General features: G+C 38.8%; 1 protein-coding gene across 3 annotated transcripts; it reads left to right on the top strand.

The window, feature by feature from the left end:
• Positions 1-21,180: 21,180 nt before the first annotated feature.
• Positions 21,181-52,657, top strand: Otulin (OTU deubiquitinase with linear linkage specificity). Of its 3 annotated transcripts, none has more exons than XM_046468282.2 (7): positions 21,184-21,460; positions 28,969-29,045; positions 35,209-35,303; positions 38,564-38,707; positions 43,835-43,960; positions 47,835-48,104; positions 50,651-52,657. In XM_046468282.2, exons 1-7 carry the CDS (start codon positions 21,330-21,332, stop codon positions 50,843-50,845), a joined length of 1,038 nt encoding a protein of 345 aa, XP_046324238.1. In that variant the 5' UTR covers positions 21,184-21,329; the 3' UTR covers positions 50,846-52,657. The 3 variants fall into 3 exon arrangements, with proteins under 3 accessions (XP_058426721.1, XP_046324238.1, XP_058426722.1); XM_058570739.1 differs by lacking the exon at positions 21,184-21,460 and adding an exon at positions 21,523-23,355; XM_058570738.1 differs by lacking the exon at positions 43,835-43,960 and having other exon boundaries at positions 21,181-21,460.
• The last annotated feature ends 3,412 nt before the right edge of the window (positions 52,658-56,069 follow it).

Raw genomic sequence — 56,069 nt, 5'->3', positions numbered from 1 at the left:
TGGTTCTAAGCAGCAGGAATTGACCTGTGACTGACTGAAAAAATGAAATTATTGGGAAAATGAGTCTTGGAATCCACACAGCTCCATCAAGGGGGAAGCTGGAACTCCTGAGATGGTCAGGTTGCTTCTATGGGCATGAATGAATCTTGCCTTTACTTCCACACATACAAAATTAACTCAAATGTCAGAGTTCTGGAAGAGAACACCGGACTCATTGTATGCCCCTTCCCTGGATATACCAGGACCTAATGGGATGTAGTTTCACAGGACCCCTTAGGTTCTCAGTTGCAGAAAAACTGCTACCTGTAAATACAGTTCCACCAAGATTACATGCACACAGTGGGGGGATCTTTTTTCCCAAGAAGAAATCAGGGTGTTTTTAGAAAGGGTTTATGGACATTGGGAGCCCTTTCTTGGTACAGCCCACAGAGAAACTTGCATGATCAAGTGTCATACCCAGGATGCAGAGATGTAAACCAGTTACATTGTTGAGCCTTGGGTAAACTGAGGAAGGCAAGGCTTGTGAATACTTTCATGAAGCTGTGGGAATTGTATTTATGGTCCTAAATCCAATATAACAGGTGTGTTATGGTTTGCCTTAGCTTGAAGAAATTTGATGTTACAGTTTGTGTTGATGGCATATATGCATTTATTTAAGTAGTGATGATATTTTTCAGTAAATTTAGTTTTGAGTTTCAGTTTCTTATTTGGACTGTTCCTATAATACATATTGTTTTCTGATGGGACCTTAAAACTAACCTTAAGAAAATGCATTAATAAAATTGGAAAAGAAGATGTCCTAAATATCATAAATATTGCTCAGTGATGTGATATGATGTCATGTTTGACCCTCAGAGAAGAATATAGCTGGGTAGAAAAGTTGGAAAAATTATTAAAGAAAAGAAGCATATTACTTGATATTTTGAGCACAGCAAAAAGAAAGTAACTCAGATAGGCTTAGAGTTGGAGAAAACAGTAGTCATGGGACAAAGGATAAGGATTGAAGAATTGTTAGGATTGATGAAATGCAAGTGTAAAGACTTTCTTTCTGAAGCATTTGAACTCAAGATCCATCTCTCAACTTCTTCTTTTTTATTTTTTTAGTTGTAGTTGGACACAATACCTTTATTTTATTTATTTATTTTTATGTGGTGCTGAGGATCAAACCTAGTGCCTTGCATGTGCCTGGCGAGCACTCTACCACTCAGCCACAACCTCAACCTCTCTCAATTCTTTTTAAAAATATTTTTAGCTGTAAATGGACATGATAACTTTATTTATTTACTTTTATGTGGCATTGAAGATCAAATCCAGTGCCTCACACATGCTTGGTAAGCGCTCCACCACTGAGCCACAACCCCAGCCCTCAACTTCTTAAAATGTAAGGGCTCCTAATTGAACCTGTTTAGATTTTTCTTTTTCAGTAAGAAAAGTACTGTTTACCACGTGATACTGAACCGGAACCTTCACGCAAAGGCATTCTGACTGCTTACACAGCATTCTTACTTAAACTAAAGGAAAACAGTGGACACTGGGAGATCCAGTGCAACCCTTCCATCCCATTTCCTTTACTACTGCTGTGACAGTGATGATAACGATGATGATAACGATGATGATGATAACGATGACAATGATGATGATGATGACGACAAAGAAGAAGAAGAAGGAGGAGGAGGAGGGGAGGAGGAGGAGGAAGAAGAGGAATAATAATAATAACAATAATATTAATGATGCTGGGGATTGAACCCAGGCCCCCACAGAGGGGTCAAGTGCTCTATCACTGAGCTGCACTCCCAACTCCCAGCCCTTTTCCCTTTAAATATCAGCAATTATTTTGATGTTTCTTATCCTCCCCCAAGGAAGTAGCATCTGGCTTTATGGAATTTGGCAGAAGTAATAATTCTATACTAATTTTGGTATTTAAATATGAGCAAGATTGGCAAATGGCAACTGAAGTTGAGTCTTTTTTTTTTGTACCAGGGATTGAACCCAGAGGTGCCTAACAACTGAGCCACTCTCCAGCCCTTTTTAAATATTTTATTTAGAGAAAGGAGCCCGCTGAGTGTCTTAGGGCCTCACTAAGTTGCTGAGTTTATCTTTAAACGTGGGATCCTCCTGCCTCAGCCTCCCAAGCCTCTGGGATTACAGGTGTGCACCACTGAACCCAGCTTGATTTGACAGTTTTGTTGTTCAAACGTCTGTGGAACTTTTCTATATATTTTTTTTCCTTTGGACTTGTGGATCTTAGAATTCTTTTGTAACTATTATGAAAGGATTGAACACAGTGATATGTGTAGGGGACATGTATTTGCAATTTTGTGCTGAAGTTCATCATTGAACAAAATGTAGGAAAGAAAAAGGATTAGATACCTAGTTTGTAATTAGGTACCTAGCTTTTCTCAAACCTAGAAATTGGCCCATTTCCTGGCCAGATCCAGGTTTCTGTCTTGGGAATTGGTGCTCATCTGCAGCACGTTAAAGAATGTCATTCTTGCTGTGAAGACACTTTTAATTGAGTTAATCTTATGCCTGAATATATCCAGAGCACTCATCCAGGTTTTTGCTATCATGGAGTAGTCTATGCTCCCAGAATAAAACAAATTGCCTGATGATGTAATGGGATGATTTTTTAAAGAATTCAGGAATAAAAATACCTTTTGTGAATGTAAATGATATGAATTTTTTTAAAATATTGTCTTAGTTTATCATTGCATGTGTCATTATTTCAGAGTTTTGAGTAAGGAAATGAAGTTAATAGAGACAAGTGTCCCATCTAAGCAAGACTCTGACATATTTTGTAACATCATGGATTAATTAGTGAGGTAGTACAGCAGATCTTTTGTTTCCTACTCAGGAACTCAGAAAATGTATAGGTAAGGGCAACAAGGGTGCCTAACATATGATAGTGCTAAAAAAAAGAAAAGTGTAATAGAAATGCCACTTTTAGAAAACATTAGCAGGCTCTGGTTGGCCTTTCACAGTCTGTCTTTGAAAGCATGGCAGGTTAAGGATCTGTCCATGGTGCTGAACCTGGCACTGTGCAAACAGGTTAAAAAGGACAGCCCTCTTTTTGGGGGGTACAGATTTTCTTCCCGCCAAAATTATTATTTCTCAAACATTTCTCTTTTTTAAGAATCTAAAGGAATTATTAAATAACAGCTTTATTAGGTTATTTGCATACCATTAAATTCACCTCTTAAAGTATACAATTCAGTAAACTTTAGTGTATTCACAAAGTTCTGGAACCATCACTACTGTATAATGTATGAACATTTTTATTGCCACAAAAAAGTTATCCTATACCTACTATCAGTCACTCTCTATTCCCACCCGGCCCCCAGCCTCCAGCAACCACAGACTTTTCTGTATATAAATTTGTGTATTCTGGACATTTTACATAATGGGAATCATTCAATATGTGGCTTTTGTGATCAGCTTTTTTCATATAACATGTTTTCATGAATTGTTTGTGTATTAATTTGAATCTGTACTTCATTACTTTTATTGTTAACTAATAGTCTATTTCATGAATATACCACATTTTATCCATCTATTTAACAGCCAATGGTCATTTGAATTGGCTCCACTTTTTGTTATAATGCTGACATGAACACCTATGTATACATGTTTTTTTTTCCCTGTGGATACATTTTCAATTTTCTTGGATATATAGATAGGAGTAGAATTACTGGGTTATATCACCTGTTGTCTAATGTCTTGAGGAAATGCTCAATACCTGTCCAAGGCAGCTGGACTAGTGCATATTCCCAGCAGCAATGTGTGAGGGTTTCCTCACATCCTCACTAACATGTTGTCCTGTCTTCTTAATTTTAGTCATCCTAGGGGGTAGAATTTCATTGTGGTTCTGCTATGACATACATTTCTCTAATGACTAATGATGTTGAACATTTTTCACATATTTATTGGCGATTTATTGTTTTCTCCAGAGAAATGTCTATTCAAATGCTTTGCCCATTTTTAAAAATTTGGGTTGTTCTTTTTGTTAATGAGGTGAAATATGTATTTACATAGTCTAGATATTGATCCCTTACTGGATATGTGATTTTCATATTTTTTAACCAAATAATTTTTTTGTAGATTTATTTTTTAAAGTCATAGCAAGAATCAGAGACTGATTTTGATGTCACTGTGACATCTAGAGGATATTAATCTGCTACTTTTATTTTCCATCTCTTGATATTTTCTCCCAATTTAGGATTGTCCTTTTACTTTCTTGATGGCATAAAAGACTGTATTCAACATAACTATCTTCTGATGCTTCCCAATCCTTTTTTTCAATCAATAGTCCAAGGATTTGTTAACAAAATATAAAAAGAATTACAATATCTATGCTCTGAGTAGATCATTATGAAGCAGAAATCTCATTTCATAGTATGATTATTGGGTGATACCAAATGAAAGAAAACTTGGTGGGTCTTTGGAAAATACTTGTATATAAAGTTGGATGGTAAATCTGTACCCTGTGAGAGAAGAAATATGCCTCAAATAATAAACTTTGTTGTTTATTATACTGAGATTGCTCCCCTTTCAACCAGGAGAAAAGTAAATGGAAGCATAACTGTTTTATATTTCTAACAATTATAAAGTGCCTCTTTTCAAACTCTTTTCTTTGGTAAGAAGATATATTCCTTTTACACACACACACACACACACACACACCACTGAGAGAGGGAATGATTTTTTAATTAGAAAACACTACCTCCTGGGGCTGGGGATGTGGCTCAAGCGGTAGCGCGCTCGCCTGGCATGCATGCGGCCCAGGTTCGATCCTCAGCACCACATACAAACAAAGATGTTGTGTCTGCCAAAAACTAAAAAATAAATATTAAAAAATTCTCTTAAAAAAGGAAAAAGAAAAAGAAAACACTACCTCCTGAAAGATTTGTTATCCACTTATTGCAGTCAGGAGAAGAGAGTAAATCTAGTGAATCTAGTGAAACAAGATTGGTGATTTCCCCTTGCAAGTTCTAAATATAGTATTTATGTAAAACCTACATCAAGTTGAGAAAATATCTTACAGCTCATAGCCCTAAGCTGAAAAGAACTTTCCCCTGTATTTTCAGTTTTCTACCAAGTGCTTAAAGCTAAAGGAACTCTATTCCTCCTGTTAAGAACAAAAAGTTCTATTAATATAATTGAAAAATGATTTAAACATTTAAAATTTAATTTGTCCATAGAGGCAAATGATGTTAATATTTATTTTTCAATACTTATTTTATTGACAGTGAGAGACATATAATAGTCATGAATTCTTTCATTTACAAATATTGGAAAACTTTCACTTAATTTATGAAGTGTTAAATGTTTTTCTTCCTAGTACCTTACAGCCATAACAGCATCATGTGAAGTATTTCATATTTTTTATCCAAATAATTTCTTTGTAGATTTATTTTTTAAAGTCATAGCAAGAATCAGAGACTGATTTTGATGTCACTGTGACATCTAGAATATATTAATCTGCTACTTTTATTTTCCATCTCTTGAAGATGCTCCCTGAATAAGTAAAACTAGCCTTGACCTTTCTCTAGTGGTATTACTAGAATTATATATTTTACTTTTTATTTTTGCTTTATGCGTTTTTCCTTGTTTTATAACCATTGTTTACTATTGGATTATAAAGAATTCAGTCGTCAAGCCAAGACCATGATATAACTTGGGGTCAAAAAAAAGGCAGGTACAATGGTTCCCTTAGTCAAGTTACCACTTGGTTGTTATAGGTTCTGTCACATAGAACCTCAGAGGGATGAGAGCTTCCATCTCCTCTTGTTAGCCAAACATTTCAGAGCAAGGAGACAACTAACCAGGTTTGCCTAGAGCTCTTAAAACTTTTGGGGAGGACTAACTGGGACTTATTATGATACTCCAGGGACAAATTTCCCATCCCTGGTGATCCGGATTGTGCCACACTGCGGGAATGTCTGTGAGGACAGCAGGCATAAAGACACTCCAAAATTCTGCTATGGCTAACAGCCATGCAAGGAAAGAGAAAAAGGTAAATTGTAATACCTTTTTATTGATTTCAAATGAACCAAGCAAATATTTACCTGTTGCTTCATGCCAGGAACTGGGCTAGATGTGCAGCCCAAGATTAATGATATGGTCCTAAACCAAGAGGAAATCACATTGTAAAGGGGAAACTAATGGAAAACAAATACTGAAACAGAAGTTTTATACCTATCTGTGTTTCAAAACGGGAAATAAAGAAATTCTCAAAGGCAACTAGATAGAAGTTATAGTTTAAAAGGTGGAATGGACCAAATTGTGAAGAGCCCCTAATAGTCCATGGAGAATAGCACTGGAATTTTAAAAGAATGACTCAGATTGGAGTATAAATGGTAGAATTAGAGCAGAAACAACAAGGGTAGGGAGTTCCATCGAAGAACAGTGGCCAGTTGGACATAGGAGGCAAAGAAGCAGAAGGAATTCAACTCTGAAATGTTTGAGGCCTTCTCTGATAACCCAAGTAAAATGGAATGTCTATTATTACTCCTTTGTTTTATTTTTTTCCATAGAACTTGCCACCAACACAAAAGCACACACAAGTTATTTATTGTTGATTTCAGTAGGATATGAGACCCATGATCGAAGGGACTTTACTGTGTTTGCTATTGTATCTCCAGGGATTACCACAAAAATAGTTTTGAAAGAAAGAATAAAATAGCTAACTTGAAAGAATAAGTGGATTGTAATACTGATAAAGACAGAAAATAAAAAGGAAAGGCACATTTGCAAGAATAGGTGATAGAATCTCTTTGGGGCATGGTGATTCTGAGATACCACTGTGTATAGGGCCTGGAACTTGGTAGAGAGGATGGGTCTGAAGACTGACACTTGGGAGTCATGGGTGCTTTGGTATTGGCAAAAGAATGAATTTCTAATCAAGGAGACATGATACACAGAGGGATTTAAGATGTCCCACATTTTGGTATTTAAGACTTAGCAGGGTAGCCATGATGTCATGTTGGCTCTTATTATCAAGTGTCAACTAATAGAGCTCATATATTGTTCTTCAAAGCAATAAGGGCAAAATGGCCTCATAATCAGCATGACCCACACCAGTTCCCTTCTCAAGGCATTTTCCAATGTACCTTTAGTGTGATATTACCTGAAAGAGATAAGATTTCTCCCAATGGACTGCTATTATGAATGTATTATAAATTCTCACACTTTTCACAGTGATGTAATAGGTTGCACTATGGTATAATTCTCTATATTGGTTTTTAAGCAAATTGGAGTCTGAATGATACAGAATATAAAATAAATTCATCTCTAAATATACTGAGAGTTGAACATTGAATATCAAACATAATATTTGTAGTAGGCTAAAATTATTTTTATAACTAAGACGCATCTGTCAAGGGAATTATGTTGCTCAGGTATTAAATATGTTCACAAAATTTCATTTAAAAGGTGATTATTTTGTGTATGACTATTAAGTTATACTATCCCAATGACTTTCAGAGATTATGTTGCCTATTTAGGAGGGCCACACCTTCTACTTAGGAAAGATGTCAGTTACTTATTACATGTCATCTGACTGCCCCCACTGCCTTCCTTCTGGAGGTACCACCACCTCCCGACTGTCCCCTTCACCATTTTTGTTGAGCATTTCAGCCTGGCTGACATCAGAGCTGAAGACCTGGGCCTGACCGTGTGCACATGCGCACACTGCATCCTTCTCCACTCTGGGCTTGGATGAAAGGCACCACCAGGCAGAATGGAGTCCCTGCTGAGTGCTTCCCTCAGGGCTTACTGACACCGCCCAGATATGTGGGTGAGTTAGCATTGGATAGTGTGAATCTTGACTAATTGGAAATAAGAGATGGAGTGAGGCAGGCATCTCACTCAGGTCTCTAGGGAAAAGTAATTGATGATAATTCAGCAAATTCTTGCACCCATGAAATATGCTGAAGAAGGTAGGAAGAATCTCTGGGTTTTTGTTTATTTTGTTTTGATTGAAACCAGGGGCACTTAGCCACTCACTTACATCAATTGTTACATACCTTATTGTTACATACCTCATCACCCCGTCCCTTTTTTTATATTTTATTTAGAGACAGGGCCTCACTGAGTTGCTTAGTTGCTAAGTTACTGAGGCTGGATTTGAACTTGGGATCCTCCTCCCTTAGCCTTCAAGCCGCTGGGATTCCAGGCGTGTGCCACCGTGCCCACCATGAATCTCAGTTTTTAATTGTACACTTGACCGTCCTCATACATGACTGCATTTGGTCCTCCCCAAAGTCTGATGAGATGCATACAGGACAGGAAATAAAACTTTCTCAGAAACCCCAGCTGCTAAGTGGCAGCATTGGAACTCAGATTGATCTCCTGACTTGATTATTGTTGGCTATTGTTTGCCGAGAGAGCCTTGTTCCTCTACATAATATTCACATTAGCAAATCAAACCCCTAGAAAAGAACTTCTTTATAGGCTCTTTCTATGTACAAAAGGACTACGATTTGTGTACTTCACCCTAGACTTTAAAAAGCTTTAAGGCTGGAAGGGGAGAGAGCTGCTGGGCTGTCAGGAACTGGTCCATAAGAGGTTCTTATGGCGCCACCTAATGTTGGTCATTGGACTTAGCCAAATGCTTTGGCTGTAAATCTAGGGGGAGAAAAAGAAACGTATTTAAGAAAATTGCAATGACTTTGGAAGTTGAAGGTTATCTTAAAGTTAACAAATTCTGTAAAGCCTAGATCACCTGTATAATGGAAAGATCACTACACCTGGTGCCAGAAGTGTCTGACAAGTTCGGGTGGGAACTCAGTGGATAGTGCATTAAAGATGCTTCATAAAGTGCTAGGCAAGGGTTAGATAGCTATAATTTCACAAGCACTGTTCCAGAAACCTCCTTTCCAATCCTCATAACATACTTATTGGATTTACCATCCAGATTCCACATCTGAAGAAGTAGACTCAGAGTGGTTAAATAACCTGCCCGAGGTCACATAGTTAGTTTCTCTAGGCTATACTACATGGCATTATAATACTGATGTAATAAATTAATATGAAATAATTCAGCAAAAAATAATTAAGGAGTACTGTGCACCATTCTTTGGTTTAGGAATAAGGTATGTAACAATTGATGAATATTATAGACTGAACATTTGTACCCCCACCTCCCAAATTCATATGTCAAAGCCCTACCCCCAATGTGACTGAATTTAGAGATAAGGTCTCTAGGTAAAAGTAATTGATGTTAAATGGGATCATAAGGATAAGGGCCTGATCCAATAGGATTATTATCTTTATACGAAGAGAAAGAGATGAAGCTCTTTCTCTGCTCTCCTACACTAAGAAAAGACCCTGTGAGTACACAGAGAAAAGGTGGTTGTCTGCGAGTAAGGAAGAGCCTTCACCAGACCTGAGCAGCACCCTGATCTCAGTCTTCCAGCCTCCGGAGCGAAACAATCAATGTCTGTTGTTTACACCACCCAGCCTGTCACCTTGCACTATGGTGGCCCAAGATGACTAATACAGTGACTATTTACTTTCTTCAAGGTGCTTCCAGCTTGGTAAGGGAGATCAATGATTCCACAAATTACAATCCAGCCTGCTGAGAGAGATGTATAAACAAAGCACAGTATAATCCTAGGTGGTGGCTGTGGCTCAGAACGCCAAAGGTGTGCAAGGTTGGCTTCCATGGATTCTAGACAGCTGCTCAAATACATGTGACAAAGGCAACCTCAGGTGCCTCCTCACTGAGCATCATAGCTTCCTCACAGACCTGCATGCTGCCTTCTCCAGAGTGGGTGATGAGAAGAGGTGCAGAGCCCCCAACTTCTGGCTTTTTCTGCCACACCTATAACAAAGAGCTTTTGGCATTTAAAGCAGATATCAGGAAAATTCTGCTTATCTTCTCCCACGAAAGAATCTTGGAAAACTGTGAACCGCTCCCACATTTAAAAGTTGCCATCTATATGTTCTAGTAAAAACTTAAGGTTTTAAAAAATAAACATACAATTTTGTCAATTATGCACCAATAAGGCAGTGGGAAGAAAAAGAAAAACCAGGTCTGGGGCCATAGCTCAGTGGTAGAGCGCTTGCCTCGCATGTGTGAGGCCCTGGGTTGGATCCTCAGAATCACATTAAAAAATAAATAAATAAAAATAAAGATATTGTGTCCATCTACAACTAAACAAATATCAAAAAGAAAAACAAGACAGGTGAAGGAACCACATCATATGATTATATTGATAAATAAAGTAGTAGCAATCAGAAATTAGGAAAGAGGTTCATGTTCCCTCCATGTGTGCACAAAAGGGGTCTCTAGACTCTTGCATATGGAAAATACTCAATAAAAATGTTCATTTTATGAATAAATTTAATAAATGTGTGGAAAAGTTGACTGCCTACAAAAAATTCAATTCTATGGATATTTCTAGAAACCTAGTTTTAAAGGATGTAACTTCTGTTGTATTATCAGTAAATTTTAAATAAAATCATCAAATGACTCTTAAATTTCCAATAGAATCTAAATAACATTTATCAAAAATTTACTATTATTTATTAAAAAACAATTTTACATCAGTCTTTTTTCTTACTGAATTCTAATCTCTTTTCCAGTCTTCATTTCCAGAATTTTAAGTAATGCAATACATCTTTATGTTTGAAAGTCTTTTGCTATTTAGAATTACTAGAAAGTTATGTTCATTATGACAATTGTTAGCAAAACACTTGATCAAAACAATGTTATAAATTTTGATAGTTATTTTATATACATAGTACATTTTTCTTGGGTAGAGCTCTTTCAAAATCTATTGGTGAACACTATCTATTGTTAGAAAAAGATAGAATTTAATTTCAAGTCTATTCCTATTTGGGGGTTTTATAGATGTAAGCACCAAGAAACACTGTTCTTATAAATAGACGGAAATGGAAGTTTATTGTAACAATTTCTGAATTGTGTGGTAAAATATCATAGTAACCTCTCATTAAATATTATTTTAACCACTTTAGATTCTCCAAATTCATTGAAAGCAAAGAATTAGAAATCCCATGAATTGCAAAGAAATGATTATCCAGTTTAGAGTGGATCACCTCCATTTCTGGCAAATGCCATAAGATGATGATTTCACCTTAAATCCTCATTCTAAGGTGAGTGCTAGATTAGGCAGAGAGCATTGCCATGAGTCTGTCACCTAAATGACATCAGATACCAACAATATTTATTTCTTCTCTTTTTTGTTTTACCAAGGGTTGAGCCCAGGGCCTCATGCCAGGGAAATACTCTAGCCCTGAGCTGCATCCCCAGCTCTTTTTAAAATTGTTTTTATTTTGAGACAGGATCTCACCAAGTTGTCCAACCTGTGCTTAAACTTGCAATCCTCCTGCCTCAGCCTCCCAAATAGCTGGGATTACACATGTGCACCACCCCACCCAGCTGCCACCAATATTTCTTACCTATACTCTAGTCTCCAGAAATTCTCCCTCAGGTGCAAGGATCATTGAGTGAAATTAAAGGCTGAAGTGTTGAAGGTCAGAGAAATTAAATGGCTTGCTTAGGTCATGTAATTTTATCTCTGCTACACTACCTCATCCTTATCTCCCCATTCCAGAATACATCTGAATAAACATATTGGCCAAAACATTCCGTTTAAATACCCAAATACCCATGCTTAAGGGAAGAAAAGGAGAGCCATGAAGTCTGGCTGCAAGTTCTTGGTGCCTTACACTGGAGGCCTGTGGGAAAGCATTTCTTCAGTTGTCCCTTCCTTTTGAAGCTTAGAACAACACCATAGTAGAAATATGATGTGAGCCACATAATACATTACTTAAGATTTTTTAGTCACCATAATAAAAAAGTGGAAGCAACTGGTGATATTAACATTTTACATAGTGCAATATTTCCAAATTTTACCATTTCAACATGTAATCAATACAAAAAATAATAAATGTGAAAAAATATGTACACACATATACTGAGTCCTTAAAATACTGTGTGTTTTACACAAACAGTAAATCCCAATTCTGACCAGCTGCATGCAAATTCTCAAGGGACACATTTGACTGGTAGTAGCTCTTTTTTTTTTTGTATCAGGGATTGAACTCAGGAGATTCAACCAGTGAGCCACATCACCAGACCTATTTTGTATTTTATTTAGACACCAGGTCTCCCTGAGTTGCTTAGCACCTTGCCATTGCTGAGGCTGGTTTTGAACTCATGATCCTCCTGTCTCAGCCTCCTGAGCTGCTAGAATTATAGGCATATGTCACCATGCCCAGCTAGTAGCAGCTCTTGAGGCATACACTGTAGGAAGATTTCGGATGGCTGAGAAGTAGGAATATAGTGAACACAAGAAAGAAGTGTTTGGAAAGGAGAATGGGCCTATCCAAGCCCTCTTGCATTTGTGAAGGGTATCTTTTCCTCCCGGCTTCTCTGTACAATGGTATGAAGCAGCCTTGCTATACCCCAGGAGCTGGAGGTGCCCCAGTTTGAAGACCACTATTTTCATTCCATTGTGTATATATGTATCACATTTTCTTTACCCATTCATCTGATGAAGGGCACCTAGAGTTGGTTCCATAGCTTAGCTATTGTGAATTGAGCTACTATAAACATTGATGTGACCGCATTACTATAGTATGCTGATTGTAAGTCTTTGGGGTATATGCCAAGGAGTGGGATAACTGGGTTAAATGGTAGTTCTATTCCAATTTTTCTAAGCAATCTCCATACTGCTTTCCAGAGTGGTTGCACCAATTTCGTTCCCACCAAGCAATGTATGAGTGTACCTTTTCCCCCACATCCTCGCCATCACTTATTGTTATTTGTGTTCTTAATACGAGTCTTTCTGACTGGCATGAGATAGAATCTCAGTGTGGTTCTGATCTGCATTTTGAAAACCATGTTTTGACGTGCATTCTAGCTGCCATAATCTTTGGGAATGATGACACAATGATGAAACCAACATCCTAACCTTCCAAAGTAGATCAGCTAACTATTCTAAAAATCTGGACTGAAACACATGAGACAAATTAGAAGACCCAGAAAGTCCTTGTTACTTTGTCAGAAATATCCTCATATGAGTTTTTAAGGTAAGATTGATAACTTAGTCACAAGTAGAGATTTTTGGAGTAGTAGGCTGATGCTTTCCCTCTGACTGCAATGGAGATAAGATTGGGTTAAATGAGAATTATCAACCTAAATCAACTATTTGAGGAGATGACGATATCCTATAAGTGACACAGGATGTCTTTCATACCTTGATTTTATTAAGAAACTTCTATGATTTGCACCTCCAGCTCTAATGTGCATTATGAACGATGGACTCCCTTTCCAAAGGAACCCATGTTTGTCCTGAAAAGTGAGAATAAGGAAGTGCTTCGTGACACTCTCTGTCTGCTCAGGTGCCATAACAGCGTACCATGGGCTGGACAGCTAAGCAACAGCTATTTATCGTCTCACAGTTCTCACAGCTGATTTCGTTTCTGGTGAGGGCTTTCTTCCAAATGGCTGCCTTGCTCATGTGGCAGAGTATGAACAAGCTCTGCTGATTTCTTCTCTTTTTGTAAGAATGCCAGTCCCATTTTATTGGGGCACCACCTTTATAGCCTCATTTAACTTCCTCACCTCCTCACAGGCCCTTTTCTCCAAATATAGTCACATTGGGGTTTGGGCTTCAACATGAATTTGAGAAGGGAGACACACAATTCAGTCTATAGCAGACACTTAGATACTAGCAGCATAAAATTCCATTTTAGAAGATCTTCAAATACATTCAGACTATTATCTGCCTGAATAATTTCTTTAGGATGAAATTCTGTTTAGCTGGAGGCAAATGAATAGTTTAATATCTTCCAGAACTCCAAAATATATGACTTATAATTGCATCATTCTCTCATCTCCTAAGAATGAAATGGTTTCATTTTCATGATAAAAATAAATTTCATTATGACCTATACTCCTCCCAATAAAAACTCTTGGGGAAAGTTTTTGGGGGTTTCCAGGTAAATTAATACTTCCACAGTGCATACTTTTTTCTTTCTTTTTTTAAAATCCTGGGAATTGAAGCTAGGGGCACTTAACCACTAAGCCACATTCCCAGCCCTTTTTTATTTTTATTTTTAGAGATGGGGTCTTGCTAAGTTGCTTCGGGCCTTACTAAGTTGCTGAGGGTGGCTTTGAACTTGGGATCCTCCTGCTTTAGCCTACCAAGCCACTGGATTTATAGGCATGAACTACCCTACAAGGTATTTTCTTATTGTACTATTTCACCTCTTTTTGTTCCCCTAGGATTTCTTTTGGCCTCAGAAGAGTAAAGGCACAGTTTTTTTTTTTTCTACTTCTAATTGTTTGGTTGATTATTTGGGCAGAGTATGAACAAGCTCTGCTGATTTCTTCTCTTTTTGTAAGAATGCCAGTCCCATTTTATTGGGGCTCCACCTTTATAGCCTCATTTAACTTCCTCACCTCACAGGCCCTTATCTCCAAATATAGTTACGTTGGGGTTTGGGCTTCAACATGAATTTGAGTAGGGAGACACACAATTCAGTCTATAGCAGACACTTAGGTACTAGCGGCATGAAATTCCATTTTAGAAGATAGTTACAGTCATCTGATCCTTGATAAAGGTAGCAAAAACATACACTGGAGAAAGAATAGGCTTCTTAGCAAATGGTGCTAAGCTTGAGCACAGTACATGAACCTATGAAACTAGAATTAATAAACTAAAAAGTACCTTTCTCTGAATACTTTAGAAATTGATGTGTGAAATACACTTGAAATCTATTTTTTAATGCTGTGGTATTGGGAAATTCCATCAGGTATAAATATAGGGTATTTGACTTTACCGTGAAATACAAGTTTATGGTATTGAAAGAGAGGGGCTGTGTATCCTACTTGTATTAAGTTCCTTATAGAGAATTAAAAAATGAAAACACTGTAATGGTTTGTTTCTGAACAGTTATTACAAATAAGGCTGGAATGTTCAACAAAAAGGAATTTAGAGTCTTTCCTACATTAACTATTCTAGGCAATGCCATGGAAGTAGATATACTAGTTCAAAGTGATTACAAATATGTTACCAACTATTTACATATTACGATGCCATCATATTACCTTTAGATCTAATATTTGATTCAAGGAGGAAGCTGTGAACTAACTGGAACTGTCTGTAGTGGTGTTTTTATATAGACTTTTATGTAAGCTTGTAACTTTTTACATTTCTATTTATTCATCTTGACATAAGAATAAGCCCAATTAGGGTTTTTTGTTTTATTTTTTGCTTATGAGTATTTAAAAATTTTTAAAATTCGTTCTAATTAGTTATACATGACGGTACAATGAATTTTGACACATCATACATAAATGGAGTATAACTTCTCTTTCTTCTGGTTGTACTTGATGTAGAATTATACAGGTCGTGTAATCATATATACACATAGGACAATAATGTCCAATTCATTCTACTGTCATTCCTACCTCCCCCACTAAGGTTTTGACTTCCTAAGTTACATAGCTGCTAGGGGTACCAAGCCATCACTGGTTCTGCTCAGCAGCAGACGCAGGCTTTGAATCTCTAGCACTTTTGTCTTCATTTTTTTTTTTGGAGCAATTACTCTTTTCACTTGTCAGTTAAACTGAAAGGACAAGAGGCATATGTACACTTTTCCCAAAAGTAGACTGGAATCTGCAGCTGCTGCCAGGCCACCCACTGTGTGGCTCTTCCTTCCCAGGGTGGAGGGACTTTGAGAAACCAAATAATCTGGCTGTTACTGCCCACCCCTGGCTTTTAAGGGTAGAAAATTCACATTAGGAACTCTTCAGAGAGAGTGCTTGGAACTAGGTTAACAAGAAAGGATGTAAAATTTACATACCTGTAACTAGAGGAAAATGACAGCTTTGTGTCCAAAGGCTGAGGCACCATGTCCTTTGAAAACGTCATCTCACAGTCTCTACTTCCAGGCCCTGTGGCAGCAGAGCTGGCTGCCAAGTTGGGGAAGAAATGAAAAGATTGAGCTGGAAGTACAGATGGGAGAGAAGCAGAAGAGAGACAGAGAGCCCGCCTGCAGGGATGCAGGCTTGGGGCCGAGGTATTGGAGGGGCTGCTTGCCAGCCTCTGAAGAGTCAAGGCCAAAGCCACTGCTTTGTATGAGACAGCAACACTGCACTGCTCAAACACCAGCCACTGGGGATATATTTTTTAACTTTTAAAAAACTTATTCCCCATTAAGGATAACTTTGGGAATTTTAAAGAATCAGTTTCAAATGGTACCACTGTCAATCTTTTGGTGTTAAATGCTCCTCTAGACAGTTCTGCATAGGTTTTTGGTGTGTTTACATAATTGTTATTTTACTGCATATACAACTTTATGTCTCTTTTTTTAATGAATCTTTTGTACTTAACATATATTCATTCTTTTTTCCATGTTAACAGTCTTAAAATGATAAAGAATAGGTTAGTTGTTACATGGGCTTTCTACTCATGACTGACTTTAAGAAACTCTAGTTTTTGGCTCTGGTTTAACATACACAGCTCTCTAATAGTTTAGTTTTCTAATGTCAGTGAAAATGAGCATATTAAGTATGTTAAAAACTCACACCTCTATATTTATTATATATTCTATAAAACACATAGTACAAATTTGATAAGAATATTCACGTATTATGTATATATAAACATACCCACAGTAAAATAGTTGAAAGATGAAATGACATTTAATTTTTAACTCAAGTACAGATAAGAATAATATGGGTGAATATTGTTTGGTTTCCAAGAATTTTGGAAATTCTTGGTTTAACTATTTTTGAAATGGTGATTTGACTTTGATTTTTAAATGTAAAAGGCTTTTTAAAGTATATTTTAGTGGTTCTAATTAGTTATACATGACAGTAGAATGCATTTTGACATATCCTACATAAATGGAATATAACTTCTCATTCATCTGGTTGTATTTTTAAATTTTTTTAGGAGAAAAAGTTTATTTGGGGGCTTATGGTTTCAGAGGTCTCAATCCACAGACAGCAGGCTCCATTCCGTGTAGCTCAAGGTGAGGCAGGACATCATGGCTCACATGATATCAGGAAGCAGAGAGAGAGAGAGAGAGAGAGAGAGAGAGAGAGAGAGAGAGAGAGAGAGACTCCACTGGCCAGATACAAAATGTATACCCCAAAGCCACACCCCCAGTGCCTACCTCCTCCAGCCACACAGTATTAGCCTTCACTTACTACTCAGTTAATCCATTCAGGGGATTAATTCACTGATTGGGTTAAGACTCAAATCCAATAATTTCTCCTCTGAACCTTGCATTATCTCCACATGTGAGTTTTGGGGGGGATTTACATAAAAAAGGAGAAGACCATACAAAGTTTCCATATATTTTGTATCCAATTTCTTCAATTAATCTTTTTTTTTTTTTTTTTTCTACTGGGGAATTAACTCAGGGATTTTTAACGGCTGAACCACATCCCCAGTCCTTTTAGTTTTTGAGACAGGGTCTCAGTAAGTTGCTTAGGGCCTTCCTTGCTAAGTTGCTGGCCTCTAACTTGGGATCTTCTGCCTCAGCCTCAGTCACTGGGGTTACAGGAATGGGCTACCATGCCCAGCTCTCAGTGATATCTTAATTAGTAAGGCACATTTGTTACAATTAATGAACCAGTATCCATACATTATGTTACATTAGTTATAATAATAATTAAAATCTATGGTTTATTCAGATTTCCTTTGTTTAACCTAATGTCCTTTTCTGTTCAGGATACTACTGAACAGAAATATAATAACAACATCATGTTATATTAGTTGTCAGGTCTCTTTAGGCTTCTCTCAGACTTTGTTGTTGATGATCTTGACAATTTTGGAGAGTACTGGTCAGGTATATTACAGGATGTCCCGCTAGTGGAATTGTCTGGTTGTTTTCCTCCATAATTTGTCTGGGTTTAATGGGTTTTGGAAGAAAAAAGCACAGAAGTACAGTTCCATTTTCATCAGATCATTTCATGATTCATCACTGACGTCAGGCCACATGGTGGCTTGGTGCCCGTAGTTAAGCATCCAGTCTTTACCAAAAGCAGAGTAGTTTTCCACAGAGGATGGTGGGGCTTATTTCACTGAGAGAGAAGTCTCCTGAAATTCTGAAGATTTTCCACACTCTGACAAGTAAATATATTACCGAAAAGTCCAGAGTGGTTGCTACTTTCTGCTTACCAGGACTAATCAGCATATCAATGTAACAGACTAATGTGAGGTTCTTTCTAAAGGGAAGGTGAAAGAGGCTGCTATGAGCTAAATTAGGGACCCAGAGTTGAGGGCCTGGGGCTGGGTTGTAGCTCAGCAGTAGAGCTTTCACCTAGCACATGTGAGACCCTGGGTTGGATCCTCTGCACCACATAAAAATAAATAAAATAAAGGGTTTAAAAAAACAAAACAACAACAAAAAAACAAACCCTGGCTATGTTCCAGGTAGCCATGAACTGGGGGAAGTGTCACTCTTCAACCCACTACAAAATCATACTCTTGGACTGGTGTTGTGACTCAGCATTAGAGTGCTCGCCTTGCACGTGTGAGGCGCTAGGTTCAATCCTCAGCATCACATAAAAATAAATAAATAAAATAAAGGTATTATGCCCAACTACAACCAAAAACAAAACAAGAAACAACAATAACAAAATCACTCTTAAAATCTGAAAGAAATATGTGTAGCATATATATGGACATAATACTTTTATTTTTATGTGGGGCTGAGGGTTGAATCCAGTGCCTCACATGTGCTAGGTAAGTGCTCTACCATTGAGCCACAACCCCAGCCCAGTTTTTTGCATTCTTTCCAGTTGGAAGTTCATTCCTTCTGGTTGTTTTTTCCAACAGGTATCGAGGAAAAAAAAACATCTAACAGATAAATAGCTGCATACTCAGTACCAGGAGATGTATTGATTTGTTCTAGCAATAAAATCACGTTTTCAATAAAGTAGTGCACCTGTAGCAATGAGATTGAAATATGAGACTCCAGTGTCATTTTTCCAGGACTTATGTTCCAAATAGACAAGCTGTAAAGGAATGTGGCATCATCATCTCTTCAAGTCTTTGACAATCCAAGAATGTGATATTGCTTTTGGTTTACATATCGCCCAATAAGAATTTATAGTGCTGGTATATTTCTTTTCTAGGGACACAATAATCTATTAGCCAATGACCTCACTCATCCATCTCTATGAGTAAGATGACACTGTTTTGGCTCTGCTGGCCATTACAGTAACCATGCCTACTTTTTGGCAACTAAGTGCCACTCCTTGGTTGCTCCCACTCTGGGACCCCATTATCCCCACCACATTTAGGAATCCCAGTTTGATGGCTACAGTGGCAAATGCAAGATATCATTACAGAGAAAAGTAATCTTAGATATTTTCAAGCATTCTGGGGCTTCCCGAACAAATTTATTTCTCAAAATCAAGGGGAAGTAGGTCCTACATAATAACCAAACACACCCCACCTCCCTAAGCCTTTGGATACTTTCATGTAGTCTTCCTAGGCAGTTCTGGCACTTCTACTTTGTCGTGAAGGCACTTCTGGATGGATGGAGGTCACATGAACAATGGGGTTTTCATTCAGATCCTTTTCACAGTGGGCCCAGTGGGTCCCCAAGCCCATCCCATGGTTATTTTCCCAGTTTGACAAGCATAATAGGAGAAGACACACTCAGCATATAAACACACTGTTAACACTTTTTCTAACCCTTTGAGATGAAACCTCAAACCCGGAATCTCTGCTTGGTGGATCCACATAAATTAACTTGGACTAATACAATTTTATTACCTTTCTACTTTGAGCCTTACATGTTTCCTGGGGTTGCCACAAAAAAAGTACAACAAACTGGGGGGCTGACACAACAGAAATTTATTCTCTCACAGTTTGAGGCTGGAAGTCTGAAATCATATTATTAGGAGGTCCAAGCTTCTTCAGAAGGCTCTTTGGAATAAACCTTCCTTGCCTCTTAGCTTCTAGCAGTTCCCAGCATTCCTTGACTTATAGCTGCATCACTCCATTTTCTGCTCCCTTCTCTACGTGATCTTAATTCCCTCATTCTGTCTACATCATATGACTATGAGGCCTCTAAGGACACTAGTCATTAGATTTAGGGCCCATTCTAATCGAGTATGACCTTAAGTACATCTGCAAAGACCTTATTTCCAAGGAAAATCACATTGTGAGGTTCCAGATAGCCATGAATTGGGGGGGGGGGAGGTGTCACTCTTCAACCCAATACAAAATCACACCCTTAAAATTTGAAAGAAATATGTGTAACATTCTTTTATATGTTCTGAATTTTCTAGCATGCATATTTGTCACTTTTTCAAGTAAAAGTAAAGGAGAAACAACACCCCAGAGTTCTCTGCCCCAAAATGCAAATATTCTTTCCATATAATTTTATCCTGTGACCAACATCTCCCTAAAGTTGTCTCCCAGTCTTGATAGTCTCTGATGATGTCAGGATCAAACTCCTTAATTAACGTAACATGGCTTTTCATGATTTGGTCTTCAGCATCCTTCTTCCTGTTTCATAGTCCAATAAAATTCCCTGCGACTACCGGTTCCGCCCCAGCCTCCGGCAGGTGTCTGAGCTGTCCCTGCCACACCATCCCTCCATGCTCTGGTACTGAGTTCTTGGAATGCCCACGACTGCTACTCTGTTTCTATACTACCTCTCCAGAGATGAAACACTTCACATTTTCACTTCATCTCTGAAATCTGACCTTTGCTTTTATTCTTCTTAAATGAAAATTTCCATATGAAAGAACATAACCCAAGAACACATAGTGCTACCCTTGCGCAACCGTGTCCAGATGAACCAGTTCTCCCTCCCCGCAACCGGCCCCGGAGCCCGCCACCAGCCTGCCCCCACAGCTCAGGCCAAAGCCCGCGGGAGGCCAGGGCGAGCCGCAGCACCTCCCGGTCAGCCCGCAGCTCTGGTCCAGATTCTTCCTCTTCACCCATCACAGGTGCCTCCCTTTTGGACCTAGTGCTCGCAGCCACCGGGAAAATGAACAGCAGCGACTGCACCGTGCGGGGTCAGAGCATGCGCAGGGGCCGGGGCGGTGGCTCAGCTTTCGAATGCGCACGCGCAGAGGCCGCTTCCCCCAGGACGCCCCGCCTCCGGCCGCGCCCCTTCACTAGGGGTCAAAGATCGCGGGGCGGGCCGCCGTGACGCGCGCGGAAGAGAGCCGGGACCTTCGGAAGCGGTCGGTAGTGCAGCGGTGGCGGCTGCGGCGGTGGCTGCCACGGAGGGGCGCCCCGGCAGCTGGGGCTCGGGATCGCTCCGAGCGGCTGAACCCCGTCCGCACCGCCTCCTCCTCCGTCGCTGCGGACGGCCGCATGAGTCGAGGGACCATGCCCCAGCCCGGAGCGTGGTCGGGCGCGAGCTGCGGCGAGACGCCGGCGCGGGAGGGCGGGAAGGCGGCGGCCGGCGGGCAGCCCCGGCCCGCGATGCGGTGCCCGGCCGAGCCGTGAGTGCGCGGGGCGAGGGCCGGGCGGCGGCGGGCCGGGTCCCCTGCGGAGGGCTGGTCTGGGCTCCTTCGGCGTCCTCACCGAGGAGGACACTCGGCCGGTGTCCGAGGACAGCCGTTTCCCGAGGGCCCTTCTCACAACCCTGGGCACCATGGTCTCCCTCCCCGCGCCCGGCCGTGGCATCTGCCCGTCTCTAAAGTTGAGGAAACTCCAGAAATTCGGGGAAACGACCCCAAGAAGCGTCTTATTACCAATTCCCCGTAGCCCTTTCCTCCAGCCCGGCGTGGGGAGGAAGTAAGATCGCCCCCGTCCCAGCCACAGGAAGACAGCAGCGCGACACGTTTGCTCTTGGGAGGCAAGTCGCCGCTTGTCCCACCTGTTGGACAGCCTTTGGACGCAGTCTGACCCCTTGTCGTCTTACCCTGTAACGGCCTGGCTAGTTCTCCTGTCCCTTAAAACAACGCAAGTCAGTGTGGGTCTGAGCAGTTCCCTACCCAACTGTGAGAAAAATGGCAGGGGTATGGACTTGAGGCGCACTTTCTACACTGTAGAGAAGTAGGCCTATTTAAATGCCTTTGAACTTCTGAAAATGACGAAAGCACAGACAACCAATTTGATATTTTTTAATTGGCTGGGAAATTAAATTGTAAAGCATGTTTAAATGCACCTTTAGAGCTCCTGTCTTATTCGCCTACAGAGGGGGTCTTTAGAAGCCTGCTATGTAGATAATGGTATTATAGTAACTCATTTGCATAGTGTTTTACAACGTGCTTTGGAGTGTTGAGCACTCAAGTGTGACGGTAATTATTCATTTAATGGGTTAATGGTCACTGGGAAAGATTTAGGGCAAGAGGTCTCAAACTCCAGAGGTAGGCAAGTAACTTAAGTTAGTACAATTGGCCAGGAATTGTTCTTGGGGACCTGGATAGCTTATGTCTGTTTTGGGGGCTCCAGCCTATATAGTGTTAGATCTTCTGTATCTGAAGAATCCAGATATATTGGCTTTTGAGTGAAATATCCTCATTTTTAAAAGGAGGCACTTTCTGTTTTTTCCTTTTAAATTTCAAACCACTGTAGAGACCCTTGTGGTGAGTTGATGTGGTCTGTAATTATAAGTATTCTGTTTGGGATAAAGTCCTACTCCAGACCCTGCAAAGGCTTAAGTAGGGGCTCTCTCATCTCTGCCCCTTGCCTTGGTAAGTGCTGCTGTTGCAGCAGCTGCCCACCACTAGGCTACCACCACCCTGCTTTCACTTTCCTGCTGCCCTGGGGACCCCCTCCCCCCTCAACCTTTGATGCCTTGCCTCTCAGGTGTTGTACCTCTCAGGTGTTGTTCCTCTCAGTCTTCAACTGAGCAGTGTCACACTCCCTTAGAGATGCAGAAACTTGAAAACAGACCCCTGTTTCCAAAAGTACCCATAATTATTTGGCAGGTTTTCTGATGGATGTGGTTCTCAGAGTCAGCACCTGGGGAAATGGGCCACAGTGGGAAGGAGCTCTTCTCTGAGGAAAAGGTTAGGACACAGATGCCTCTTTCATTTCTCAGTAGACTTAAAGCTGAAAGGAATAATAATAATAATAAAAAACCTAGCATAGGTTTGTCATTATACACATTAAGAAGCAGTTATAGATTCCTTAGGTGCAGCTTGGCATTGTCAGGGCCATGGATCCCTGATGCTTTGGCAGGCATCTACCCCACCTCTTCCTGGCTTCCTTAGCAAAACCATGCAGAGGTACATGATTATAATGACAGCAAGCTTCAGCCCCAATTCCCCCAGAATAGATGTTCTGGTTTGTGTTTTCATTAGCATCTTAATATCTTTTTTTCTCTTTGCTTTTTGTTGCCTTTTATTATCTCATTCCCGTTTAACTCATCACTGGGAGAAATAGGGAGGTGAGTATAACTTTCAGATGTCAACTTTTGAACATCTTAAATTTTTGGACTTTCTATACTGTTTCATCTTTCTGAATCAGCAGTGTGTAGACTTGCATGTAAATTCCTACTTGATAAATAGTTCCAGTGTAAACTTAGCATAGGGCCCTTTTAAAATCTTTTTGGTCATTGGAACCAAGCCTTTTCTTTCCACTCAGATAAGTCAAAGTGTTTGCACTGGGAACTAATAAATATAATAAACTTGCAAATGTTTTGAGATATTCCATGGAATCATTTTTAGCATATTTAGTGAAAAGTAGTTATGAATACAATTCATCTACAGCTGATTTATATATTTAGGATATGACTCTTTGGAGGGTGTGAGAGATGGCTCATTTCCTAGCAGCATAGGTAACTTTTCCCATAAGCTCACTTCATTTCACAAGGGTGAGAGGTGGGCATGTAAACTGCATGAATAAGCTGCTTTCTAAATGTCATTGCAATTTTTCTTTTTCTTTTTTCCTTTTTGAAAATTGACTCTTTTGAGAGCTGTTGGATGGCATCTCCTGGACAACCCCCAAGATGGCTCAGAGGGTACTTTAGGGTTCCATTTGAAGAGGTCTTCAATAGTCTCTTAGACCATTAATGGACTTTCTGGAAGTTCCTACTGCTCTCATTAGCCAGGTCTCTGTTCTTTCTCCTGCTTATCCCACCACCAACATTTGATTCTTGTGTCTGCCTCTTGCTCTTAGCTCAGGTAAGCCACACTGTGGTTCTTGAGAACATGGTTGATATCCAGACCAGAAATGTTTAGGGAATTGAGAACAGAGACTACTCCATGTCCCTTCTTAAGTTGTGTGAGGGTGGGACAGGGTTCGAATCAGGGATTCATGGGCTGGCTATGTTGAGAAGCATACTGTCTGTGAAGCCCTATGAAATCGAAGGCAAAATTTGTGAATATTTCTGGCCCAAGGTTTCAGTTACAACTAGATTCTTAAAGGGGCTGTGAGCTCTGCTTCCCCACTACCAAGTATTAAACCGTTGGTCTGTTTTCTCCTTTCACCTTGTGTGGGTGGAATGAGGTAAGTGTGGTAGGGTAACAACTATCACCTCTCACTCCCTCCACCTAATGAAGAGTCTGCTTTAGGGATCAGAGCTAGGATGTCTCTAAGAATCAAAACTCATTGTTGAGGGTGGCTGCTTTGTCCTCATATGCCTTTGGAAGTCACACAGGACAGCTTGAGCCTGTCATGGGAAGTCCACTTGCAGAAGAGGGGTGGAATTTTGGCCTGGGTGCTGGTACTTCCCTGTATTTGATGTGATGGTCACCCTTTTCTGCAACCACTAAGTGGTGAAAAAAGGTTGGTTTAAGTGGCCTTTGCTTCTCCTGTGCCTGTGTGGGAAGGTATGTCACATTGGTTGGCTATGTTTCACTACCTGACCCTTTAGTCTAGGACAGGCCAAGTTAATGCAGGACTGGAATTCAGAGGGCTGAACAAAGCTAAACTCAGTTCTTTTAGATAACCAAGGCATCTTGATGCAAAGGTTCATACTGGTGAGTGATTAGGATTCTGTCTTAGTAGCTTTGTGTAGACTTTAGAGTTGTTTTCATGTTACATGTTTACTTGAATCAAATTGAAAAATTGGCTCTACAGGATTGTCTTTTGCTTCACTGAGCTCTGCTTTTAATTTGCAGGTTTTCTTGGAAATAGTATAATTTTGACTTTATAATAGTGAGCATTATAAAATAAGTCTTCAAAAGTTTGTGTGGTGGTCTTTGAACAGAGCAAGAGCAGTTATAATTTAGTATGCATTGCCATGTAGCTTACTCAATTTGGTATATTGCCTTAATAGTAAGAATAAGATATTTAGCTTACTAGAAAATTTGCAAATTCTGTTTAATGGGAACTTTAAAAAATATAATGTCATGATGCTATACTCAGAATTTTCTAACTAGGAATTATTAGTATTTGGTTTTAAAATTTAATCTAACAATGTAATTGTGACTTGCAAGCCAGGAAATTCGGGTCATCTAAGACTTTATTTTACTTTCCTCTACCACTTTTCCAACTATGTTTTCTAAAAGAAAACTTTTTGTTGTGATCATCTGAATCTTTAGGCTTCATTGGCCTCTTTTCTGCCATGGTGGATACCTCCCCACCCCCACCCCAATACTTATGCAAAAAAAAAAAAAAAAATCTGCCAGATTTCTGAAACTGTTTAGCATTTATGAATTTATCTTGTTGTATCCCCTTTCCTTTCATTGCTTCACTGTCTTTCCTTCCTATAACACAAATTCAAACTAAACCTCTATTTCAGATTTCCAGCTTTAAATATAATTTTATTTTGCCATTATTTTCAGCTTTAATATTTTGATACTTAAATTAAAGCAAAAGTTTGAATTAAGTATTTTTAAAATTAGTTTTATCTTCCATTCTTGTTAGCCTTATATTAGATGGGTAATTACTTCATTATGGCTGTTGAATTCCTTCCTTTCTGTTGATTGGATTTTATTACTTGAATTTAAAAGTTATCCTTTTTTGCTGGGCATGATAGGGCACACCTGTAATCCCAGTGGCTTGGGAACCTGGGGCAGGAAGATCACAAGTTCAAATCCAGCCTCAGCAGTTTAGTGAGGCCCTAATCAACTTAATGAAACCCTGTCTCAAAATAAAACATGAAAAGGGCTGGGGATGTGGTTCAGTGGTTAGGCACCCCCGGATTCAATTCCTGATACCAAAAACAACAATAACAAAAAAACCTTATTTTTTCTCCAAGGAGATAAAACTTTGGGATTTTTTAAAGACTATATTACAATTTCCATACTGTTTGGTGACCAAGGAAGTTAGCTATATTCCTACACAGGCTCTGAGTTAAATCCAGTTGTGGCTAAAATAATTTGCATGTACTCTGGGCCTTGTATTCATCAGTTTTTGATTTGCTTCTTTTGAATACTGTGTCCCGAATCACTGCTTTTTGTTTCTAAAAATCTCCCTTTCTGTACTGTCTTCTCTTTGCATTTAGTTATCCTGTTCTGTTTCCTTTCATTTTCTTCCTGTTGGCCTTTGTAGGAATTGTTGGGGTGTACAGTAAGGTGCTTGTTTAGAAAATCTCCTCTGGGCACTGATGTCTGATTACATTTTTTGTTATTTTGTAGATTAAAAAGGAGGAGGACCAAAGCAGAGCCAGATGTGCATGCAGATTAGCCACAGAACTTGTTTGAAGTCTGTAGAAGGAAGACCTAGAAGAGGAATCATGTTGATTTTATAGCTCTCCTCTAGTCTTTCATTTTGAAGATGAGAAAATTAGGGCAAGATTGGGGAAGTGCCTTCCCCGAAGACATATTTCTGATAATGATATTTAGAAAGTGATTCACTTAAATGATTTTTCCAGAGGATCAGAGTTTCTCTTTTATCAGAGTTTCTCTGATACAACTAGCAAGGAGGCAGAAAAATGTTAAATTTTCAAGAAAAGAATGAACACGATTGGTCATTTTTGTGTTTTAGATCTTGTGAATCAGGTTTCTGTTTGCTTTTAACTCTGGCATAGGCTCCAGAAGTGATGTTACATTTTTCTCTTGAAATCTCACTGGAGTCAGAATACAAGGAAAGTACCCTTTCCATAATATTTGTTCCCTCACCCTCAAAACCTTAAATAACACACACATACACACATTTATTTGGAGAGGAAAAAAATGGAATAAAGAAATGATCATTGGGCAAATTGCTTATTAATATTCTGCACCAGTGAATGTATGAGAATTAATAAGAATAGCTAACTTTTTTGAGTACTAATTATTTTACATGTTTTTACTCCTCACAATAGTCCTTTGAAGTGAATTCTCTTACTATCCTTTTTTATAGGAGGTTAAACTTGGACAGTAAGAGGTGAAGTTACCACAGTAATCACTGTACATACGGATGGAGTGAAGGGCGGTTAAACTTGTGACAGTCTGATTCCTAGGTCCCCACTCCATCCATTGCTCTCTGCAGAAGGCTTACATGGCTAAGAGGCAGGTCAGGAGTATGAATTGTTCAAGAAGAGAGAACCCCTGGAGCAGATCATAGGTTTAAAAGTGCAGGGTGCAGGCTGAGGTTGTGGCTCAGTGGCAGAGTGCTTGCCTAGATTGTGTGAGGCACTGGGGTTGATTCTCAGCACCACATACAAATAAATAAAAAATAAAGGTCCATCAACAACTATTAAAAAAAAAAAGTGCAGGAAAGTTGCAGGTGTTGGTCAAGTGTTTGGAGTGAAGGGAGCATAGTGCCTAGTAGGGTAATGGAGTCCAGGCTAGAATAGAGTGGAGGATGAAGTGCGGATTTTGACATTGTCCCCCCAGTGTTTGAGAACCATTGAATGATTTCAGCAGAGGCAGTTAGACTCCCACTTCTGTCCACCTCTCCTAGCATTTCTTCTTTCTCTCTCTGGCCCTCTTTTCCCCTCAGCTGTTCTAGGTGGTCAGGGCATCTTAGTCATTCACTTACATTTTTTAGCCTGCTACAGCCTCCTTCCTGCCTTTCATTGTGCCTGGAATGCTGCCTGCCACCGGCTTGTGTGGGGATGGCATGTTCTATGGTTGTGAGGAAGTTGGGCGGTCTGAGTGTTCCTTATGTGAGTGTCAGCCAGTCTCCTTGTTTTTAGCTTAGTGTGTTCTCCATACCCTCAGAAGGACTTTAGGGACTCCAGTTTCAGAGTTTTTCTGGGGTTCTGTCCTGTTTACTAGCTTGCTTTCCACAGATATCCCTCCACCAGCCTTGGGCTTCCTTGCCAGGGTCACTTACCAATCTGCTTTTCAACACTTTGGTCTTTCACATGTCTTCTGCTTTCAGCAAAGATGGGGTTGGTGTTTCTATATCCTTTGTCCTTTTGGGTGTTCAGCTGAGAATCTTGAGGGAGATAGCGGACATCAAACCAGGGGTCTTCATTTTTCTATTATGTTCTTCATTTTTTCTAGTACCTAGTGGAATTATGTCCCTTTCTAGTACTTAGTAGATTCTTTTAGTTTACCATAGAGACTAGAGACACTTCAGGAAGCTGTTATGTGAGTAAAAAGTCCATAGTAGAAATAGTAAAATGAAAGCATGTCGAACACTACAGAACGTAGGTGGCTGTTTGAATGTGGGAGTTAGGGAGCAGGAGGAACCTTAAGGGGGATTGTTAGCTTTGAAGATTTGTAATTGATGTTCTCCTATCACTAGTTTTAGAGTAGCTATTGTTATATTTGCTTGTGACATGTTACAAAGGTTGGTAATTCGCCTGCATGCTTATATTAGCACTCTTCCCATCCTAAGAACTTGAGAGAATCATTTTGAAAGCTTCACTGATAAGATGCATGCTAAGATGCCTAGATGTACATCTGAGACATTAATAGACATTAATTGAAATGGCCTTAGGACCATGTTGCTGGTGAGTGATGTACATTATAAGAAATTCTGAAGTAGAAGACAGTGGTGAGATAGAAACATGAGCATCTAAGATATAGAACCCATATTTGATCAGATTGCTACTATGTAATGTGAGAAGAGTTAAGCTTTTAGTGTCCCATGCATTTTGTAAGCAGCTGTAGGTTGTGATACATCAGAATACATCAGTGCAACAAGTGTTTTGAAAATGTCTACTTTGGTGTGATTTCAGCGAGGAGGACATGTACCGTGCTGCAGATGAAATAGAGAAGGAGAAAGAATTGCTTATACATGAAAGAGGGGCATCAGGTATGTTTGGAATTGTTTTATTTATTAGAGTCCTTACTGTTTATACTAGAACATGCAGTTAAATTGGTATAGCCATATTCATAAAATCTGGACATGCACTTCCTAGGAAGTATTCTTACAAGTATGGTCTTACGTACACTGATTATTGTTGAGGTATGTATGTTTAGGGAAGACTGTTTCCTGAGGTTTCAAAATTTCAATGCACGTATTCTCTCTGCATTCTTTACATTCATGTCATTTTTTTGTTCCTGTAGAGGATTATTTTAATCTCCTGAAACTACCTTCTCTTTTTTATTTCATTACATTACTAGGAGAGTTTGACTTTGAAATGGATTTTTCATTTCTAGTTGAAGCTAGCTGTGCACATCTTTGCATGCAGATGGCCATGTAAATCTGACTGACTAAAAAGAATGGTTACTGAATAAATAGTGCTAACTCTCTTGTTTTGTGATTTCACATCATCCATGCTTCTTATCTATCAGGCCTGCTCTTTTAACCTTCACTAGGGCCCTTTCCAAGGGAGAGATGCTTCTCCTAGCCCCTTTCACTGGTCCATGGAGACTTGGCCTGCAGGGCTGTAAGTGAAGTAGATCCTGTGCCAGCAGGCCTCATACAGAAGCCAAGTGGGGATACTCCTCAGATAATTCACAAGTGACATTTTCTCTTTCATTACCTGTGCAATTCAGGTGTTCTATTGGTTTGTTTTGAGAACTGGCTTCTGCTTATTTTATGGTTAACAAAGCATTATCATTGTAATTAGGAACAAATGATACACAGTAGGGTTATTTTAAAATTGTTGAATTATAATTATCCATAATGGGATTTGATGTTACATATTTTTACATGCACTCAATATAATTTGGTCATATGGTTCCCTAGTATCTCTTTTTTTCCCTCTCTTTCTCCTCTTCCCTGGTTCTTTTCCCTACTATACTGGTTTTCCTTCTGTTTTCATGAGAACCCCTCCCCCTTTTCCTATTTGTTTCTCTCTAGCTTCCAAATATGAGAGAAAACATGGATTCTTGACTTTCTGAGTTTGGCTTAGTTTGGTGTCAAGTTTGCATTTTCCTGAAAATGACATAATTTCATTCTTCTTTATGGCTGAGTAAAATTCCATTGTGTATATATACCACATTTTTTTTATTCATTCATCTGTTAATGGACACCTAAGATGGTTCCTTAATTTGCCTATTGTGAATTGTGCGTCTATAAACATGAGTATGCATGTATCGCTCTAGTATGCTGATTTCCATTTTTTTTTTTTTAGGATAAATATCAAGGAGTGGTACAGCTGAGTCATGATGGTTTCATGATTCCAGTCCTAGTCTTTTGAGAACCTCCATGCTGATTTCCATGGTGGCTGTACTTATTTATAATCTTACCAATAATATAAAAGTGTTCCTTTTCCATTACATTCTCCCCAGCACTTATTGCTTGTATTATTTGTGTGTGTGTGTTTGTGTTTTGTGGTGCTGGGGATTGAATCCAGGGGTCCTGTACCTCTAAGCTACATTTTTCCCTTTTTAAAAATTATATATTTCGGACAGGGTTTTGCTAAGTTGCTGAGGTTGGCCTCTAATTTGCATCCTTATCCCTCAGCCCCCCCTAGTCACTGGGACTATGCTGATGTTTGTGTTCTTTGTGACTACAATTCTAACTGGAAAGAGATGATATGTCAGTGTACTTTTGATTTGCATTTTCCTAATGGCTAGATGTTGAACATTTTTTTCATGTATTTGTTGACTGTTTCTTCTTTTAAGAAGTATATAGTTAGTTAATTTGCCCACCTATTGATTGGATTTTTTTTTTTTTTTAATGATGCTGTTTGAGTTCTTTATATATTCTGGATAAAATCCTCAGAAGAATAGCTGGCAAAGACCTTCTCACATTCTGTAGGTTCTCTGTTGACTCTCTCTCTCCTTTTTTTTTTTTAATTTTTTTTGGTTGTTGATAGACCTTTATTTTATTTATTTGTATGTGGGCAGAGAATTGAACCCAGTACCTCATACATGCCAGGCGAATGCGCTACCGCTGAGCCCCAGCCCCAGCCCCTCCGTTGACACTCTTAATTGTTCCTTTTACTGTGCAGAAGCTTTAATTTGATGCCATCCCATATATTAATTCTTGGTATTATTTTCTGAGCTTTAGAAGTGTTATTGAGGAAGTCATTGCCTGTACCTGTGTGTTGTTGTGTTGACCCTGCATTTTCTTCTAGCAGTTGCATAGTTTCTGTTCTAATTCTTAGGCATTTGACCCACTTTGAGTTGACTTTTGTGCAGGGTGAGAGATGGGGATCACGTCTCATTCTTCTACATGTGGATAACCAGTTTTCCCAGCATCATTTGTTAAAAAGGCTGTCTTTTTTACTGACATATGCTTTTGGTGCCTTTGTCAAGCATTCTGTGACTCTATCTGTGTGGGTTTGTCTCTGTGTCTTCTATTCTGTACCATTGGTCTGTATATCTGTTTTTAATGTCAGTACCATGCAGTTTTTGTTACTATAGCTCTGTAGTATAATTTGAATTTGGGGATTGTGATGCCTTCAGCAATTTTTTTTTTTTGCTTAGAATTGCTTTGGCTGTTTGGGGTCTTTTATTCTTCCAAATGAATTTTAGGACTGTTTTTTATAGTTCAGTGAAGAACATCATTGGTATTTTGATGGGGATTGCACTGAATCTAAATATTGCTTTTGGTAATATGACCATTTAAATAGTATTTATTCTGCCTATCCATGAACATGGGAGGTTTTCCCATCTCCCAGTGTTTTCTTCACTTTCTTTCTATAGAGCTCTATAATTTTTATTGTAGAGATATTTTACCTCCTTGGTTAGATTTATTTTAATTATTTTATTTTGTTTTGAGACTGTACACAGTAGGGTTTTTGATAATTTCTGAGTCTTCCTCCTAAGAAGTTGGTGACTCTTCCCTGTAGTCAAAGGAGATGTTTTTTGAAGTGGTCCTGACTTGTTCTTGGTACTCATAAGACTTCAGAGGATGGATGCAGAGTCCTTTTAGCCATATTTTTAAGGAAGATGCATATTCAGCTAGTGTTTTCTCTTCCCCTTTCCACGTTCTTTCTGTTATTGTTCTCCACACAGTCATTCAAGCTTTTTAGTGGGTCTTGTAACTTCCAGCTTTAGTCTGGGAGTAAAATGGATCCCTTTATACTCCTTGCATCTCAGTTCTTCGGAGTTCATTGCCCTTCCTGAAATAACATCCTTCTGTAGTGCTTCCTCTCCTGAAGCAAAGCCCAGACTGAGCCAGAAAGTTTTCTTATCCTCTCCTTTTCTGTTGAAAACTCTTCACCTGGTAAAGGGCTCAGCAAATTGTGGCTCACAGCTCAAACCTGACCTGCTATATGGTTTTTTTTTTTTTTTTTTTTTTTTTTTTTTTTTTTTTTTTTACTATCTGGTTTTATAATGAAGTTTTATTGAAAGTTTTTAGTGAACCTATTGCTTTTGTATCTTTCATGCATGGTGAAGTTGTGTTGTACTGACAGAGACGTTATGGTCCTTAAAGCCTGGGTTACTTCCTTTCTGACTCATTCCAGAAAAACTTGGATATTCCTGTCCTAGTCCATGCTGAGAGTCCCAGCTGCCTGGAGGGGTTTCAGTATTAACTTCTTACCTTCTGAGTGTCTGAGTCTTATATTCGTCACTCATGTGGTAGTTAGGAGCAGACTTGCCACTCTGGTTTTCAGCTTTCCTTGTTTTTATTTGTTGCCATTAGAAATGTTCTTTCCTAGAAACAACAATCATAGTCTGTACAGTTTGCAGGTAAAGAAAGGGAGTATGGTACTCAGTGAGCTGCTTGAGGTCTGGCACTGCCTTGTCCTTGCCTCCAGCTCCTGGCCTAGTACATGGCATGAAGCAGCAGTTGGAAGTCCCCCCCGCCCAAGAGAACAATAGCCAAATGGGAATTCAGGTAACATTTTGGTGCTGCCAACAGTGCAGGTACCCCATTTTCCCAACCCTCACTCCCCATGAAATCCTGTATTGACATCAGATGGCTTGGTCTGCTCGCTTCAGTCCTGAGGTGGTAGGCCTGCCCCACTTGCCCAGAGGGCCAGGTCTTGTCTTTGTGTGGGATTGAGGACAGCAATGGGGAGAGCAGGAAGGGAGACTGCCTAGGAGTGTGCACTCTGTTCAGGCTAATAACCCTGCCAGGCGGGAGCATAAGGCCTAGAAAGTACCCCGGCTCTACATTTATAGTTCTTGTTTTTTGGGAAGGTGAGTGGAAAGACATTTGCATGAATTTAAAAGATGAAGCGTCTTTGCTAAGGATTGACTGTGCAGCACTGGTGTTGGTTGTCTACAGATATTATAACTAAGGGGTCTGTTTCACTTTTGAGCTAATCCTGGCATGTGCTACAGTTAACCATATCTGTTTATGTGAATAAATATAATTTCCCTTTTTATGTAAAATAATTTTCTTTATAGAAGGATTCACAATGAGATTTTAAAAATAGGCAGTTTTTAAAGTTTACTTTAAAAAAATTGTTTTACTTAAACTGTAGGGGGGATGCTCCTTGATCATCTTGGTACCATCACACTCTGGCTTGTAAATGCCTGTGGTCTTTTCTTCTTCAGTAGTCTGTAAGTCTGTTCAGGGTAGAACTTCTGTCTTTATTGCCTTTATATAGACAGTTCCTAGCTTGGTGCTTGGTACATGCTAGACACCTAGTGAATTGAGTTGAATGAAACAATTTTAATTTTTATGCAAAACTTCCTCAGGTGTAAAAATGTTTTGAGGTACTTGTGGGTTTATGTCCTAAAATCATCATTAATATCTTCAATAACTTAAAAAGAAAGTCAAGATGTACCTGAGAATTCCCCTCATTTTCTTCCTGAAAAATACATGTTAACATATGCATACTCATACACCACAAACTCAAACCCCAAACTTTTTATGTTAAGGAAAATCTAAAGACTTTTTTTAAAAACTTTTAACATTTGTATGATCATGAATTATATTTTTAATTTTTGGGAATGTGTAATTAGTCAAATGAGGTCTACGAATCAACTAATGGTGAGAGTTCCATTGTCTGGTTTATTGTCAACAAATAATAGCCTTTTGGGATCAGGGCAGGGTATAAATAAATACAGATAGTTAAGTGATATTTTTGTTGTAGTATGTTATCTTTTTGCATAACGGATATAAAAAACAGGGCTGGGGCTGTGGCCCAGTGGTAGAGCGCTTGCCTCGCATCAGTGAGGCACTGGGTTTGATCCTCAGCACCACATAAAAATAAACAATGATATTGTGTTCATCTACAACTAAAAAAATATTTTAAAAAAGATGGAATCAGGGGCTGGGGTTGTGGCTCAGCAGTAGAGCGCTTGCCTAGCACATGCAAGGCCCTGGGTTCCATCCTCAGCACCACATAAAAATAAATAATTAATTTTTAAAAAGAACCTTAAAAAATGGAATCAGTAAAATTATTTTTTTATAGTTCAGACTGTTGTCTTTGATTAGAACAGTATTCACAGACCCCTGTGGGTCAGTGCAGTTTCAAGTGCTGAGGACACAGCTGGGAAGCAAAACAAAGCTCCTGCCTTCAAGGAGCTTATGTTCTACTGTGGATAGGTGTATGTGGGACACAGAAAAAGAAATATGTCAGGAGTTAATATTTCTAAGAAGAAAACCAAAATGATTTTAGAGAATATAGAGCAAAGGGCTGTGATATTCTGATACAGGGCATCAGATAACCTTGAAAACCTGCATAGAAAGGAGTGGGCAGCCCTGAGGGATAGGGCACAGCTTTCCGGAAGAGTATTAGGGGAGGTTGTAGGGTGAGGCAGGAGCAGAGTCAGTTGGGGGAATGGAGGAAGCTGAGGCCAGAGAGGCAGTCAGGAGGGTGACTCCTTACTTAAGTGAGGAGTGAGACGGGGCCCCCTGGAGCTCTCTGAGCTCGAGTGAGGTCATCTCCCCGTAAGTGGAGAGTGGTCCAGAGTTGTGGTGACAAGGGAGAACCATCGAGAGACCTCCATGGCTAACTAGGGGTGAGATGATGGTGGTCTGGACTAGGTGGGTAGGCACTAGTAGAATTCTGGATTTTGAAAATGAAGTGAGAAAGTGAGCAAGGAAGGGTGACCCCCAAGTAATTCAGTATTTGAATTATGCTTTGGTTTGCTACTTTTTTTCTTTTTGATTTTTTTAACAGAACCCAGATTAAGTGTGGCTCCTGAAATGGATATCATGGACTACTGCAAAAAAGAATGGAGGGGAAATACACAGAAAGCAACCTGTATGAAAAAGGTACAGTAGAGATGCCCATATTTCAGGTCTTTTAAATAGTCTCTCATAAATTATGTCATTTTATATTTTTAGACATTCATTAAGACAACTGCTATTAGACTTGGTAAATACTGGTGTTCTAATTTTAGAAATGAGGAACCAGACTCCATGGATAGCACCTTGTTTGGAGTCACAATATTATTATAGAACATGCATCACTTATTCAGTAACTTAATTTCTTTGAAAAACTCTTAAATGACTGTGTTACTCAGATTTGGGTGAGTTTTAGGGCCATTTGAGAATGCCCTTATTAGCCTGGTGTTATAAAAGCCTTAAGGATAAGGGCAGGCTAATTCCATACCCTTTGGGTCTGGTCAGATGCTCTCTAATCCTAGGGGCCTAGAAACCTCTTGTATACCTTGAAATGGAGGATCTGGAGTAGTTTCCTTCATTAGTGTTTCCCAGGAGCTGCCCCTTCTTAGTTCCATTGCATAAACTGGCAACCTTAACGTATTCTTCAAAACTATGGGACTGATCTTGGGGACTCTAACATTCTTTATTAGGTCAAACCATGTGGAATTATTACTACTATTTGACGATGAGCTACAAAAACAGCAGTGTCAGCCAGGCGCCTTGGTGCATGCTTGTAATTCCAGCGGTTCAGGAGGCTGAGGTAGGAGGATTGTGAGTTCAAAGCCAGCCTCAGCAACAGCAAGGTACTAAGCAACTCAGTGAGACCCTGTCTCTAAATAAAATATAAAAATAGGGCTGGCAATGTGGCTCAGTGGTTGAGTGCCCGAGTTCAATCTTTGGTACCACCTAAAATTGGGATTTAGGTGTCCACCTAAAATTGGGATTGTTTACGTTATAAATTCAAATGTACTTCTTGTGTATTAGGGGTATGAATCCTATTCTATTTGATAGAAATGTCTTAATTTTTTTGTTCAGAACTTCCTTGTTTAGAATTTAAATTTTTAAGCATATGAATACATTTATTCTTTTCCTTATAGCTTCTTTTTCTAGAAATATTGCTCATCTTTAAGTATGCCCCCTGTTGCTTAGGGGCTTTTAGTCAAATGTGGCTGCCACTCATAAACCTCTGAGAGCAAATGGTGAGCCCTGCTTCTTTCAAGTCTGGTACAGACTCTGGTGTTTTAGATACTTATTAGTGTCCTCAATCACAAAATATTCAGGGCTCTCAATTCATGCCCAGGTTAAAAATATGTATACTATATTTGCCCTGTACCAGACTAGATAACCAAAAAACTAGATATCTAAACTATATTTTCTCATCTTTCCCAGAAATGTCTCTGACTCGTAATTTTATTTTGTGACTTCAGTCTCTCCATAGTGTCTCTTTAAATAGTTATCATCTTAAAGTCCATTATTAAAGATGTTCGAGTTACCCAAATATTCCATATTTTGGAACTTGTACTAAAATTATTTCTCTATGGGATTAATTCTAGGGAAAGAAAAGATTTGATTTCTGACCTCGTTTGAGGAACATCTCATCAGGACTTGTGGCTTAATTAGAGCATGGTAACTAGGGTGCCTGGCAATACTTTGGTCTCAATTTTATTTTAGTTCTTATTTGCTTAATTGTCTAACTTTTCGTTTGGATACTTTGGATATAAATGTGTATAAATCTAAATTTAATTTTAAAAGTTTGATTCTTCTCTAAAATACTGTGATTTTCTGTGCTTTTGGGAAGGTATGGTTGCAATTGCATCTGCCATGGTAAATATTCCTGGGATAATTGGGGGTCTGTCAGAGGGAACTGGTGCATATTGGTAGATGTGAGTCGGCCTGATGGTTATTATATGTTGTACTGGTTGGATCACTAAGTACAAATGCAACTTTCAAATTTTCATTATTGGAAAGAAGTCCTTTCATTTTCACATAGAATGGCATCCTAAAACACAAACTTTGAAAACAACTACTAGAAAGGTTCTAGTTCTTAGACACCCAAAATGAGGGGTCTGCATTATGCCTGCTCCAGTGTGATACCTCTTTCTTTGTGTAAATGCAGGGTAGCAAGTAGAGTTTCAAGTGACTGTCAAGAACAGGACAAGTGAAGGGGCTAACTGGACTTGGGGTCAGCAGAGTCAGTCCTGGTGATAACAATGTTCAGCTGAAGAAATCAGGACCTCATGTAAGCCTATAGACCTAGTCACCAGGACTTTTTTGAAATACGCTTCAAAATGGTTTATTTGGATGGCTGTTTTTGAGTGCCCAAGCATGGCACTGAACATTTTCATTTCCTTGTTTTATTTTCAGACGGAGCAAGAGTGACACTTCAGTTTACTTGGAAAAAAAAAAAAAAAAAGGTCTCGGGCTGGGGTTGTAGCTCAGTGGTAGAGCACTTGCCTTGTATGTGTGAGGCACTGGGTTTGATCCTCAGCACCACATAAAAATAAATAATAAAGATATTGTGTCCAGAATAAAAAAGGTCTATCAGATTATTCAGACATTTCCTAGCATGTAGATTTTTACACACACATTCATACACAGTCATGCACCCCATAACAATGTATTGATCAACAACAGACCACATATATAATTAGGATCCTGCAGGATTATAAAAGAGAAGAAATTAATATGAAGGAAAAATTCACCTCACCCATTGATGTATCTGTGGTATATGGCGATACACTGCATTACTCAGATGTTTCGTGATGCTGATATCAACTAACCTAGTGTACTGCCAGCCATATGAAAGTATTACACATACATTTGGGTATACTACAAAATACTTGATAATGGTAATTTGTGACAGTTACTGTTTGACATATTTATTTTATTATTTGCTATACTTTTGATCATTAATATTTAGAGTGTTTACCATAAAACAGTTTGCCATGTTATGACAAAAGCAGCCTCATATTTTTCATGTTTACTGACTCTACATTGCCTCATTTACTCCTGTGCTTAATTTAATCTCATCATGGCGTTTAAGCATACAGAATCCACCGCTAATGTTGCCAGTAAGAGGCCGTATAGCCTAGATGTGTAGTGGGCTATACTGTCAAGGTTTGTGCAAGTATATATGATGCCTGCATAGAGATAAAGTTGCCTAGTGGTGCATTTCTCAGAATGTCTTCCCATCATTAAGTGACAGTAATAAGAAGGAATTTTAATGTCTCACAAAGGATTTAGCCAGTCTTGTTTTCATTTTTCCAGTGATCTGGAATAGGATAATTTTTTTCCCCACAGGAATGGAACTCTTCATGCTCTCTGAAGCCAGTGACCACCATTTAAAATTCTTTGATACTTTCTCCCAGGGCTATGAGGAGGTTTCTCAGAAATTCACCTCCATAAGGCGAGTCCGTGGTGATAATTACTGTGCACTGAGGGCCACACTGTTCCAGGCAATGAGCCAGCTGGCTGCGCTTCCCCTCTGGCTGCAGGATCCGGAGCTCACGCTGGTACGCTGCTGCTACAGGTTTGAGTCTGCAGTGTTTCAGAGAGTTTTTGGGAGACTTCCCTTTGTTGCTCATGCTATCTGCTGGTGTCTGTAGGATGGCATCAGCATGTGGGTTTATTCAAGTTTTTGTGTCGGGTATGATTTCACATAGTAAAATAAACAGAAATAATTGGTATCTCCCAGAAGAGAAAATGATAAAAGTTAATTTAAACAATTCAGCTGAATTAGAAAACAGATGTTTAGATTGCATAAAAATCACTTAGGAACAGTTTAATTTCATTATTGATGTTTATATTACATGGGCTGTATATTTTACTAATTGAGAACCTACCAGGGTTTTAGAGTACACATTTCTTTCATTTTAGCTGCAGTTCAAGGAATAGTGCTCTCTGCATGGTGGGTGATATGGTTAATATCACATGGGGAGAAGCTCCCAGGCCTGGCCTTCTTTAGTATTTTAAATCTTCTACATGATAGAGATATACTGGGATCCAAGGGTTCGTGTGTCTTGACACAAATAAGATCACATAATAGGAATGATTGGTCAGAACAGACTGACATTAATTGGAAGAAGATCTAAAGTTCTGTGCTTTAAAAAAAAAAAAAAAATCACCCCAAACCCTGAAGTGCTCTCTGTGGGAGACCTGCCTAAAAGCAGTTTATGAAGGGGAAAGAAAGATATTGGGATGTTAATGAATCGTGAGCCCACTGTGCACCCATATGAAGTGTGTTGGCCAGCAGTGATAATAAAGCCCTGGCTGCACTTTAAAAGGAAGGCTTCTAAAAATCAAGGGGTAACAGCTCAGCTGTGAACTGGGCTGGTCCATGCCTATTGTGTGGATGGGGTTGAGTTGTGCCTATATCTTCAGTAGGAGATGAGAATGTGACCAAGATTGACTCATCTCATTCTGGGAATAGAAGAAGATTAGGATAAAGTATACTTGTTTAGAATAAAAATAACTTTTAAAAGAAACTTGTTGGTGGCTAAGCTAATAAGAACTGTTTTTGGTGGATAAGGGATCATATGTCTCTACAGGACAAAACCAGGACTGGTGGAGGATACCAGCTATCTGCTTCATGATGATCTATTTTATAAACCAATATACAATCAGCACACCTATTGAAACTGGCAAACTGACATCTGGGAAAGATATTTATTTCTAAGCAAAGACGTCACCTTAAGCAGATTTTTTGGTATTAGCTTATTATGTCTTTGTGAAGATTCCAAAACAAATTGATACACTAAGCTATTTTTTTTTCCTTTGCACATGATGACATTTATTAGTAGTGAACTGAGTTCACTTTCTGTGGGGTGTATTTTAACTTATGTGCTGTGTGGTCATAGCTTAATTTATATATTACAACAAAATCCTCTTTCATGTTACATAGGTTTCTTGTTGAACCTTTAACCTTTAAGAGACCTTTACATTTATAGTTCTTGTTGGCATTGAATTTGAAGTCTTATACTTTTCAGGAATCTCTGGCACAAAATTGTGCTAAGTAATTAAACATATGAAGTATACCCTAAAAAAAAAAAAGTAAAGCACAATGCCCTGACAGGCTATACTTGGATAATACCACTTGCTGTATTAAAAATAGATGGTGTTCTGTCTATGATCAGTATTAGAATATGATGCGTGTGTTGTTTTCCTGACTTAATTTGAATACTGTGAAAGAGCTTTAAAATTCCTAGTTTCTCTTTCTAATTTCTTCCATTTTCTCTCTGTATAAGCCAGTATATTTTTCCCTTGGGAACACAGTCTAATTATTTGTTCATAGGGGTGGTATTTCTTCATCTAAGCTTTGTTGAATGCTGAGAGGCCTGTGTCAAAGAGAAAAGGTTCATTCTACCTGCCTGTGAGTTCAGTATTTACATTTATTGAACTTTGGTTCTGCTGACTGTCCACTGAAAACAATCACTTAACTCTTTTTTTTGCTCTCATCCACCTAGACGACTTGCCCCTGTGTTGATGTTCTAGTCCCCTAGAACTTAACACGGTTTGAATACTTTCTTGACAGGTTCTTTTTTGTTATTTTCCTCCTGAGGCCTGATGGGTGACACTTTCACCACGGGATTTGTATTTGAGGTGCCAGTCAGGGAAGGAAAGGATATGTAGACTTAGTCTGGTTGTGCTTGACCAACACTGCTTTTAACCTCCTCTTGGTCATCCCTTGGGTCATCTCTCGGACCTCCTATATGTGCTTTCCCATTCCCCTTCTCTCTCTGGCTCCTCCACCAGCTCTTCCCTGAGACAGTCCACTCTTGAGTCCAGCTTCCTTGAGTGAGCAAGTGTGTAAGGCCTGGAACCTTTAGTTAGCTGTTATCTTGCTTTCGTTTGTACTGAGAGGTGTTTTTTATTGGATTTTGACATCTTCCTTCTCTTGTAGATCATCATTTGGTTTCAGGAAACAGGAGAGCTTGACGGAGCAACCGTCCCCTGAATCTGGGCTCAGGAAGAGACCCTGGACTGAGCTGGTGCTCAGCTTCACTGGCCTTGCTCTGTTCCCTGCCTGTGAATTGAGCTTTGTCCTTCCTGCCCCTCCTGACAGTTCAGTTGCCTCCTTATCTCCTGTCGCTGCCTGGGCTTGTTGTTCCTGTTTCTGTCCAAATCTCAATCTCCACGTTTGACTCTAGTCTAATCATCTGACCTTGACCCCAACCTTGGAGATGGCTAGGTCTGGCTATTCTGAAACTTGGGGTAGCACTTTGATCCCTGAGCAGGGGGTGTTCTTTATAGCAGGGACTCTCTTGTTTCTAAGTTTGCTGTGTTTTAGAATGTCTCTGAATAAGTGGGTCCTGTCACAGTGTTTGCTAGGGCAAGATACCGAAGCTTTTTTTTGTGAGTTCATTTTGGGTACGACATGTTTTTGTTATTTCCTTTCTATCATGATGTCAAGAATTATAGGCACGTGCTAGAGAAAAGCTGGCTGTTCAACAGCCATAAATGAAGTGAAGCCTAACTCATGTATTCACTGTTCAAATATTTGTTTGAATATTTACAATCACTGTTTCTTACTCGGTTCTTGTTTCTTGCTTAAGTTTCCTTTATTCTTACAAAAGTCCTGTCTCTGTGTAGTATAAAAGGATGGCTATTTTTGGTTTGTATGAGTTTTGACTCCTGAGAGCATTTAAAGTTATATTCACTTTTTTTCTTCTGAATAAGTAATTCTAACACCTCTATTCTTTTCCTTAGTTTTCAGGTCTCAATTTAAAAAATTTCTTAAGTCCACATGTTGCTGAGATACAGGACATGCTGACCCCGTGTATATGGAAATAACCCTAAGGAGGATTATCATTTTAGCAACAGGTTGCCCAATGAGTGAAAGAAATGAGGAACTGACTTTGTTCTTTTGTGTGGTTGGTTAGATCTTTGCGGTCTTTACATTTTAGTTGATTCTTGTACTTGCTTTTTAGATAACTGTATGGTGTCAGGATGCTCAGCTGTCTTTTTTTGACTGCCTTTTAAACTCTCATTTTCCTCTCACATCTTTGGAGCCAATAATTTCTGCTTAGCTGTTTTAAATCCCAAATTTTCAATTCTTCAAGTATTTCAATGAAGTGACACAAATGCATTAAGATAGGTTGGAGAAAATAACCCAGAGCTTATATATTATATTAATAATGTAAATCAATATTATAATTATTATACTATGATTATATTGCTATTATAGATCATATGATTATGTATTATATACTACATTTAATTTTCTTTTGTATGTTCCACATCATGGAACAAAATAGTTCTCTGTGCTGAGTTGTGATTTCATCTTGTTGCCACTTGAGGGCACATTAGACGCTGGTGAATACTCTGAGGCTGAATTGAAGGTTTGGCAGAAGGGTCCCCTTGTTGCTGAGGTACAGGACATGCTGTTAGAGTTTCTAGGTGGGTCGTTGGTCATAAGATGATGGCTCTTCTGCTTAGCTAGTGGTGTAGGTCGCCATCATTGTAACAGTGGAGTCATTTACATCCCTATTGTGCTTCTGTTTTTTGTAGAAATGAAACCACTTTGGTTTCACATGATTGCTGTAGACTGAGAAGGTGCAACCAGAATTACCATACATGAAAAGGTCTTTTAAGTCTTAGATAGGAACACACAGCTTCCTGTATGACTGTATTTATAACTGTTAAACAAGTTCAATGTAGGATGCTGGAGGATTCAGTTATTTTTTAATGAACTTTTGACCAAAAAGTGAACTTTTTTTTTTTTTTTCCTAAATTTTTATAGCAGCCTAATTATATGATTTTTCTCCCGACACACCCAGGGATGTTGGGAGAGTCTAATTTCCCATGGTCACCAGTCACCAGTGTGTCTCAGCTTGCCTTTCAAACTGCAGATTTTATTGATAAGTAGAGGGAAACCAAATAAATACTCCAGGAACCAAGGAAAAAGAAAGAAATCATCATGATAGTAGTTTAGAGGTCATTCTTTCAAAAATAAGGTAGTCAAAAAGAAAAAGAATAAAGCAACCCCAGCTCCTTTAGCTCCTGCTGTTTATTCCCTGTTGTCTTTTTTGTTTCTTTAAATCTTACTGAATTCATTAGGCAGTTAAACTAAATACTGTTGTTTCTTTGCTTGTTAAAATTTTGAGTGTATGTGTTAATATTGTTTTAACAAAAATATTTTTTCCACCTTTTTAGTGAATTTTTTCAGGAATTAGAGATTAGGCTTTATTTTCCTAGTAGGAAAGGAGCAGGTTTTGATTTTACCCAAGACTACCTCCCTTGCCTGGGAGTGCCTTCCTGAGCAGTGTACTAGGGAGTGGTGGGAAGGCTGCCAGTGAGCCCAGGTTTCAGGAAAGATGAAGTATGGGTGCTATATTAGCTCATCCTTACAGTTGCTGAGGAATATGCCTGGCTGTGGTTGGTGTCATGCAGGCAGGACTCTGCCTGTGTATGTCAGCCAAAAGCACTGTTCTCTTTGGTAGTCCGCTGCATGGTAGTACTTCCTAAGTTCCTGACTTAAATATTTAGGTCCTCCAGCCTACACCCACATGACAGACTTGCAGGAATTAATTCTGGAAAAAAAGGTTTTATAGGCTTCATGATTTCTTCCAGCTTGAATCAAGTGATGGATTTTTCTTGGAAGATTAACACCTCTTTATCTCTCTTGTTTCTTGCTATTCTAGTTACCTGAAAAACTGATACACAAATACAGCTGGATCAAGCAGTGGAAACTTGGGCTGAAATTTGATGGGAAGAGCGAGGACCTGGTTGAAAAAATTAAGGAATCCCTCACCTTGCTAAGGAAGAAGGTTTGGACAGTGTGGTTTCCTGCCTCTGACTAGTGTAGAGCTCTTACTCCCGATTTCCCCAGCATACTAGTTCTTAGTCTTTATTCAATGGGTTATCAGATGCTCTTGGCTGAGCAGGTTACACTGGTGCACACCTGTAGTCTCAGCTACTCAGAAGGCCAAGGCAGGAGGATTGCTTGAACCCAAGAGCTGGAGCCCAGTCAGGACAACATAGCAAGACTCTTGTCTCAAGCAACCCTTGGCCGATTTATTTATTTTTATTTTAGTTTATAAAGAAAATAATTTTATTTTGGAAAGAAAAGAATTTTATTTTGGCTCAAGACTCTAGAGGCTGGAATTGGCTAGTTTTTAGATGATTTTTTTTTTTTTAAGAACAAGTTTTTTGGAACAATATATAATAAAAAAGATGCAGAATACATAGAACATGACACCACTCATTTGCATTTTAAAATGCATTTTAAAACCACAATGATACCATATGATATATCCAAGTATACATTACTTTTTTTAGCTCTTTATGAATTGAATATATACATTTTAAATTTTGATGTCAACTACTCTTTCAAAAAGGCCCTCTAATTAATTAACATGCCTTTGATGATAGTGCCCATTTCCACACACACTTTACTCTTTACAAATATTGTTCCAGAAACTTGTCTTTATTCTTGCATGAATAGCTGTCTTTCACTTTTACATTGTATCCATGATAAGAATAAACTAATCCAATGGGGAAAAAAAAAGAATAAAAGATTTTTTATTCTATCAATATGCTTTTCTACAATTCATATACTTTGATATATAGGGGCGTTATTATCTATATAACTACTTAGAATTTTTTTTTTAAAATTTATTCTTTTAGATATACATGACAGAGTGTGTTTTGACTTTATACATACATGGAGTATGACTTATTCTCATTAGGATCCTATTCTTGCAATTGTACTTGGGGTGGAGTTTCACTGGTTGTGTATTCATATATGAACATAGGAAAGTTATGTCTGATTCATTCTACTGTCTTTCCTATCCTGTTCTCCCTCCCTTCTCTTCATTCCCCTTTGTTTAACCCAATGGATTTCTATTCTTCCCTCCTGTACCCTTAGTGTGTGTTAGCATCTATATATCGTATAGAACATTTGGCCTTTGGTTTTTTGGCATTGGCTTATTTCACTTAGCATAAAGTCTCCAGTTCCATCCATTCCCTGGCAAATTCCATCATTTCATTCTTATTTATGGCTGAGTAATATTCCATTGTGTATATATACCTAATTTTCTGTTATATCCATTCATATATACCTCCTTTCATCTGTTGAAGATCACCCAGGTTGGTTCCATAGCTTAGCTATTGTGATTGAGTTTCTATGAACATTGATGTGGCTCTATCACTGTAATATGCTGATTTTAAGTCTTTTGGATATATACTGAGGAGTGAGATAACTGAGTGAAATGGTGGTTCTATTTCAGATTTTCTAAGGAATCTCCATGTTGCTTTCCATAGTGGTTGCACCAATTTGCAGTCCCATCAGCAATGTATGATTGGATCTTTTTCCGCATATCCTTGCCAACATTTATTGTTACTTTTATTCTTGATAATTGCCATTCTGACTGGAGTAAGATGGAATCTCAAATTTTTAAGTGAATGCAAACTGTTCCCATGAGGTCTTTGGTAAAATGGAGGAATATCACCATTATCTATTCTTGGTTGAGATGTTGTATGCTAGTGTATCTATAACAATATGTTTAACTTTCTTAAAGGTAAACTTTAACAAATATAATCTTTGTTCTAATTCATATTTATAAGTTTCAGAGATACGATTTAGTTCATATTTCTTATATAGCAGTAAAACTAACTCAGGCTTATTAAGTTCTTCCCAGTTATGGTTTAATATTCTATCCCTATATCTTAAATACTTACTTTGTTTCCAGTGACTTCTCAATAAGGAGATTTCATAACTAATTGTTTGAAAAGTGTCCTAAGAATTTGTCTGAGACAATTCTGGGAGAACTTGGTCTGTGCTTCCTGGTGTTTTAAATTTTGTGTTTAAAATTCTCCCTGTGATTTTGCTCTCTCCTCTGAGTTAGATGTCCTGCGTGTATGTGGGCCTGCATTGACTTCTCAGTTGCTTGCTTTGAGCAACTTGGAGTTCCCTTCCTAGGTACAGTGAGCTTAGGGCCCATCAGTTGTTCCAGGCTTTGTTGGTGGAAGGAGCGGTCAGGTAAAGGGAAGTTAGAAAGAGGTTCTTCCTAGCATCACCTCAAGTGGTGATCTGTTCACTCAAATTTAGTCTCTCTGTCCTTGTTCAACTTTGAAATCCCCGAGAGACACCCTATTTCTTCCTTTGCACCTAGTCCTTTAGCAGCAAGCCTGATACATAATAGACATTTGGTTAATGCTTTTTTGATGAATAAACTGGGGCCCTGACTTTCTCAAACTTAGTTTTTAATACAAAGATAAGAAATGTTTACTGGAAAGTACACTGTCAAAGGAAGTTTCATCTTCCACTGTAAAGAAGTGGGAGAGAGAAAGGAAGAGGGGGTCTGTTCTCATTACCTGTTGGAGTGGAACTTAGGATTTTTGGGGACTGGATGCCTGTGCCTTCTCACTCCTGGGTCAGTGGAAGGTTGAGGGCAGGGCTGTGGCCCTGTGTGAGTGAGTGGGAGAGTGCTTAGCAGAGCTATAGGTAATAAGAAGGATCTGGTGAAATGCTATTTTTGCTTTATTGGGTATGACTACTATAATTAAAGTTTCATATTTGGGACTGTTTAGGTGAGGCCAATTTGTAATCACATTAAACTTATTCATTAATTATCTCAGCCAGTGTTACTAACTGTCCTCTGTGCCATGACGTACACTTAAGTTTCACAGGTTGTTTTATTGCTACAACCTTGACGTTGGTGTTGTTATGATCAGCCTTGTTTTATAGATGAAGAAACTAAGGCCCAGAGTTTGGTTAAACACTCTGCAAAAGCCATCAGTTGTTGGTGGTGAGGCCTTGTTTCCATCCTGATTCTCTGACTCCAGGTCCATGCTCTGGACTGTCAACTTGGTCTACTTATAGAAAATATGAAATGTGGACAACATGTTCTAGCTTTTAACCTAAATATTTGGGGGGTTCTGTGTAGTCATTACCATTAAAATTTGTTGAATTTAAAATCTCTGATGGCTTTTGAAAGGTACACAAATTATTGATTATTCATAAGGACTGTTATTTATATTGTCATCTTTTTACTCATTCACTATAACTTAAAAGCACATATATTTATAGGGTTTTCTTGTTCACTTAAGAAGTTTGCCTATACTAACTGAATACCTGATACTCTGCTTTATTCTTAATCAGGAGTCAGAATGGATTTATTTAATATGAAGCTCATGTATATTTTTAATAGGTTAGAGGGTAAGTTTAATAAGCTAAAGATCCCACAATGTTTTTTGCCATCTTCCATTTTAGATGGTAGGTTTTGTTTCTGGGTGGTCACTGTTTGTGAAAACCCTTCAAAGGATAGTTTTAGCTCCCTACTACATACAGCTCCACACACAGGCCTCACATAGACACGTTAGCTTTTTCATTAGTATCTCTGCCTGCTTAGTTCAGTCTCATCCCCTGGGATGTTAGAGGAGTCAGAAGTTCATCCCGTGGCCCAGGGCTTCTCCTTATCGCATTGTGCTTCTGTTTTAGATTAGTGGGGGAAAGGCTGAACTAGGAATTGTGTGATCTTAAGAGTACCATTGATTGATCTAAAACTTAAAAACATTGTGGCCACATTAGGATGATTTATAGTCCCTACTTTTGAACATAATTCTGTATTCATAATATGGAAGTATACCAGGGATTTTTAGAACAAAAATTCTAACTATTACATAACTTCCTTATTGTAGTGGGCAAGCCTGGCTGAAATGAGAACTGCTGAAGCAAGGCAAATGGCTTGTGATGAACTGTTCACAAATGAAGAAGAGGAATACTGCCTCTATGAAGCTGTAAAATTTCTAATGCTAAACAGAGCCATTGAACTATATGATGATAAAGAGAAGGGAAAGGAAGTACCATTTTTCTCTGTGCTCCTGTTTGCTCGGGACACATCGAATGACCCTGGACAGCTACTGAGGAACCACTTAAACCAGGTGGGACACACTGGTGGCCTTGAACAGGTGAGTTGTGTCTTTGGAGTGCATTACCTCAAAACACAGCAGTGTTAACTGTCAAACATCTCAGTGTTTGTAGGTCAGGAATTCAAGAGCAGCTTAGGTGGTTGTGGCCGATGGTCACATAGATTTAATCATGTTATTTGGGGCTACAGTCTTCCTTGGGGTTGAAGGATCTACTTCCATGGCCTATTGACATGGCTCTTGACAGAGGTCCTTAGTCCTTACAGTTAATAGGAGGGCATGGTTCCTTACCATAGGGCTTCTTGGGTGTCCTCATGACATGGCAGCTGACTTTTCTCAGAGTGGTCCACGTAGAGAGCAGGGAAGTCTCACACAGGCACTTATACCATATTCTGTTTGTTAAAAGCCAGTCACTAAATCCATTCAACTCTCAAGAGGAGGGGAATTGAGCTCTCCCCTTTCAAGTGAGGTATGTCTCTCCCCTTTCAAGTGAGGTATGTCGAAGATGTGTAGTCCTGTTTTATAATCATTAACAGTATTATTCTGGACTTTTCTTCTGGGGGTGATGGATATAATTAGTACCCTTGGCTCTGGAAGGGTAGACATAAATGAAGCATGTGGAGGAGCCATTTGAAGGTCTTGTTTACATAGATGCCCATAACAGTCTTGTTCTTAAAGCAATAGTTGAGTCACCACACCTTGAATAGCCAACCCTTGAGGCTGCCCCATTCTCCTTACACGGCAGACTCTCATACCACTTTTTCCTAAAAGGCCCGAGTGCCAGGACAGATATTGCAAGGAGTAGAGAGCTGAGTTGAGTTCCCGCTGAGTCATCCTGGTGGGTGGAAATCTGTTCCATTGTTTTTCTCAGTGTGTCACTGCTGGGCCAGGCAGGATGATTAATATAAAAAAATTATCTGTATGCATAATGTGGGTTGCTCACATCTCCTGAACCATTGCTAATACTTTGTAATAAAAAGCCTAGGAGAGTGTGGTTTGCATGTCAGACTGAAGTTAGTCCTTTATGAGATCCTACAAGGTCTTCTACAGTAGTGTCCATTCTTTTAATAGCAGCTTTCTTGAAATGTAATTTACATATCAACAAGTTCACCCTTTTAAAGTTTTGAAACTACCACTTGCAGTCTCATTTTAGATCAATTTACCACCCCCAAAAGACACCTCAAACCCATTAGCAGTTACTCTCCCTTCCGTGTAGCTCTGGGAAACCACAAAGCTACTTTCTGTCTCTAGTTTGCCTATTCTGGGCATTTCATATAAATGGAGTCATATACTGTGTGGTATTTTGTGACTGGCTTCCTTTGTTTAGCATAATGTGTTTAAGATTCATCCACATACTGCTGCATGGATCAGTACTTCATTCCTTTTTATTGAAAAGCAACATCTCATTGTATGAAAGTATTGTATTTATTCATTTGTTAGTTTTGACAGGTATTTGGGTTGCCTCCACCTTCTAGCTACTAGGAATAATCCTGCGGTGGACATTCAGGGATGATTTTTTGTGTGGACACATGTTCTCTTGATTATATGCCTAGGAGTAGAATTGCTATGGCAGATGGTGATCCTTTGTTGAACATTTTGAGGAATAGCCATACTGCATTTTAAAATAGTTTGTGCCAGTTTACACTCCCACCAGCCATGAATTAGTGTTCCATTTCTCCACATCTTTACCAGCATTTTGACTATCTTTTTTTAAAAATTGGGATGAAGTTCACATAACATAAATAATCATTAAAGTATGCAACTCATTGACATTTAGTACATTTATGGTGCTATGGGATCACCATCTCTATGAAGTCCAAAATATTTTCATCACCCCCAAAGAAAACCCTGTATTCTTTAAGGAGTCACTCCCCATTGTCATCTGGCTTTTTAAAATATTTTTTTTATTACTTTTTAAGTTGTAGGTGAACACAATACCTTTATTTATTTTATATTTATGTGATGCTGAGGATCAAACCTCTCACATGCTAGGCAAGTGCTCCACCACTGAGCTACAACCCCAGCCCGTGGCTTTTTTATTATAGCCATTCTAGTAGGTGTGAAGTGGTATCTCATTGTGGTTTTGATTTACTTTTCTCTAATTACATAGGATGTTGAACATCTTTTCATGTGCTAATTTGGCCACTTGCATGTCTTCTTTGGAGACATGTCTTTGCAATCCTTTGCCCAGTATTTAAGCTAGAGATATATGTTTTTTAATATCTTTGTTTTATTTATTTATTTATTATTTTTTATGTGGTGCTGAGGATCGAACCCAGTGCCTCTCACACGTGAGGCAAGCGCTTAACCACCGAGCTACAACCCCAGCCTCTGGTTATATTTTTTTAATTGTTGAGTTGTAAGTATTCTTTATATATTCTGGGTATTACCAAATGTAGGATCCATTCTTGACTATCTCCTTTTTTTTTTTAAAATAAGAATTGGGACTGAGTCCAAAGGAGAGGAGGAAAAAGGTTGCAGTATAAGCCACTACTGTGTGTGTGGTCAGGGTAATAGATGGAACATGGTGTTAGACCCCGTCTTTTGGTGTGGCTTCCTTAAGAATCCCATTTGCTCTTTCTCCACAGGTTGAAATGTTCCTTCTTGCCTATGCTGTGCGCCATACCATCCAGGTGTACCGGCTCTCCAAGTACAACACTGAAGAGTTCATTACAGTCTATCCCACTGACCCACCCAAGGACTGGCCGGTGGTGACCCTCATCGCTGAGGATGATCGGCACTATAATATCCCTGTCAGAGTATGTGAGGAGACAAGTCTGTGAGAGACTCACCTGCCTGGACAGTCTGAGGATATGGCAAAAGTGCACAGGCAGCTCCTCAGCTTGGGCCTCAGGCCTCTGCTGGTCTCTAAGAACAGTCTGTGAGAACTCTTGGGCCCCTGGGAGCCAAGTTGGACTGGGGTGTTCTGAAGACTAACTTTTCATAATAAGAACAACTGTTTTCCCTTATCTGGGACCCAGTGTGTTTCATTGGGACCTTCAGAGCATACCTTTGGAAAGTGCGTACTGCATTTCCATAAAGCAGATACTTTTGTATTAGAGGAAACTCATTTTGAAGAATATATTCATGTCTCAAGTCAAAATTCTCTCTACTGGTAAACTGGCTTTTAAGTTTTAAGATGGTAATTTTTCTTTGGTGGAAATGGGTGTCTGTAGTGATCATTCTATGCAGTCTGCTTAAGTGGTATAATTCTGGGAGATTTGTTAATGGCACAGTCATACCATGCTCTGATATTCTCATCTTCTTATGGAGGGATGAGCAGTGATTCGGACTTACATATTAAGTAATGCTATTTTAAGCAGATGGTCTCATAGAAGATGAAGAATTGGGCCCCAGAGTGGGTTGTTTGGAGGCTTTTTTCAAGTTTGGAGGAGATACAGTGGAATCTAGTGATTGTTACAGGTGTCTACTGTCCCCAATGTTCCAGAGTCTGGGACATGGTACCAGGTCCCTATTAGCATGGATGAATGTTTCTTGTAGTTGTACTCCAGTGTCAGGGGCTGTTAATTATTCTAAAGTTCCAAAGAGTCACAGTTTTATAGTTAAAACAGAGTTTATATCCACCCATGTGTTTAGAGGAGGAATCTAAGGTCATATGATTTCAGTCACTGCTCAGAGTTCAGAGGTGGGGACAAGCTGGGCTCCTGATCTTCTCTTGCCCTTTTCATGCGGTGTTTAAGGGTAGCATCATTGCCAGATCCATGTAATGGGCTGATACCCTGTCTGCTGGCAGGGGATAAATAACAGCAACCAACCTGAGATTTTTCCTGAGCAAGCTAAAGCAACAGTGTGCAGAAGGGTGGCTGAGCCACATGTGTCCTTGATTTGGCTTGGGTGGCCTGAGAAAAGCAGTGATGACCTGCTGGGCACAGGCGAGGTGTTTACTGGAGCTGCTAAAGGGGACAGTGCTGCTGAGCTGGTCTGCAAGGGATGTGTACTGTGGTCATTGTTCATGTGAACCAGACACATCACTCTTCAGTATTCTTTTGGCGGCACCTGAATTGGCTCAACATTTGTGGAGTTGATGTTTCCTTCAAGTACTGAGCTTATTTTATAATAATTAAAATCTATTTGATCTAATTTAATATGATTAATAAGTTTTCTACACTTTTGAAAATCTGTGTCTCTGTTAATAAAAAATTAAGTCTTAAGAAAGCTCAGCCTGCACAAAGTATTCAGACTGTTACATTAGTACTTTTCCTAGTACCTACTTGGTGATATTCACCACATTTTACTAGACGTGTATCAATTAGCATTTTGAATCAGATTCTATAAATGTATGTGAATACTTTAGAGAGGCTTTGTGCTTTTCACAGTGAAATACATTGGTATCTTAAATAAGGAGGTACCTAGAAGCCCAATTAAAGTAATAATAATGACTTCTTGGCTTTGACAAGTTTAGTATTTGTAACTATATGATTCATTTATGAGCATTCTTTTAGAGCACAGCTTGAAATATTTAGATTATACTTGGCAATAGGGATTTGTGCCCTTGGGATATATTGAATCTGACCATTGGTTCATATACATTATTGAATGTGAATAATACGATATTAAACCTCATGATTAATGCATTTTGAAAATGTTCTAATCTTAGTGAACTTGAACTGGACTTCTGGGCAATTTGCTTACATTTTATATTTAAATCTACCGAAATTGTAGTTTTAGCCACCACATTGGTAAAAATTTGAAAGGGGGTGTTATTTTATGTTGCTTATTGTCCAAAGACCTTCTCACACTGTGCTATCAGACTGTCATCCAGGTTTAGCAGAATAACATCAGAAAAGAAAGCTTTCAAAGAAATAGTACTTAATGAAATAGAAATGATTAATTCATTTAAAAATTCTTTTTTTTTTTTTGGTTGCAGTATTCAATTTTAGTTGTTCAGAGTCTTAATTTCATTTTTCATTTTTGGTCTTGAGCTGGTGGAGTGACATCAATAGTATAGAAATTGAATTAAGATAAAAATGGATTCAAGAGGATAATCTACTTAGAGGGATCTTTAAAATGGTATGGTGTTCTAGAAGAGGGCAAGGTAGTGAGAACTACACTATGCTTAATTTCTAAGAGTTTATATTGCAAGAGTTCAGAAGTTTAGAGATATTGGCAGAACTTAAACCTTTGAGCTCCTTTAAGGCACATTTAAACCTGAAAGCATTTCTCTGTGTCGTGTCCCATGGAATTAACATTGCTTTTCCAGAACATTTTCAGATTCTCCTCCTCGCCTGAACTGGATGTACAGCATCCACTCTGCACTAGGATCAGTGATGGCAGTATCAGGGAATAGGCAGCAGCTATGGTCTCCAGCTTGTGATTTGAGCATATGTGGGGTTTGGTCTGCAGTGTCACCATTCCTTCTCTCTAGAATGAAAATGTTTTAAGTGCACACAGAGCAGGATTAATCCTGTTTTCTTTATATAGCCACTTATACTTTTATTACACTATAATAAATTCTCTTAATGTCTACTAAGATGTTTTCCTTGGTTAAGGAGAGCAAATATTGGTTTTGAATCCTTTTGTTCCACTCCCCTCTAGTTTTAGAGTTTATCAGGTAAAATCTCAGGCCAAATGAATTGATAACACCTCTTTTGGAAAAAGCATTTGTAGATTTTTATGGGCTTTATCTTTTTTTCCCTCCTCCTTCCTTTGGTTAGAGGCTCTGTGTTGTTCTTCCTGTCCTTTCCCTCATCCCAAGGTGCTGTTCTAAGAGTTAGTAGTTTACTTTTATGAAGACTTTCCAGTTAATGACTGAGGTGCAGTGTCATCTTTAATGATATAGTGCCCCTGCCATCTGAACATATACATAGGACTTACAGAGCTGGGTCTTCTTTTGATATTAAAACATGGCTTGGTCATTTTTTAATGTGTTTTTCTTAAGCAGTACTTACAGATTCTCCCCTTTGAAGACCAGAAAATATTTTCAGAAGCATAAACCAGGGGGGAATCACTTCTGGTATGCACAAAAAATGCCTTAATTTTAAGATCTGTGACTGCTAGAAAAATAAATAGAAAGCCTTCACTGCATGTGAATCTGAAATGTGGGTGAAACATATAAAATCCCCAAATAGTATAACAAGGCAGGGTAAAATATCAAGTAATTTAAAAATGGCCTAAGGAGAGACTGGGGTTGTGGCTCAGTGCTTGCTTAGCACATGTGAAACTCTGGGTTCCATTCTCAGCAGCACATAAAAATAAATAAATAAATAGTTTTTTCTTTTTTTTTTTAAATGAATGCTATAAAAAATATGGCCTAAGGAACTATGAAGAGAAGTGAGGATGAGGAACTGATTTTAGAATAACCTTTAAAGTGTCATAATAACAGAGCAGTAAATACACAGAAGGTAAGATCTTCTGTGCTTAGTTTTTTTTTTTTTCTTTTTAATTGGTTCTTTTTAGTTGTGCTTAGGTTTTTTAAAAAAATATTTTTAGTTGTAAGTGGATACGATATCTTTATTTTATTTCTATATAGTGCTGAGAATCGAACCCAGGGCCTTACATGTGCCAGGCAAGCACTCTACCACTGAGCCACACCCCAGCCCTGTGCTTAGGTTTTAAAAAGAGAAGAATCTGAATGAATGGGAGGACTTATGTGCATGGATTCCACAAATTCATATTTCTAAAATGTAAATCCTCTATTTAAGAGAAGTATAGTCTTTAATGCATAGCTTCTTTGGGAAACATTGTGATCTCTCCTAGGGCGATGGAGAGACCAGGGAGCCCGTACTGATTTGTGCAGTGGTTTAGTGAGGTTGTGGGGAAGGACATAGGCAACTGATTTTATAATATTGATTTAATGGTCTTGTAATTCAGTTTGTAACCTAGAGCCATGAAAAGCATCAAATTCAATTGGCAGATGGTTTGGCCATCTGCTACCCTGGGCTTTTCCTGGAGGTAGTATCCGTAGGAGCCTGGTGGGTTTGGCCATTACCAGAAGAGGTATGTGGGTACCTTTTTTTGAGTGTACCCATGCTGGCCTACAGTCACTGCATTCCTTTCTTTAGGTGGGTGGTAGCCCCATAGCTTGGGACGTAGTAGTATTTTGAGAGGGTGGATGTGAGCTGTCCCATGTGATTCTGTATTTTTTTTTCTAAACAGTAAATTGAAATTTATAATTGGGAATGGTAAAATGAATTGGTATGTATATTGAAGATGTGGCGGCCATTAAGTCTGGAAACATGTTAATCATTCTGAAACATCATATCAGTAGGCCATTTCTTATGTCTCTCTTCCCAGGCCTCCTTATAGCATTTTGAATGCCCAGAGGCTTCAGTAACATTAATGGAGGAGGACACTGATTGGAGTTTAATTTCAGTTAAGCCCATTGATTTCTTAGGTGTAATTTTGGGTCAGGAATGAAATTGTCAAATATGGGTCAATACAAAGAAAGAACACTGGATTCAAAATATCCACAGTCTTGGTAATTATATTCCTAGTAACCAAGGGTGCTTGAGCTTAATTATAACTTCAAAATAATTTTTTATACTCAGTTTTAGGAACTTTCACTTATATATTGAAAAATGCCTTGATTTATATTCACATAAGTGGTGCTAAAAATACAGCACCTTTTAGAAGAACCTCAGGAATCCATAGTGATGGTGATGACTTGGGAGTATTTCAGTGTGGGAACACAGCCAGAATTAATGTATTTAGGGATATCTCTTCTCATTTTTATTATGTTTGTAATACTCTTTTGGTGTTGGTACCTTGCTTTTGGCAGTTTCTAACTTTCTATATTATGGATTTGAGGAGGATAACAGCCCAATGTTGTAACTTCTGCCAGAGTTGATGGTGTTTTTCTTCCATGGGGGAGTCTGCTGTGAAGGGAGAGCACCCGTGGGAACCCAACCCTGCTAGCCTCTGGCTTGTTTAACATCATCTCCTCTGTTTACACTATAAGATGTTTGAACTTGCCAAAAATTTCTCCTGTTTTGAAAAACATGCCCCTGAGGTTCTGGACAGTTTGAGGCCTTACTTCTCATTGGCAAA

The sequence above is a fragment of the Marmota monax genome, unplaced genomic scaffold, assembly GCF_021218885.2.
Source record: "Marmota monax isolate L192 unplaced genomic scaffold, Marmota_monax_Labrador192_F-V1.1 WCK01_AAM20220418_F8-fsc00120, whole genome shotgun sequence".
Taxonomy (NCBI): Eukaryota; Metazoa; Chordata; class Mammalia; order Rodentia; family Sciuridae; genus Marmota; species Marmota monax.
The sequence above is the reverse complement of the archived record's forward strand: the minus strand, read 5'-3'. Positions and strand labels throughout refer to the sequence as shown.

Excerpts from the sequence above, each read along its gene's own strand:
- Otulin (XM_046468282.2), top strand. The coding sequence starts at position 21,330 with ATGAGTCGAGGGACCATGCCCCAGCCCGGAGCGTGGTCGGGCGCGAGC. Across the intron at positions 29,046-35,208 it reads ACATGAAAGAGGGGCATCAG|AACCCAGATTAAGTGTGGCT; the intron begins GTATGTTTGGAA and ends TTTTTTTAACAG. Across the intron at positions 43,961-47,834 it reads TCACCTTGCTAAGGAAGAAG|TGGGCAAGCCTGGCTGAAAT; the intron begins GTTTGGACAGTG and ends TCCTTATTGTAG.